The sequence below is a fragment of the Colletes gigas genome, unplaced genomic scaffold (genome assembly GCF_013123115.1).
Source record: "Colletes gigas isolate AHSC1104 unplaced genomic scaffold, ASM1312311v1 Colletes_gigas_Sc00012, whole genome shotgun sequence".
In the NCBI taxonomy this organism is placed as follows: domain Eukaryota; kingdom Metazoa; phylum Arthropoda; class Insecta; order Hymenoptera; family Colletidae; genus Colletes; species Colletes gigas.
The window spans coordinates 1,459,062-1,520,009 of NW_025106641.1; the positions used below are offsets into that span (position 1 = coordinate 1,459,062).

General features: G+C 46.5%; 3 protein-coding genes across 5 annotated transcripts; 1 reads left to right on the forward strand and 2 right to left on the reverse strand.

Annotated features, from left to right (window-relative positions):
• The first annotated feature begins 32,238 nt into the window (after nt 1-32,238).
• On the forward strand, nt 32,239-34,929 carry LOC122398756 (protein adenylyltransferase Fic). The gene is made up of 3 exons (XM_043398918.1): nt 32,239-32,575; nt 32,651-33,536; nt 33,772-34,929. The coding sequence occupies exons 1-3, from the start codon at nt 32,374-32,376 to the stop codon at nt 34,136-34,138; spliced, it is 1,455 nt and encodes a 484-aa protein (XP_043254853.1). The 5' UTR covers nt 32,239-32,373; the 3' UTR covers nt 34,139-34,929.
• A 3,416-nt stretch (nt 34,930-38,345) lies between these two features.
• On the reverse strand, nt 38,346-54,370 carry LOC122398755 (kinesin-like protein KIF2A). 3 transcript variants are annotated; one of them, XM_043398915.1, is made up of 12 exons: nt 53,990-54,370; nt 46,076-46,170; nt 45,850-45,963; nt 44,767-44,883; nt 43,513-43,543; nt 42,301-42,706; nt 41,470-42,043; nt 41,149-41,398; nt 40,915-41,069; nt 40,618-40,824; nt 40,332-40,506; nt 38,346-39,807 (listed from the first exon to the last, which is right to left on the reverse strand). In XM_043398915.1, the coding sequence occupies exons 1-12, from the start codon at nt 54,054-54,056 to the stop codon at nt 38,867-38,869; spliced, it is 3,132 nt and encodes a 1,043-aa protein (XP_043254850.1). In that variant the 5' UTR covers nt 54,057-54,370; the 3' UTR covers nt 38,346-38,866. The 3 variants fall into 3 exon arrangements, with proteins under 3 accessions (XP_043254850.1, XP_043254852.1, XP_043254851.1); XM_043398916.1 differs by lacking the exon at nt 44,767-44,883 and having other exon boundaries at nt 38,347-39,807; XM_043398917.1 differs by lacking the exons at nt 43,513-43,543; nt 44,767-44,883; nt 45,850-45,963; nt 46,076-46,170; nt 53,990-54,370 and adding an exon at nt 42,899-43,017.
• Nucleotides 54,371-55,185: 815 nt separating this feature from the next.
• LOC122398909 (mutS protein homolog 5-like) lies at nt 55,186-60,208 on the reverse strand. Its single transcript, XM_043399174.1, has 12 exons — nt 60,122-60,208; nt 57,966-58,495; nt 57,638-57,811; nt 57,374-57,578; nt 57,103-57,304; nt 56,801-57,037; nt 56,602-56,740; nt 56,050-56,413; nt 55,771-55,983; nt 55,565-55,705; nt 55,421-55,479; nt 55,186-55,279 (listed from the first exon to the last, which is right to left on the reverse strand). Exons 1-12 carry the CDS (start codon nt 60,206-60,208, stop codon nt 55,186-55,188), a joined length of 2,445 nt encoding a protein of 814 aa, XP_043255109.1.
• Nucleotides 60,209-60,948: the final 740 nt, after the last annotated feature.

The window sequence follows — 60,948 nt, forward strand, 5'->3', positions numbered from 1 at the left end:
GGAGCGTGTTCGTTCGATCATAGTCTCGTTGCGTACGATGGGAAAAAAGGTTTGGACTTTGGTGGTCGGTTTCGTTTTCGTTTTCGCGAGGCGCTAACTCCCCGCGAATAATCGCGCTCGAGGATATGACGTTTTTGCGCGGCCGGGGGGTACGGATAAGCCGCGCGGCGGACTGTGGGAAATTGTCAAGAAGAGTTAGGATGTTGCGCGGCGAGCAGATGGGAAGAATCATCGACGAGAAGGTGGTTGAAGATGCGGCGGAGGAGAAGGAGGGAAGGAGAGGGCGTAGGAGAGGAAGAGGCGGGAGAAACGGGAGACGCGCAGGAGAGGGTGGTGGTCACGGTGGTAATGGTAGGGTCGACGGTTGATAGTGGTAGTGGTGCGGAAGGCAGAGAGGCAGGGACGCGCGGCGATATACAACGCTGGCGGAGGTTAATGCCGCGATCCGGTTCAGGGGGCAGCCTCGATGCCTGGCTGAAAACGAGGCTCGGCTGGCTAGCTGGCCGTATCGCTATATAGCCGGCTGGCTGGCTGGCTGGTTGGCCGACTGGTTGGCTCATCGACCGCGTGGCTGTTCGCTTTCCTGTCCGCCCTCTCGATCGTTCGCTCGCTCGACCAACTGACCGATCGACCGTCTATGCTTTTAGATCGGGATCGTATCGGCGCGAGGGCACGGACCAACGACATGGCCGACGTGAATCTTGGATTACTACGGAACGTGGAACGCGAACGGATTCGCGCTTGTCCCGCGGAGTTGAACGACTGAACGCCCGGAACGTGGGAGTATCGCCGTGCTGCGCGGCTAACCTCCCGACAAAACGAGACCAACGAACTCTCGTCCGCGCTCCCGCGTACCACCCGTGTCTGCCGAAAAAATCGTCTAGGTCGTGACCGACGAGCGGCGCGTCCTTTGGCGGAGAAAATTATTGGCCCTCGCGAGATCTGCGTCGAAGGAGCTCTGCGCGGAACGGCCAATTTCTAGTCACCGATTGCGCACAACTATTTTTCCCGCGTAATGTAGCAGATATATTTGGCGGGAACTGTCAGGTAACCTGAACTTTACTCTCCCTTTAAAACCTAGGAAATTGTGTCGTTGGTATTATTCGAGGAAATATGGTAGGGTAATAATTGGTTCATTTACGTACCATAAATGTATAGAGGACAAAGCTAACGACCTAATATCGATTGGGGTGTCTCAGGTTATTCTCCAATCGTGAAAGCTGACAGCTGCATCGATGGTTGACTTTTTTATGACTTTACAGGTATATTTTCTTCGATCCTTTTCGTATTTAATCGTATATTGGCAAAAGTATTACAAGGAGACGTCTGCGTTTCGTTATTTTCAGAGGATCAGAACCTGGAACCGCTCCTAACCTCTCTCTCTCGGTCTGTCGCCTCGCGATCTCGCGGAATCGTTGAACGAGTATGGACACGATACACGGGCGACAATGACTTTGAAACGCTCGTTAGGGGTCCGGTACGGGTCCAACTAGGAACGGAATCGTCGACATTAGCATACAATTCCCGCAGGTTTTTCCCAGCGGGAAACACGATTCTTAGTCATACGTTTCGGTTCGTTTCTTCTTTTCTTCCGCGGGTTTTCGCGTTCCAGCGCGCTGGCTCGTTCCGCGCTGTCCCCTGCGGACCCGCGGCTCCCATCAACGCCAGCCAACCAAGTACCAAGGATTTCGCGTTACACGAACGAGTTTCACCGACCTTGACCATACCGTCCCGTCTCGCGAACCGGTCAAATATGTTTTCTTCCACCGGTCGATAATCCCGCGCGGCGTGTCGAAGGTTCGCCCTTCGGGACAAAATATTCGCGAGGCTGTTCGTCCGCGTAGAGGAACGGTAAACGGAAAGAGAGTCGGTCGCGCGGCGCGGATCGGAGCTTTCAACGGGGTCGCAGCATCGGTTACGCAGCGAGCGGGTCAGAGACCCGCGATCTGGTTGGCAAACCATGTGTACCCGATCCACCCGTGTTCCTCTAAACCGTCGCGACTCTTTCGAAATCTAGCATCGCCGCGGGACAACGATCGGACGATTGGATTCGCTCGAGCTCTCCTCCGTCGCGGGCCACGAGTCGGTGCGTCCACGTATGTCGTTAAATATCGGAGTTGACATCGTTTGACCCGTCTTCCCGTTGCTCGCGACACTCGGTTCTCGGTTCTCGGCTCTCTCGGCTCTCGGGCTCTCCGCTCTCGACTCGCAGACTCTGACTCACGTCAGGGCCGTCGGTACGAGGTCAACGACAAACGAACCTCCGGAGCGAACGATCTCGTCTCGCTTCACCTCGCGTCGTTTCTCCCACCGCCGTCGCCTTTCCTCGATATCTTTCCCCAATACCGCGAACGTCAACCCTTTTTCTCGCCAAATTATTTTCGATCGTACCGCGGAAATATTCCGGAAAAGATATCATCGATTTCGCGGGTACAATCACGTTTGGAAATAATGTTAATAAAACGTATGATAAATACAGTTGTAAACTGCGTCGTAGGAACTCGCGTATTCTTTTCCGTTCTATCGTAGGTGATACGCGGCTTTGTTACAGGTAGCCTTAAAATCATACGTTCTTTTGTAATTACGTGTCCGACTCTTTGGATCAAGGACGTTGCATCGATGCTATCTATACTGATTTCACGAAGCCGTTCGATAGAGTTTTACACTGCTCGGACCGATATCCTTATACACAGCGAAATATTATCATTTTTCTTCGACCAAATAATATTGTCTCAACCTCGAATAAAGTTCGGGACCTTGGCGTCTTGTTCGATTCGTCGTTAAATTTCGCCGACCATTACGATCGTGCTCGCGATCACGCGTCGGAAGCATTGTGGACTTCGTACAAACATTTTTAACGAATTTCTCGAATCTCGAAACTTTTGCAACTTGATGTTTCTCGCGTTGGTTATTTTATCTGTTCTTTGTATCGAGTATTAATATATTGGAACCGATACAATGGAGTCTAGGAAACTAATTATGTGTCTATTTTAGGATAACTCGAGATCGCAGAATTTGGCGAATGGAAGGAAAGCGTTTACACAAGGCATTTCAGACGAATCAGGAACTTTCTTCCTTTCGAGCCTAAAGGAACTTCAATCCAGCGCACACGGATCCCACAATCTGTATATCTAATCTGAACTAACACCTATGGCGAGAAAGTGGATGTTTCTTTAATTATTTATTATTATTCTATACGGATACAAGAAAAGCGATCTCTAATCTAACTCTCACTCTTTTCCTTTCCAAGTTTTCGTTCAATATACTTTATTCTATACATTATACTTGTATTTTCCTTCAAGAACCCCTCATTCATAAGAAACAATAGCGATAATGATGTATTATTTATTAGTCCAACAGGAAGATAAGAGATAAATAGGTGTATATATAAGTGATAAGATATACTAGATTGATACATCTACACTTCGCCCCCGTCCCTCAATGTATACCAATTGTTATGCAAATTTCGAACGACCGTTTATCGAGCGTAGAACAAAACGTTCCATTCCACGTCGACTTTTTCTTCGATTACGAATAATTGAAATGAAATTTCCCTCGATCACGTTGCGATCGTTTTAAGCTTCGCCATGATCTTTGAAAATGCCTCGATCGTGATAGGTCGTTTCTCGGCCGGGCTTGCGCGCGATACGATCTACGACGCAAAGCGCAGCGCTTTAACAATAGTCCGTTGCGAATACGTATGTACGCTCGACACCGTCCGCGTTGCGTGAATGAAATTTTATATCTCACGGATGGGGATTGCAATCTGTTAGTGCTCGAGATCCTTCGAGCCGTCGTTTCGACGCGTCGTTTGGAATTAGAATTTTCCGGGGACGGGCACGATCGAAGGAGACATCGGGTACGGGAATGGGAATTTCGACGCGTCAGAAGCGAGAACGAATCGCGCGATTTCCGATGCTCGTACTTGAAATTCCGCGTGGCAATTCGCCAAGGGCGCGAGCGTTAAAGAGATTCGTTAACCTTCCTCGCTGCGAATAAACGAGGTCCTCGCCAACGTCATTACGGTTCGTCGAGCGATTCGCGGAGCTCGGTTATTAATAGGTGCACCGATCTGCGCGATGGGAAACGAGGAATTGGCAATGACGCGCTCGCGCGCGAAAATCCTGCTAAACAGTCGGCCGGAAGCCAGGAAAAAAGAACGGATAACGGAACGGGAAATTGCACGTTTATCCGTTACGCGTGTTTCACTCTTGGCCAAAATTATTTTTCACGCGTTCTCTTCGCGTTGACGCGAAACAAATTCGGAGCTACGGTTCTGTAACAATCGCGATCACCAGGTTGCTGATTTTACGCAGTTACGGCGTATGCAAGCGCGAGAAAACATATGCTAATCGTGTAAAAAATTTATGCGTTCATGCAAAGTGGAATATTATTACTATATTATTTTATGAAACATATTCCGTACGAGTTCTGCATACGTTTTCCATATTAGTGCACGTTACGAATGCATGAAATCTGCGATCAACGGATTAAACGGTTATAACGTGTTACTTATACAAACGAGAATCGGAATCGTAGCCATTGCACTATCGAAGCATAAACAAATTTCTCTTGATCTAATTGTTTGTTGTTTATTGGTCGACGTGGAAATTCGTAACATCGATTTTTTTCCCCCGAGCTTATTTATTTACCTTCGATGATTAACCGCGTTATTGTATCTGCAAGCTGCTACGATTTCTTTTATATTCCTTTTTTTCTGGATCATTAATGTCATTCGTATCTAATTTACGTAGGACGCTAAACCACGGAGCATGTATACGATTAACTTAATGAGGTCAACTACCGCGACAAGTACCATAAGTGTATTCAAATTTCACAACCGATCTGTGTTTATTTTATATCGTGCTTCTTTGTATTCGAACGGTCATCTCCCGATGTTAATACCGCTGTTAATAATAGCAGCAGGTCGAAGTTCGATCGTGCACCGAAACTTATAAGCAACCGGGGGAAATCAGATAGAACGCGGCGAACCGAAATATTAATAAAACTATATTTGTCGATGCCAATGAACCTCGTATATTTACTAACGTTTACTTCGTTTTTAGTTTGTTCGAAACTATGTTATATTATCTTCTTTCCGGCAATATTTCTCTATGTATAGAAAGAGAGAAAAATAAAGGAAACTGTCATGGCGGCGGATGGGTTAATATGCTCGTAACGGAGGATGCGATAAGCAATATGGGGCTCCTATCGTGACACAGTTTGGCCACCACTGACAAACACTATCTTGCGTATCGAAATGGGTCTCTGCTCAGTTAATAAATTACGGTTATAATTATTAGTATTATTACGATCATGCGACGCTGTCGTATTCAATGCAAACGAATCTTTTTCCCGCCGATTGCATATTGCACCGATTTAATTACTACGAGCTCGTTGCGACGGAACTCGATTTAAAATCGGTATGGAAATGCGTTCCACTTATTTATTACAAACGATGATATGGTAAACGCAGTCTCTCCGGTTTATTTATCCCGACAAATTTTATTCCCCCGCCGAGCGTTTCCTTAAGATCGCCGTAAACTACCTACCACGCGATTAGTAATGTTTCCCGTAACCTTAAGCACGGCGATTATCGGAGAATTCGAGATCACACGAGCATATCATCCTCGCCAACGTGGATCTCGATGCGATCGAATTAGAAATCGAAGAGTAACAATTATAGAACCGGTACGAGACGAGATCTAATAAAAAAAATCGCCGGTCGATCTAATTTTCGGGTAGCGGGACACGTATGGATCGCGGTTGTGGCGTTTTACGGCGAACGATAAACCGCGGGAGCGCGTTTCGCGGCGGTTTCCGTCCGATCGGCTATTCCGCGAACATAACGGGGTAGATTTTTAGCGATTGTCGGGCAGGCGGGGCGATAAAGGAGCTCGAAGGAAAGCGGTTGGAAGCGAGAGCCGGACGGTGTTGGAGAGTTCGGCGCGGTGCGACGTAAATAATATTTTTACGAGGGAGCCGCGGCGTACCTCCGCGCTGTCGGAGCGGCGCGGCTTTCTGCTTTTTGCTTTCCACTCGTTTTGCCGCGAGAGGGAATGAGTTTTTTTCGGTCGGTGACGCCTGTCTCGAGGCCCTCTCGAATAACTCTACGGTCGCGGCCTCCGTGTCCCTCGATACCAGGAACTCGACGGTGCTTGCCCTCTGCCCGCGCCTCTAAATCTTCACGAAAAACATTCGTTCGTCGCTCCATCGTTTCCCTCTCTCTCTCTCTCTCCCTTTACGTCCAGCCGCTTCCGTTTCGTCGCGGCGCGTGCGCTCTCGCGACACGAATCAAACGCGACTTCGACCGGTTTACTCTAACGATTCTTAACCCTTTGCACTCCTAAATTTTTATCTCAGGAGCACCTTCGTCGAGTCCCACTCGACATTTTTTCCAAGTGCAAATACCAAAGAGATATCCGTACGCTTGAAAATTACAAAATACAACAACAGTGTAAATAATACAGATATTCTAACAGGTAAATTTCAAATAAAACACTTAAAAGCTGCTGGTAACAAAATTGAAATATAATTCGGAGTGCAAAGGGTTAACCCTTCGACGCTCATGTCTGACTGTTTTGAAAAACAATATTTGTTTGATCTAACGATTTAAGGGATGACAATATTTGTTTTTCTTCATTCGACCTTTTTTCAAATCCAAACCAAAGACATACACTTGAAAATTACAAAATACAGCAATACTGTAAATAAAACAGATATTCAATTGACTTTATTTGTTTAAATTGCTCTATTTTTTAGTTAATGTAAATTACAAATAAAACAAAATTGTGTAAGATATTTTCCCTTTAATATCTAATTTCAATGGTTTGTACAGAAAGCTGGCTCGAACGTAACTAACTAAATTATTAACAAAAGATTAACTAATAAAATGAACAACTTCTAAATACATACTTCACGCGAAACACACACACATAGTCACACAAACACTCTCACATAATACAGGGTGTAAACGATAACTTTGGCAAAAATCATAGGGTAAGTAGAGGTCCCATAAGCAAGTATTTTGAGCATGTGAACCCGTGTCCGGAAATGCACCAGTAAAGAATTACGGCGATCTTTAATTTTGGTCTTTCGCGCCTGATGGGTAGGCAAACTTTTTTTAGTTTATTGTTTCTTGACCATGATTTCATTAAATGTTTACGTTGTTCGTCGTAAAACTTTCAACGTTTGTCATCTTTGTCACCTACACGACTGACCCACCTCAAAAGAAACAGCTTCCAGTACGATGGGTTTTCTATCCATCAGGCGCTAAAGACCGAAGTTAAAAATCGCCGTAATTTTTTACTGGTGCATTTCCCATGCTTGAAATACTTTCCTATGGGGCGTCTACATACCCTATGATTTTTGCCAAAGTTATCGTTTACACCCTGTATAACCGCGTTCATTCGTTAGAAACCTAAAGGTTGCTTACAATTGAAATATAATTTGGAGTGCAAAGGGTTAAGAGGAACGTTGCACCGTCTATTCGACGCTAGCACAGTGCCCGTTGGGAGAGATAGAGACGTACAAGTTGGGAATCGCGTTCGTTTTAAGAATCGTATCGCGGATCCTTGGGTCGACGCGTACGTAGCCGATTCTCGCAAGACGCGATCCTCTCCTTATCTTTCTACGAATTACGCTCAGAGCGGGAGATGCGACACAGCGATTTTACGTTCCTCCGAGCGCGCGACTCCCTTCTCGGAAGGTGTCGACTCGCGTCTCCCTCCGGCTCGTCCTTCCACCTCTGTCTGCGTCCTTTTCTCTTAATCTCGCCATCCATCTATCCGTATCCGCCTCGCTTCTTCTGGACGCGACGCGACGCGACGCGCGATCATCGACGGAAAGGGAGCGTGAGCGGAGAGGAGAGCGAAGAGGAGAGAGGAGAGAGGAGAGCGGTGAGCGGAGCGGAACGAAGGGGGGCCCGGAGAAAGGCGAGGAAAGAAACGGAGAGGGAAAACGCGACAAGGAGGACCAGATCCAGGGCAAGAGGAAAAGGTAAAGAGCAAGGAAGCCGAGGATGGAACTCGTCCGAATCCTGGAGGGAGATTATGGTAATTCCGACCGACGTTTTGGTGCCGTAAAAATAATGCGACGGTGTTCCCTGCACGGCTACCGGGTACTTTGCTCGTTCGCTGCGTGTGCACGCTGATTCATTCCGCGGCGATAAAAACCGACGTGACTCAAACGCGAAGCCGGAGCCCGGAGCTAAAGCGCGGCGATACCTTCTCGCGGCGTCCGTGAAAACAATCTACCGGCGACGACAAAGGCCGGCACCGATTCGTCGAATCGCGTTTCCGGCACGGACGGATCGACGGATTCGACGATTCGCGTGGCAACGGCGAGGCGAATAGTTTTCCGCGAGAAACCGAGAAATCCGTAACTTTATCGCAGCCCGTAAAACCATCGTAAAAGAATCGAAATTGGTGCACGGAAACGGCCGCGGCTCGAGAAACACCGTTCCACCGCAATTCGAAGCGATTCGACCCACGATTCCAACATAGAAAAAATACTGTTCAAAAGTGTTTGCTCGTTTTGGAAATTTCTCTGCGGCCACGACCAGCTAACCGATCTTCCTCCGTTAACAGATTAATGGCTGTGTTACGCGTCTATTAGAACTAATCGAATTCCATGTTCGACTCGAAACGATCAGGAGCATACCTGCTTTTTACGACGCGAGACCCACATCGATCTACGGTTCTAGGAATCCGGACCGATCGAATCATCTCTTCGACTGACACTTGCGATAAAAACCGTTGCCTCCCTAGCTTTTGTCCACGACTCGAAAACCGCTGTCGACCAACGCTTTTGTACAATATTTAACCGCGACTTTCGAGATTGCAATGATCGAATAATGCTCCGGAGTCGATTCGTTTCGATTTTCGAGACCGCTGTTATTTAGTCGCAACGAGTTCCGTCGGGTCTCCGGGGGCTCGTTATCGAGCAGAGTTCGACTGTCGGTCGCGGTCGTTTACACGTTGCAACGATATTTTGCAACGCGATTATTAGCCAAATGTACACGCATGACGTAAACCCGCGGTTATAAATAAATATGAATAATAATAATATCGCTCGCGTTAGCAGAAGGAGAACAGCCCGAACGACCGCGAACGCGAACAAGATCGCGTCGGGGGTGAACGAACCGCGAGTTCCTCGGTTTCGAAGCGGTGTCGGACGGACGCACACTCTCTCGGGTCGATTCCGATGCCAAAATAGACCAACGAGCGGAGAAGAAAGCAAAAGTTACGCGTATTTGCGAGGCCCGAAGATCCTTTTCGCCAAAACCATCGCGGCAGTCTCGTCGCGAGCTTTTTCGTCCACATGATACGCGCGCGAGTTATAATTTTCTCGAGCGTGGATGGAAACGGAGACGAACGGAAGAAGGTGGGTCGTCGAAACGTTTCGAATTCACGACTTTCGGACACGCTTCCTTTCGCCGTTTCCGGCGCGGATTCGTCCCCGAATGGTCGACAGGCAGGCTGAATTGCACGACAGGTTTACAATTACGGGTGTTCCGTGTCTGGTGAAATTATTCCCACACCGTATCTCACCCCGTTCCACGTCCACGACAATTTTAAATCGTCGAGGCGTAACGCGCCTAATATTACTGCCGCGAGTACGCGTACAAAAAATTGCAGTCTAGACGAGGACATTATCAATGCGTTCGCGAGCCTCTCTCGATAAAAATGAGTCCGAACACGACCTCCTTTGGTGTATTTTTAATTTCCGATAAACTTTCAACTACGGATAATGAGGAATAGTCCGGCGCAAAGAGTCGCGTTTAGACTCACGTTTACTCGAGTATCCTCTTCGACGGGGCTTCGCAGAGTTTGGACGCGGTTCGTTCGCGAGAGTATCGTTCGCCCGTGACGGAGTCGTCCTCGAGCGGAAGGTTGTTCCTTTCGAAGACTACGTAGAGGTTACTCGCGTACGGTTTTGCGGATCCTGGTCCCACGAGAAGCGGAGGGGAACGCGAGCGAGTTCCGGCCGGGTTCTAGCCGCGGCGACCTTTGCTCGGGCGGACGGGTGGTCCGATGGCGACCGGCGAATTCCGGTTACTCGGTCTTTTGGAAGCGACCACGGGATCGGTCCCGGCACCGCGCACCGGCCAATTATGAGAACCAGGTCGTAGAGTTTTGTTGCGCAACCGTGAACGGGCGAGGCTCGCGTTCGAAGCAACCTCGGTGAAAGCGAAGGATTCTACTCGCTCGCGATACAGATGTACGCGGCCACGGATATACCTGCGAGCCGTCGAATAAAGAACCACGGAATACGGAATACGGAGGACGCAGGACTAGGGTCTCCTAAAATACCTCCAACTTTTCTCTCGATCGCCATTTTCTCTTCTTCCTCTTCTCTGACACTATCCACGTGTAACTCCTGAAAATGTCATCAAAATATATCAATCACAAAAATACTTATCAGATGTTAAAGGAATTGTATATCACTAAAATCCTTCCACGTGAACGCGACGAATACTTCTAACTTTTCTCTTGCCCGCCATTTTCTCTTCTTCCTCTTCTCTGACACTATCCACGTGTAACTCCTGAAAATGTCATCAAAATATATTAATCAAGAAAATACTTATCAGATGTCGAAGGAATCGTATATCACTAAAATCCTTCCACGTGATTGCATTTTACGCGGTTTGCCCCGTGGCGCCAACAAGAATTTTTTATTACGCGATGCTCATTATATTGAAATGTTATTTACAGCGGCTAAGGTTGTGTAATCGTGTTCGATGCATTTTTTCGCGGGTCACCGGTGACCCCCCCACGGCAGTCTGTGAGGAGTGTATGTGTGTGGATCGGAGAACCGTTATCGTTGGCGTCGATAGAAGTGTTTAGGCTAGGATCGTTGGAATCGATGAGTGAGGTGTTTAGGTTTAAGCTAAAGTATGTTTTGTTTAGATTATTATTATGCAGAGAGGAATCGAGAATGTTCGACTTCGACGGCAGAAGAGTAGTTACCGTCTCGCGTCTATGGTTTTTTTCTTTTATGTTCACGCTTTATGCCCTTATGCTTTATGTTCTTTACGTTAAATAGTTTTAGTAAATATTCGATAATATATCGTTACGTTTAGCGTTCACGAGTTTGAATCCGTCCACGCGCCTCTCTGACCATCCTCGACAATCCTTACAAGTCAACGTGTTGATTTGGATGCTATCGCTAACAAATACTTTGCGAAGACGTTCGAGTGGACAAGACACGTGGGACTCGCTGGTCGAACAATAGAGCAATTACACGCAAGTTCCGTAAAATTTCCTCGCCTGCCAGGGGGATTGTGTAACCGATAATCGCCGGCGGTATCTCCGGTTGGAATCGTCGTAAACTTTTCCGAACGAAAACGCATCGATTTTCGATCGAACGACCGTACGAGCTCGCAAAGAGTATCCCCCCTGTCCCTCGAGCTTCGGTGGGTCCCCTTTCTGATCGACGATACAATCGATTTCGAATAGAATCGGCTGAATTTTCTATAGGCTCCTCGTGGACGAAATACGGGCCGCGGGAGAGCCGAAGAAACGGACGTGCAGGTAAACGGGCAATCCGACAGGCAGGTAAGTCGGTTGGTAGGTAGGAAGGTAGGTAGGTAGGTAGGTAGGTAGAAATGTAAGTAGGTAGGCAGGTAGGTAAACAGGGAGGCAGACGGTCAGGAAGGCAGGCAAGCGACAGCAGGCAGCTACGCGGTCGAATAAATAGCTAGATAAACCTTATTAATTTTCAAGTAGCGCGAAACCACTGACCAAAACACGCGCTATCAAGCTTTTCCACTCTGGAACCTACGAAAAATCGACTTGTAATTTAAAAAATAATTAAAATCTCTAATTTAACCTTTTGCACTCCAATGGCTACGGTGACGTACATATCATACACCACATCTCGATTTACAGTTTACGTATGACAACACGAATTAACAATTTATTCCTTGAAATGGCGTTACAAAATTGTACTCGAGTAGCCAAGTCACTTCTATTAAAATGAATCCTTGGAGTGCAAAGTGGAATTCAAATCTCTACTTTAACCCTTTGCACTCCAATGGCTACGGTGACGTGCATATCATACACCACATTACGACTTAAAGTTTACGTATGACAATACAAATTAACAATTTATTCCTTGAAATGGCGTTACAAAATTGTATTCGAGTAGCCAAGTCACTTCTATTAAAATGTACCCTCGGAGTGCAAACGGTTGATAAAACGAGCTTTCAGCGATTACAGTGTTTTTTGAACCAGTTGCACGAGAATTCCCCCTCAAAGAGGAATTGGAGCCTGGGTCGCGGCGGATAAAAATCGGCAAAGCCAGGAGCGCGTTGCAAGGATGGCTGCGAGATCTCGACGCATTGAATTTCTCGGTTGGGCCGTCCTTGAAACGCGCGGGCACGGGGAACCCCATTCGATCCGAATCGTTCGGACGCGATAACAGCCGTCGATCGGATTCGTCTCGTACGATCTCGTTGCGACCTTCGTTTCCGGGTCGATCGCGAACAACGAACGGGCATCTTTGTTAACGCGTCCCGTCGTCGCGTATCGGCGTCGAATCGAGCGAAAAATCAACGGGCGACTCACGAGAATCGAACGACGACGTCGGAGTCGACCGGGGGGAGGAGGACGGGGGACGAGGACGAGGACGGCCACGATTCGAAAGGGGGCCCCGAACGGTCGTAAATCTCCAGGCTTCTCCGACGGAACTGGTTCTACGAAATAGGTTTCGTCCTCGGCAGTTATACCTGCCCCTCCGTCGAATGCAAAATTGTTCTCGGCGGCCGCTGAAACCGCAGCGAGCCGAACGCTCCTCTCCTCGATGCGTGGCCAGAGCGAACGTATTTTTCGACGGTTCCTGTTAAACGCACGCCCGCCTGCATCCCGGATGCAACGCAGATCCATCGCAACCGATCCGCCACACGCTTTTCCCTTCCGCCTCCAAAGTACCCCCGATCTTGCGCCAGCGTTCTCCCTTTCGATCACCGCGCGTTACCGTTCTCACGAGCCGGTACAATTCAGTTGGTCCGGGTTACAGCAGATACATTTCTAAGACTATATCCTTCAAAAAAACGCAAATAAAAAACAATCGAATTCTTTGGCGGTTTCACCCTTTCGAACATCGCGCGTTACCGTTCTCACGAGCCGTACAATTCTAAGACTATATCCTTCAAGAAAACGCAAACAAAAAACCAATCGAATTCTTTAGCGGTTTACAGTAGAAGACCCCCATAAGCACCAAGCATCTTTGATTTCTCTTTCGAGTCACCCAGTCCATTAACCCTCAAGTGGATTATCAAGGATATCATTCATATCAATGTAATTATTTGAAAATGTGTGTAATCCCCTATGAAAGTCGATTTCCATTTACCAATTTGGTAAAAATCAACGTCGAGTGAAACAATTCAGTCGAGAGACCACTCGAGGGTTAATAATAATTCCTCGCGAGTAAAACGTTGAAAAATATTATTCGGGTACGATCTTTGGAGCGCGACCTTCTCGTCGAAGGGGGAAATTTTTCCATCGGTTCGCGGGTGGACGAGGAGGCTGCGCGGAGTAGCGGAAACCGGGGGGTTGCACAGGCAACCCCCGTGGAGTCGAGTTTCGAGTGTAACGAGGAGAACGCGCGACGTCGCGTCGGAGGGAAGGGTTCCATGCAAATGCGCGGCAGATTGGAAACGGGGAGATGCACGGCCGCGTTGTCCTCGTCGACGAAGGGGTGCGGGCTCCCTCGAGGGAGGAGTGCCGGGAGGGATGGTGCGCGAGCACGGACCCGGGAACGGTGGTCGTTCCCGGCTTTCGGTTTACCTTCTAAAAATATAACGGGGTGCGGTCGAGGAGGTGTAACTCGTAAGGTCGCGAGTTCGATTCCCTCCGAGGGAAAATACATCGCTATTTCTAGAATCCTCCGCGCGGCGGAACGATCCGCTCGCGACGCGCGGAAAGGACCATACACGCGGTGGTTCGCGATCGCTAAACCTATTTACCATTAACCCTTTGCGCTTCGAACTGTATTTCAATTTTGTTACCAGCAGCTCCAGGAATAAAGCAATTCAACACATTGACTGCCACGTCATCCATATATGGGCGACAGAACTTTTAACGGTGGAACTAAAACAATTTATTCTCAAGTTGAAATGCTAAAGAAAATAAATTTTAATAGGCTTCATACATTTTAATGATTACTAGGACAACTTTTAAATTGTGTAGTTTACAATTGACTAAACTCAAAGTTTTGGTCTTGTAAACAAATAGAGGAACAAACAAATTCAATCAAATATCTGTTTTATTTACGCTATTGTAGTATTTTGTAATTTTTAAGTGTACGATATCTCTTTGGTTTGGACTTGAAAAAGGAGCTCCTGAGATAATGACTGATGACGAGTCACACTCGACGTAGGAGTGCAAAGGGTTAATACTGGTCGAGTTATTACTATTTACAATAAATGCTTGTGATTTCTTTACAAATTCCACGCACTCTTTCGAACGGACTATTTACAGATCGATCGAGTAATTTTCGTTTGCACATTATTCTTCGTAATCGTACATACTGAGATTACCTTACAAATTTATAAAGCAGTAGCAATCGAAAGAAACTGTTGGATTCCAACACTTTATTTAAGAAAAGAAGACCAGACTCTTTCTGTCCGTTTTTCGGTATTGCAGGTGTTTATATGTTATTGGTAGAGATGGGTAGAGGTAGGGATAGTGTGACTCAGGAAGGGTACGAGGTTCAGGACGAGCAAGGATTAGAAATCTGGTCTAGGATGTTTTGTCGTCTGGTCGTGTTGGGCATCCAACAAAACTACTCACGGTACAATTACTCGATGTATAAAGAAAATTCAGCGATCGTACATGTTCCGAAGGATGCGTGGCATTTGTCGTGTCGATTCGAAAGGCGATGAACTCTGCTGGCGAATTTTCGCTCGGACGATGCACGCGAGCACGTGGGCAGACCGCAAGTGAACGACGACTGCGACGAGAAGTTTGGCGGAAGACATTTTGCCCGAAGAGGACGCCGAGTCCCGAATCGAAAGCCGCGGTTTCTCGCTTCCCCCTTTTACGTCGTACCGAAAATAGAAAATCGTCGTACACGGTACGCTAAATATCGCTTCGCGGTGGAAAACTTCCAGTTTGAGAAACTCGAAATTGCTTATCGATGTAACGAATAGGATAAGAAATTTGCTCGCTTCTGCGAGATAGTCGGAGCGTTTCGAGCGGAATCGTAGGTGCTCGGTTTCGTGGCCGTTCGAAGGAAAAGGGAAACGGCTGGCTCTCGCTAATTACGACCGACTCGCGCGCTCACCGACGCCAGGAGATTGCGTTCGCTCGAGTTCTCGCGATCGACGAGGTTTTCGTTTCGCTTTTGCCTTTCAGCGGGCCGCGGGTCGGCTCTGAACGCCCGGCGTAAATCGATACGCGCGCCATATGCACCGCTGGCTGCTTCACCGAATCGGTAAAACGGACGCAAAGAGCATCTCGACGGCTTTGAACGGAACCAGAGTACAACATCCGAAAACGAGAACCAGTAAAAGGGGGAGGAGGGTGGAAAACATCGTTTAGAACAGATGGCGTATCGCGAACGCTTACGGACGAGTGGGCGAATGTTCGAAAACCGTCGAGAGCACGGCCAACATTTTTTACGCTCGCGAAAACCCTCGACGACGTGTACAGAACGCAAAACCAACGTTTGCCTATTATTATTCGCGTCGCTGATTATTCCAACACGCAACAAACGCAATTTTTAGCGGTTTAACGGACAATTAACCGGTAAACGGGTAACTCGATCGTATTATACGCTGTGTTGATCCACGAAGATCGGGCGTCGAGAAGATAGAAGTTCGAGTGAAACGCAAACGAGGAGAAAGAATTAAATACGTCGTGCGAGCAAAGGTCTAGGAGGGTTCGACGAGGGGCGGTGAGAGGGGGAAACTCGACGAGAGGGACTGAAGAGAAATAGGGGCCGGTTCTCTGCAGGCGGAGGCAGCGAAGGGTGGGCTGCTAAGAGGCCGAACTCGAGGGGTTGCCGGAACTTTACGGGTTGTAAGAGCGGCTGGCCCGTCGCAACGAGAATTAGTTTGGGATTAACCGACGGGGCTTCGAAGCGATTATCGCAGTTTTGCCAGCAGGAGCGCGACAAGTTCCGGCGTCGATCTGCCCCCGGTGCAATCCGGGTTGTTTTCCAAGTTTTCGTCGATCGGCCAAAAATCACCGTGGCGAGCAAACGAGCGTTGCAACCGTTAAATGAATTTTTGGCCCGAACGAACGACGATCGGAGTACTTGTCGTGCTCGTTGAACACAGTCGGTTAATCGCTCGCCTCGGGTTTTACTGCTTGACGCGAATTAGACACGGATGACTGGAACGATCCAAAAAAAAGAAAAAGATCTACATAATCGTCGCAGGGAGCTTGCAGATACGGCGACGCGATTAATTGGATCGCACGAGCCATAACGAGATAAAGGCCTTGGCGTTCTACGGCGCAGGTATCTTTCTAAACGGATTACACGGTACATTGTAATTATAGTAATCTGAATCGTTGGAGAATAATTGCTCGACTATAATTATTCTCTAGGGTTTTTAATGCCTAATGCTAAAGATTTTCATGGTCCAGACACACTTTTCCATGGTGTGGCTGGTACGTTGAATAGAAATGAATCGAGTATATTCCAAGTTGGGAATAAAATGTTGCTCACTGGTTATTTGGATAAAATCGTGGGTCGATGCCGGTTCGGCGTTTCCCTCGTTGACTGGCCGTGACGGCTGCACACCGCGGCGCCGCCGTGGAGAGCGTCGAGCCACGAGGGGGTAAGCTCTTTTTCTTTCTCGGTCTGCACGGTCGTCTTGCTTCTGCTCGGCCAGGCGCCGTTTCGCGTTTCGTCGGTAGTCACGCGAAATGGGCCGCTTCACGGACTATTGCCTCGGCCGATTGCCGGCCGAACGATCGATTTCGTAACGGTATCTGGCCAAGGAAATTTTCGATGCCTATCGACGTATCGGACCGTGCCTTCGAACCCGATCGTTGGGTAACGTCCATGCCAAAGGGAAAATCGTTAGAGGCTTCGACGATCCCAATTTCCAGATCCTCGAATCGATGGACGCATCCAACTTGCTGTTTCCTGTGGAAACGAATATGATTTAGTACTAATCGCGTCATCTACTGTATGACATGTCGAACTATGCAAACCCTCGACGCAAAGATGTTTTATTCCTATACAGAGGAAAAGTGTATTCTAAAATATATGTCAAAGTATACGGTTTGTTTACAAAACTGACTTAACGTCCAAAGTTAACCATCTAAAAAGTAAGATTTCGCGACAAAATAGGCATCTGTTAGGGCGATGACCACTTCGTTCGACGCTAATCGTTGCCCACCGAGCCATTTTTTTTATGTTTGGAAATAAAAAGAGTCACTGGGTGGCCAAATCCAATGAATACAATTCCATGATTTTGGCCATAGAAACTGCACAGGTGTGCGCCCGTGCATTGTTTTGATGCAAGAGGAAGTTTCTATCGACAATAACAATGAACCCATGCGGTGTTTATAACGAAGACTTTGAGAGCTGTCTAGTGAGTTACGATGCTTACTAAAAACAAACCATTTTCGATGCCACAAGTACCAGCACTTGGATTTTCTAAGGACCTATCGAACGACCGTAATTTATCGCATTCGTGGAGTTTGGTTGGGTTTCATCGTTCGGACCCGCCAAGAGGCACTGGAAGAAACTTTACGACGTCGAGTCCGAAGCCCCGGTTAGAACGAATTTCGAGAACTTTCAACAGTTCTAAGCTTCGAGCCGTTTGAAAGCAAAGACTCGGGAAGAGGCGATCGCAACCCTCGAGGAGGAACACGAGGCGCGGGAAACGGGCGTCGAAAGGAGATATCGTCGAATCGTGCCAACACCGTTCCACGAGATCGCTAAATAAAGCCGCGTTTAAATGCTAGCGACGCAGCTGTCGTCCCCGGCACAATGGTACCCCTGTTTCGAGGCCCCGAAGCTCTTTGAGAGGCATCGTAGCGTCGAGCTGCTCGCGTTTTTTCAGCCCACTGGCGACGATCGTAAAGCGCCACGTGTTTGAAAAGTAGGTCAACCATCCGGGAATCGAACGACCGCGAGAAACTAATTTCTCGTCGCGACGACGATCGCATAGGTAACGCCATAAGAAACCAGAGAGTAATTCGTCGCGTTGATCAAGTAGAATTGCAACAGGCTGGAGGGCGCGAAACGATTCTTTTTGTTTTCCATCTAACCCTTTGCACTCCTATGTCGAGTGTGATTCGACATTTTTTCAAGTCCAAACCAAAGAGATATCGTACGCTTGAAAATTACAAAATACAACGGTGTAAATAGAACAGATATTCTAACAGGTAAATTTCAAATAAAACACTTAAAAGCTGCTGGTAACAAAATTGAAATATAATTCGTAGTGCAAAGGGTTAATCTAATGATCTATAGGTAAGATGGTATCGATTAATAAGCGTACAGGTCACGATGGAAAACTGAGCCGAAAGGGAGCCGAATTCGAAATTTATCTCCCCTTCGGTTCCCATCGGGGCCTATCGATCTGCGTCGCGACGCCCTCTCTGCTCCCGCGTATCTCGAGAAAAATGATTATCGACGCGCTCGAGAGAGCAGTCAGCTGCCGGCAAGCGACTTCCGGCATAAGATGAACGGCGACGCGTTCCGCGGATCGATCGATCGCTCGGTCTTCGTTTCCGCGCGCTATCGATGTTTACGCGCGCTCTTTACGACCGCGTAGCGAATCGGGAACGGTCCGCGCGGCGTAGAGGCGAGCTCGAGAATTCGCGCCGCGGGTCCGGTTATATTTAACCCGATCGCCGCGGCGCGGAGTTTCCTCGCGACGCGAAGAAAAGACGCGCGACGAAGGAGGAAGAGGAGTTTCCCCGTGCGTCATCGCGATCGCTCGTTGAACCGCGAGTGCGGCCAACGGCGCACATTGTCCAAAAAATCATCGCCGCGGATCTCGTACGTCGGTCGACAAACTCGTAAACAACCGTACCGCTTTACGATTAAACTATTTGTTCGTTCGTGTATAAAGAAAAAAGAAAACAGTTATTCAAGATTAAAGGCTTATTTTTAGCGGTCTTTAAAATAAACGGAAACGTAAACGTGCCAGAATCCTTGGGGAGGTTGAGGACGCGCGACGTGAGCCGTTCAGCCATTAAAATTCGTTCTCTATCGTTAATGGGAGTAAACGAGGCTTAAGGCGGTGGAAGAGTTGGCACGTTGTTCAAGGATTTGTACGCTTCTGTCGAGCACGTGTACGTTTCTAAGCATTTATTACTCCGTTCTCTCAATGTCGATTGAGGTACGTGCAATAAATCACGGTCGAAAGTCGGATATCGGGGCCCAGGTACGCGCTTTCGTAAGGACCCTGGGTCCCGGGCTCCGCACAACGAGGCAGCCAGCTATTTTATTGCCCGCTGGTCCCAACGACGAACAATCGTTACGCGTCCGATTGGCTCCTCGCCGTCACGAAAATTCAACTCTCTATCGTACTTTTGCCGTTTTGCAATACTCGGGCTTCATTTTCGAGGCGCGAGCAGTTAAAGTTTACAGACGTCACTCACCGAGCAACGGTATTTATGTGCATCCCGGTCAGCTGGTTGTGCGACACGCGCATTTACGACGTTCGCGCGCGTTAAAAGTTTACTTTCGTATCTCGAAAACGAAGCCTCGATCGACAAAACGATAAAGGAATTTTCGATTTCTTTTCGAATTTGCATGTTCCGGTGAGGTTCGAGATACCCGGTATTAAAATAATAACGCGCGGTTCTGGTAGTATCTCCTCGCGCGAAAGGATGTTAACACTAGATTGACCAAGAAAGTCATTTTGACTGCTCTTTAATTTCAATTAAAAAAACAATTATGTATATAATGACACAATTTCTTAGAATTTTGTGACTTTTTGTACAACATATAAATGCGTTTATTAATTATTGTAGTTACCTCCCCCTCCTTCATTTCCGATATATATATATATATATGTGTTATACCTATATTGCCCAAAAGCAGTCATTTTGACTTATTATTGAATTGAGTAAATTTATAATATGACCAGTTCGGCTCTGTATTGAAATAACAGTTTTCATTTTTTTTCGATTATCGGCACATGATAACGTACAAGTACATGATAAATTGTCGATTCGGGCGTATACTTGATAAGTTGCAGTTTCTCAATAAGCTAAAGTAGTACTTGTTAGTCGAATCTTTATGCAGTGATACTTGTTCTAACAAGTTGTTTATTTTATTTCTTTTGCGCCCTAAATTCATAATATTATAACTAACTGATAAACTAACAAACTAACTGCAAACTAACTAACTAACTTATTCATAATAAAACCTAATATTAAGAATTAATTTTAAACAAATTTCTTTACACATTAGTTAATCTTTCACAATGCAGTAATTTTGACTGCTTTTGGGTAATATAGGTATATACTAAGTTTCAGTCTTTCTAGTGTTAACCGGACATTGGATGTATACATATATGTGTACGTAATGGTTAGTGGAGAAACCACTTGGCTTGCGTCGTAAACAAAATATAAACTGATTACAATACCAAATATTTAACAAAAATCTTAGAAAGTACGGTCGACGAGCAAGGATGTACGAGAAAAATAAGAGGAAAATTGAGAATTTGAGACTTTGTCTAGGCTTTGCTTATAAATACTGGGCTTAGTTCGATATTCTGCCGGCCATAAGCGCGAGTCAGGCGACGGCTGAGCGGTGTAACGCGTTAACTGTACTTATCTGACTCACTTTCACTGATTCTCAGCCGCTCTTACGTCCCTCGCTATTCTCAATCTCGTTCCCCGGTGTATACAGAAGCTAGCCGATGCAATCTGGTTAACGATTAACGATCACGATCGAAATACGCGATTGTAAAATACTGGAATTACAATTGCAAAATGTAATTGCGATTTCCAATTCCTATTTCGATTATAAACGCGTTGGACGAGTGGCCGTAGATTCCAGGCGATATTAACGAGGCTGACTAAGCTATTGAATCTGTCTGCGATCGTTGTACACAGTGTCCCGACTATACTGGGAAAAAGATAAGTGTAAAGTTTGGAAAAATCGCTTTCGAAGACAGGTAGAATTCTTTTGTGTATTCTGTTGGTACGTATGGTGTTTTGGGGCTGTTAGATTTCCGGCTGCGGGCGATTCGCGATCGCGAACAGGGTACTGGTGGGGATTTTCGCGGACAGGTCTGTGTAGGTGCCGGGTGCACGGTGCGTAGTCCGCAGGTAGACGAACGGTCTTTGCTCGCGGCAAACGTCCGAACGAATAAGTTGAATGCCGCGCGCGTCTCGTCCCGACGAGGACGGGCCTTTCTTTATTTCGATCCTCCGGCCCTCGCTTCTTTTCACAAGACGAGTTTCATCCGAGAGAAAAGAAAAGAGAGATCGTACGGAACGGTGCGCGTTTTGAATGGCGCGTTCTCGCGAGGATCTCGAGTTTCAATGGCCGTGCCACGTCCGATTTCGTGACAACCGGAGAGACGCCGAACGAGAACACGAGACCGGGAGACCCGGGAGCTGTCCGACACAAAGCGAAGGGACGGATTCCCCGGGCCGGGGTGCCACGCACCGAGCCGAAGGAACCCCGTGACCGTGGACCCCGCGACCCTCGTCCTAGGAACGCCGCGACGCTTCCACGGAACGGAAATCGACCGAGCACCGAGCGCACCCGTGATCCTCGATTCTCCACTCTCTTTTTCTCGCGCGTCTCTCCACGCGGGAGATCCCCCGACAGAAATAGCCTTTCTTCCCTACGTCCACCAGGTCGAAACCGTTTCCCACACGAGAAAATCGCTGGACCTGGTTTCCATCACCGAACCAAACGCTCCACAATGGTACGCGCGTGTTCGCGCTCACGAACCATCGTGTTCAACCCTCGAGTGGACTCTGTATCTCGACCGAATTATTTTACTTAACGCTTTAATGGCCGTCACCACTGATATTGCACGTCAAAGTCAGATACACGAAGATGCTGGGAGTATTGTTATAAATAGACTGCGGATCTTCATGCAAATTCATATTTTTATTAATAAATTTAATGAAAATGGAGCTTTGTAGAGGGTTGTCTCAACCCCTAGATATAATAATTTGTACCTTGCTCGAAGTATTTCTTATATTCTTGCGTATTAACTGAATTCTGTAGCTTTTTGAAAATTAAAATTTCCCATAAATGCATGAACATCCGCAGTCTGATTACAAGGAATTATAAATGTAATAAACGTAATAAGTTGAATGTATGATGAAATGATCATGGAACTGATACCGCCAAAGTGTTAACGTTGATTGCAACCAAACTGGTAAATGGAAATCGACTTTCAAAGCATTGTTGGAATATTTGGTAATAGCTGAATGTATTCATGGACACATAGTGCTCGACACCGTGATCTACGCCTATCTGGTAACACAATTTTTGTGCAGATCGATAGGTCAGAGGGGTGGTCGATATTGTACCCCCTTTTCTCTAGGCATACACGCATACATACAACAGTATTTAAAAAATAATGAACTAACGGAGGATTACCTTAAAATTTCAGATAATTACATTTACATATAGTAAATAATTGTTTAAACTTGCAGAGGGTCCCAATAATCCACTCAAGGGTTAAGTTGCGCGTTACGATTTGCCTCCGAAATACTCAATTTTATCATCCATCGATCGAGAACGTATTTCAATTACATTTACCACTGTTGCTTCTGCAAAGTAATTGCATTGCAATTTCACCGTAATTGCATTATAATTGCACGGTTTAATGATTTATGGTTATGATTACACGACAATTAAACGATAACTGCCGTGTAATTTCGGCGTAATTACAGCGCGAGTACTTTATAGAATTCATCGCGACAAATGTAATCAGATTATATTTTGACAACGCTCAAGGCAGGCTAGAATCGTATCTATCTATCCTTTTACAAAGCAACTTCTAACCACGAGGTTTGTTACAATTGTTCGCGTAGAAGATCTCCGGTGGAGAGCCGGGCATAGGACTGGTAACGCGCAAAATGGCTGCCGCCTACGCGTTCGAAGTTTCTCGATCTCCGAGGCGAAGCCACCCGGAGCAGTTGAAACGGGAACGGTCGCGATCGCGGTTTTTGCTCGACGCTTTGATCGCTTTCCTCTCTCCGGTGATGAAGCGCGGGTCGACGGCGACGGTCGAAGGGCGACCGCGCGAGCTTCGAGATTCGTTCGCAGATAGTAACGCGGAGAATGCGAGGCTCGCGCAGATCCGCTCGTAAATCTCGACGATTGGTCGGTCGCGCCGGTCCACCGAGCGTTTTCCCCTTTCGTTTCTCCCGTGGGAAACCGGGACGGGGACGCCGCGACGGGAAAAGAAAACCGATGACTCCCGAGACCGCGGGGACGCGACTTCGACGCGGAACGAGGCGGACCACCGGCGTTACGACGACCCCCCGAGTCTCTTTTTACCTTTTTGTTATCGCGTTTAGCTGATCTTCGCGATCCGCGACGAGCAAATTGGATGACGAATTACCCCTTCGAGGTGCACGTTATCCATCGACGTCATTTTCTATTAGAAACCTCCGTTTCGGCTGGGATGATGAACCTCGTACCTCGTACCTCGTCTCTGGATTTTCCGCTCGATAATTTCGCTTTTAAGGTGGACCTATAAACACAAGTTCGATGTAAACACAATCCACACGATACTAGTACATACGGTTGTTACAGCTGATGGAATTTAACACTATATTTCACCTATTTGGCCCATCCGTTACGTCGATACTTACAAGAACCTTAGCTTAGAATTCCCCGATTTACCTGTTGGAATTTATTAGTCTCCAATCTATCCTCGCATTCCGATAACGGTCCAATCACCGGATTCTATCGAAATCTTTCCCCAACCCCCTCGCAACGCTAACCAATTTTAAGCTTCCTTTTCCTACGAGTCTGTCCGCTACCATAACTCTTTCCTAGTCGATATACGTTCCATAGATTCCTACAACCTCCTTCGAAGATGCAGTTCGTCTCCTCTTTCCCATTTCCCATAATACTACGTTTTCGTCCACGTCCCGTACACGGTAGCATTCTTTCCTACGTCTCGCGTTCAAGTTCGATCATAAATTAAGCCGACCAGGTTGTAAAACAACTCTGTTCCAATGCATCTCGATTTTTTCCACCCTGAAAAATGAAAGTCACTTTGAAAATCGCTGATCAATAGACTGCGGATCTTTATGCAAATTCACATTTTTATTAATAGAATTAATGAAACGGGAGCTTCGCAGAGGGTTATCTCAACCCCTAAATATAATATTCGTATTCTTATATTTTTGCATATTAAATGCGTTCTGTACTTTTTTGAGGATTAAAATTTCCCATAAATCCGCAGTCTACTGATAACTCACGCGGTGATCGACGAGACTTTAAACAAGATTCTAGCGAAATTGAATGGTACACGATGGAAAAATGACTCGTAATCGAATCGCGCGCGAAAGGGGTCGCCGTAAAAACGACCGAATAATAAATCGGCAGATTATAAATAAGCGATGTTGCTGCGTCTCGTTTCATTTACCGCAGGAAATTGTCCCGGGTATGTAAAAACGTAGTTTCGTACGGAACAAGTTTTACCACTCGTCGCGCAGATGCTTCTCACTCGAGGCGTTGTCAGATAGGATACTACGTACTTTGTTCATCGGAGATGCGCGCTAAGAGGATCGTTACTTGACCGCTCGCTGACATAAACGGTTCCATCAACGTTGCCGTTATCGCGCCCGAGTCGCCGAGTTTTCGGTCATAAAAGGCTTATACAGGGTGTTCGATCCTTCACCCCGGAAAAAATTTTAATGGGAGATTCTAGAGGCTTCGTTAAAAAGTTATTAAAAAATTTCAAATCATTCTGGAAAAATTATTTTCTGATGCGGGGGTCAATTGCGATCATTTTTGGTCAATAGACGTACCCCCGAAATCCTACGCACTTTCGAGAAAAAAATTCGAATATGTAAACAAAATTTTCGGCGAAATCGAAATATTTCAAATCATTCTGGAAAAATTATTTTTGGTTGCGGGGGTCAATTAGAATCATTTTTGGTGAATAGATATACCCTCAAAATCCTACGCATTTTCGAGAAAAAAATTCGAGAAGGTGTGAAATTTTTCGACAAAATTAAAAAATTTCGAATCATTCTGGAAAAATTATTGTTGGCTGCGGGGGTCAATTAGAATCATTTTTGGTGAATAGACGTACCCCCGAAATCCTGCGTATTTTCGAGAAAAAAATTCAGTACCGGTGGAATTTTAAAGGTTAATAACTTTTTAACGAAGCCTCAGTCAAGAAATTGATATTCTTGATTTTCGTCATATTTTGGCTCCTAGAATTTCCCATTAAAATTAATCCCAGGGTTGGTCTTGACTACGATGATAATTAAATTTTACAGGGCCAAAGTGAACGATTCAACCAACGTTGACAATGATAATGGAAATAGTTAAAAATTATAGGAGAGAAATCGCTAATACTAGAATCCTGTACCTCTAGTTTTCGTTTTTTCTCAATGTCTACGTTGGAAGAACTTTACAATTTTCCTAGGTCGCGGAGACTCGAGTAAAGAGACCGCGAGGATAGAAAAGTCGAAGATGGATAAAGGAGAGGTATCTGCGCTGGTACGATTGGGAAAGGTCGCGCTGACGCGAGCTCGTTTCGCTTCCTCGATCCGTTCGAGCGGGTTCCGAATCGGCCGACAGCGAGATCGGCGAGTTGCGAACGAAGAGAGAGAGAAAGACACGGAGGGGGCCCCCGGTGCGTCGCGGATCCGAGAGAGGGAAGAGAGCGTCCACGATAATCCAGTCGATCCTCTCGAATTCTCCGTTACGAATAATAAACTCGCCGACAAAGTGGCCGACTCCGGCAGCGGTCGAGCAGGGATCGGGCATAGACGCCTTCCACGAACCGCTTTTTTCCGTTTCGACCTTCCACGCCGTAAAAGGAGAGCCGAGCTCTCGAGGAAGGACGACCACGAGGTTTACGCTGCTCCGATATTGCTCGCCAGCTTTTACGGTTTCCTCGATAAACCGATATTTTTTCGCTAGCCAAACGGGGGGGTGATCCTCCTCCTCCTCCTCCTCCTCCTCCGGAACTTTCGAAACTGCGAAGTTACAATTGGGAATAAATCGGTGAACGTTGGTGGCTTCGTTCGAATAAAATTCTAATTCGAACGAGATCGATTTGGGGGATCGTCGTGGCTGGAAATCAGTTTCTGGCGCAGCCACTGCGCGATAAATTACGATTTTGAAACGCTTTGATATTTGTCATCCCGGCTCAACGTGTAATAATTACGAATTCACGCTGTGTCGTTTAGATTTAATGACCCGTTGGGAAACAGAGTGACGTTCGATATCTTGTTTTGTGCGCGAGTTACGACGATTGCGTTCGCGGAGGCCCAGATACTCGCAAACTATTTAAGTTTTATATTCTCGTTGGAAGTGTACGACAACGCGGTTTCCTGTTCCCGGAACCATGCAATGTTTACGGTAAATTTAATTGTTACGAATCGTACGAACGCACGCATTAACGTGCACAACGACGCTATTGATCGTTTTTGCGAACGAACGCCGCGAGTTCGACCTTTACCGCCAGCTTTGCTTCAGGAGGCTTTATTTTATTTTTGTATTTCCGCATTACTATCTTAATACCTTTACTTTTACTTACAACAATGACTATTTTCAATTTGTATCGTTAATTAAATTAGTGATTAATTTCACCGATGTTGCGATACTCTTTCGGAACAATGAATCATCGAATCGATTAAATTAATCGTTAGTTGGCCGCGACCGCCGTTGATTAAATTAATAGTTATTCGCCGGTGGTATCGCGCCGCGAATAAACAAAAATTAGACCAGCCCGACGATCCATTATTCAAACAGTATAATGGAACATCGGTGAAATTAATGATTATTTCAAGGGTCGATCATCATCATCACTAGCGTGCACCGATTAATTTAATCGTTAGTCATCGAGACCGATAACGATTAATTAAATCGTCAATCGTCGGTCGTAGCGAGAGATTTACGGTAAATTAAATCGTCCGATCGGTGATCGAAGCGACCGGGTAACGATTAATTTGCGGTAATCGACCACGGTTAATCACGACGATCGAGACTGTCGATTGAATTTGTAATCGATCGGGGTAAACGCGATCACGAAATAATAGGGGGGTTGATAAACTATTTTTTATCAAATTTGGCTTTGATGCACGCTTCTGCGTGGGCGGAGACCGCGTGTGACCTACTCGGGGTTGGAACTCGGGGATCTGCAGGTTCGCGCCAGAGGAGGGAAGAACGAGCGGTTTCTGCACGGTCGGAGAGAATCCAGTGGCTCTCAGCCGGCCGAAGGGGCAGAAAACCGCTCGACGAGGGAATAGGAAGGCTCGCGGCAGAATTTCCGGCCCGGCTGGCCCGACTCGCGCGATAACCGAGGGGGAGAGTTTCGATCGTTAGCGCGATTCGAGAGAGGGTGAGCCCAGGAAGGCTCGTCCTTTCGCGAAACTCTGCCCGTAATAGGGACACCGACGATTTATCAGGCGATCGGGGGGTGCGTCGGTCTTCCCCGCATCACCCAAAACACCCAACGTTAGAGGAAATATCGCTCGACGCTGGGAAAAGCTGAAAGTACGCGGTCGTGAGTCTCGTTTCGATTCGTCTTTCGGTAGCGCGCGACCCGCCGCTAGTGTCGCGATCGTCCTTTCTCTTTTCCCTGTCTTTATCGCGAACGTGACCCGGCTGGACGTTCGAGAACGTTGACCTCGACGCGTGGACCTCGACTACGCGGCGAGAAACCGATAAACGGTAACAAACGCGAGGGGGGAAAAAAGCTCACGTGGCCTCCGTGTCGCGAATGTCGATCGTTCGCGTCGCGCGCGGATTCCGTTTCGGATTCGGAAATTTCCGTGTACCGTGGGACGTGCTCGATCGAGTCGTCCGGTTTCCGCTGGAATCCCGAATCTACGTCGTTCGACAAACACGCTGGAACCCCAACGTCCACGGGGAATAGGTTTCCAACCCCTCCGGACGCCACCGCAAACCGCGACCAGTAGCAAACAGCTTGGCCCTTCGTACTAGTTTGACCAGAGTCGGGCAAATTTTCATTAGCAAGCTACCTTCCGTTTACGATCCATTTGTGTATATTAGAATTCGTTAACAAGATCTTTTAAAAACTCCCGTGACACTGCTGGAACCTGCATTTAACCCTTTGCACTCGAAGTGTTTTTTTAGTGAAAAGATCATATTTACATATAAGTAAATGATATGCACATTAATTTTTTTTTATTATTATTTGTCTTCGTCCTTATTTATTCATTCATTAACGGGTATTAAACCCTTTAGTACAAAGATGTAATATGCAAGGAACTACAAATGTGGATTTACATAGTCAAACATTATCGCTTAGCGAATGTAACAAAATAAATTAATTTACAATATGTTGCAAGGATAATCTTAGACTTTCTAACGATTGTTCGATTAAATCTGTTTTAGTGTGTAAAAAATTTGCATTACTAATCATTCTGAGATCCAAACGTAGTGTGGTAACTTATGTTATGAACTGAAAATTATTTGCATTGTCTCCATAGAGGAGCCCCTCGAGTGCAAAGGGTTAAAATACGAGTATCGGTGTCTGATTCTGGGGTGATTTTTTTTTTGTTAATTTGGTGTATTAGTGCTCGAGGGAAAAGTTTCAGAAACCTCCCAGACATTGGGGGGTCGTGTGCTTGTGTAGCGAGTATGGAAGATGACGTCACGGTACTAAAAGGAAAGGGATGATAACGATGATCGACAACCCAGATCGAAATTTTCCAATTATTCGCTTTATTTCGTACCGTGGTTACATCACTGCGACGACGTACGATGGAGGGGAGATTTACTGTAGCTAGTAATGCGGATGAATGATCGACGGCGAGTGTTCCATCCACGTTGCTAGAATACAGAATGCGTGGTGCCGACTTTATCCAGTAGGAAAACTGCCGCGACGCATGGGAACTTCCGTTTGTTGTTGGTCCGTGGATACGCGCGACGCGTGCTCGAACGTGTGTTATCAGATAGCTATAACTTTTATTGCGTATCGGTGGAATTCGACGGACAAACTATCTCGACGGGGGACATTTCGAATATTTAAGTTACCATGCTTATTATCCTGTACTATCGTTAGTCACGTTCCCCAGGCGGTTGAATTCGTCGTAAGATCGTCCGTTAAGGAGAAAAAAAAATTAATCGCACGTGTACGTGCATAATGCGCGCCTCGATATTCCCGGAACGAACGAATGAAGATCACGCGACGCCGAAGGCAAGATCGTTCGCAGAAGAATTAATCGCGCGAAGGTGTCGCGGCCGCCGTGCCTTCCGTTCGTGGAAAACGCGGGAATTAAATCTTCGACGACGATGACGAATCGAAAGGCTGAGAGGACGAGCGGTCTGCTCGATCGAATATTTTTTACGAACAAAGAAAAAGTAAACGTCTCGAAGGTACGCGAGGAATTGCATCGCGAGCGTAAACGTAACGAAGTATAATAAAACAAGTTGTACAAAGACGCAGGTAGCTATGAGAGTTTAAATTTTATTTAAGATTGCGTGGATCGGAACGCGTCGAACGCCGTGACCAAATAAAGTATTCCGCGTTAACTCAGCCATCGGGCAATTAAAAGATACTTTTGTATTCTGTATTCGACGATGGGGCCGAATAAAAGTATTCTGTAGTTGTACACCTACCAAACGCAACCAACGAATGCTCTTAAGCATTCGACTACAAACGGAATACAAATTAGCGAGACATTCGTTGTTCGAATACTTTGTGAAATACACTTTGTCCATCCCTGACAGCGATATACCAATCTCGATTCCTAGCCCTTTAACGATCGTCCTTGTACTTCATCCATGTCCCTACAATCCTGGTTACGTTCCTTTTTACATCTAGCAATACCTACATTTTATCCATTTTGCAAAGTAAAAAGAGTGTTAATGTTAAGGAACAAGTTAATGTGTTTACAAAAAATCAATTGGTTTTACAACAAAAAACTTTCAAGTATTTTGTGTAATTTCTATAAAGTATATCTAAATATGCAAGTATTTATTTCAAAACTGTTTTATACCACCCGCCTATTTTTAATGTGAATATAATGTGCTTGGAAGTATAGGACCATGCTTTGATTTTTATTAAATGTTTTTCGAAGCATAGGAAAAGCATTCGAAGGCTTTTCCAATGTCAGGAAAAAGAACACTTTGTATTTCTTTAAAAAGGAGGAAGACCATTCTGTTCGACAGAATAGAACATAAATACCTGGTATCGTGAATCGGATTCGCCGTGTAATCCGTGGGACGCATTAGAAAGCGTTGGGTCGGGATAAAAGGTGCGTTCTGGCAACGTGGAAGCTGTTGGGAAAATTCCGCTCGAATCCAAGCACCAGTTGGGATTTGGGATTTGGGTTCGGGTTCGGGTTCGGGTTCGGTTCCATGTCCGGGTTGGCTCGTTTTGCTACGGTCTGGCTTGCAGTCGGCTCGATCCAGGGAGGAGGAACCGTGACGGACGAACGAAGGGATCGAAGTACGCGGGAAACGCAATTAGAGCAGAACCGGTCGGTGCTACGAACAGCTTTCGGGGGAGAGACGAACGTTTCTCTACGCCGTGCCGTACCGTTTCCGTTCGCTGCCCTGTTGCACGGTCCTTACGAAAATAAGAAAGTTATCCGATTTAATAACACGAAAATCCGTGGTTCTCCAAGACCAACGGACGTGTGCCCGAACGAAAATACGAACAAGAATCGTAACACGCTTACCGTGTTCGTCGAGCCACGACTAAACTATCCGCGGAATAAGAGTCGCGAGGTCCGTGCACGGAGGCCAATCTCCGACATCTTCTCTTTGCCGTTCTACCGCTTTTCTCGCGAGCAACCTTTTTATCGAGTCTACAATAAAATCAAATACAAATCGTGTAAAAATCGCCTACTAATGAGGTTAGTGCAGGACTAAAGGAGGTTAAAAAAAAAGTTCTCGAACAAGTTTCTTCTGCGCCTGCGCAGGATTCTCGTCCGAAAGAACCTCCGATTCACTCGTCTTCGAATCACTGCGGCGTTCCAGTACGTTCTCGATCCGAACGATCGAAATCACCCTGCGATCCGATTCATTTGCATCCGTTCCGAGAAACTGGCTGTTTTGCACGGGCGAATTGCCGCTTCTTATCTCCCACATGATCGATCGATTGCACGAAATTTCCCAACGACCGAGCAAAAACAACATCACGGGCCGTGCGCGTCTCGTCGTCGTTCGAACGCGCCGGTAGCGCCCTCGGGTGACACGTACGGGAAACTAACCTCGAAAGATTAGAGGACAAGTTTTATCGACGCTCGCTACTCCTTGTTCGCGAATGCACACGATCGTCGGAGAAACGATGCTGGGGCTCGTTCGGTTCCTCGCGTTTTAGTTTGCGGCGCGGGTATTCGCTGGAACGGGGCGTTTATCGCGCGAACGCGTTCAGCTCGCGACGCAGAAGATCGCGAAGGTAAAAAGAGACGAACGTGCTTGCCTGTTCTTCGGGCCAACGAACAACGATGACCTCGGTTTCAGGGTCGTTTCGACTATTATTCGCTTGCGCAGACTTAACTCGCCTTCTCTTCGTTCGCATCGTTCCCCCGTCACCTCTCTCGCGTTGTGTCCTGCCTTGCCTGCACCGTCTCGCCTCCTATGTAGCGAGCCATGCATCCTTTCGCCTTCTTTCGTTTCGTCTCGCCTCCTCTCGCCGTGCAACGCTTCGCCTCGCCGCGCCATGCTCTCGCGAACGATCTCCGTCTTCGTTCCGGTTCTAAGGGTGCAGCTCCTTCGAATAACAAATTCATTCTAACCATCCTATTTTCCTTTACGTCCATTTCACGTTCGGCGTACGAGATTTATTCAAGACGTACGTATCGTATTCGTAGTTCCGGGACAAAAGATTCCTCGAAAAGACTCGGATGGATTCGTCCAGCTTCGTTTCGTTTCTTCTTCCGTTAAAAAATGCTGCCACGATGTTTAGCAGGCACTTCCGGCGCGCATCTTTTCGCTACGGAAAATCGTACGATCGCGCCTTAAGCTTGAGGGCGCTGCTTTCAAAGAATGTTGCATCGGAAGGTTCTCGCGATATCGCAACGATGGCGACATCTGTACGCGACGAGCGCATCGTCGAGAACTAGAGACCAATCGAATCGAACCACATGGACATGGCTTGACTTAGCTGTCGTCAGCTGTCGTACGACGCATCGTCTTCGCCCCGGACGAGTTTAGTCTGGGTCGCCAGGAAAAACGTATGTCAAAATTTACCGAAAGTATGTCGCGTGTCGTTGTTCCGAGGAGCTTTCTCTGCGGATTGTTCGTGAAATCATGTTGGTGCCGCGCGCGAACCTCTATCACGCGTTCAACAAAACGCCCGTTTACGTAAAAGGCAGACGTCGAGAGAATGCATCTGTTACTATGACGGTGAATCGCGTCGTCGTGTTTCTAATCTTCGCGTCGGGGGTTGCGGTTGCAGTGATCGGCACATTTCTGTCTCGATACATCCGCGATTCGTCGACGAATCTGCCTGGTAAGTATTCCTCGAGTGACTAGCTCGTCGATGATACATAACCTCGTTTCGGACAATTATTATCCTCGTTTCCAGAAAATCAGGATTATCGTCATGTATTTATCCCGCTTCCTTCGGAGGGCATGTTGAACGTCTACGACGAGGGGTCTCTGGACGTGGCTTTGCCGAATTTCCAGTCGGACGATCGACTCGAAGTCCAAACCAGAGCGACGACCACCGCGGAAGCTCTAACGTCGCTCTACCTGGCGTTGGAAATGAAACTGTCTGGAAAGCAAAAGAAGGCGGTTAAACTGTTTCAGCATGCCGTGGCGTTGGCACCTCGTCACCCGGATATTTTGAATCATTACGGAGAGTTTCTGGAGTACACTCAGAATGACATCATTAAGGCGAACGAGTATTACGTACGCGCGTTAAATTACCAACCTAATCACGAGGGGGCGTTGATTAATAGCCAAAGAACGGCACGGGTCGTCGAGGAACTAGATCGTAGAATGCTCAGACGCATCGACGAGAAACGAAACGCGCTCTCCGCGATACCTGATAACAACGTGGCGTTGATACGCGCGAAAAAGGAGGCGTATTTCCAACATATTTATCACACGGTTGGTATTGAGGGAAACACGATGAATTTAGCCCAGACCCGAGCCATAGTCGAAACACGCACCGCGGTCGGTGGCAAGAGCATCGACGAGCACAACGAGATCCTAGGGTTGGACGCTGCCATGAAGTACATCAACGCCACGTTGGTGAACAGGGTCGGTTCTATTTCTATAAAAGATATATTGGAGATACACAAACGCGTGTTGGGTCACGTAGATCCCGTCCAAGGCGGTCAGTTTCGACGGACCCAAGTTTACGTCGGCGGACACGTGCCACCTGGCCCCGGAGACATACACTATCTGATGGAGGAGTTCGCGATGTGGTTGAACAGCGAAAGTGCCATTCGAATGCATCCTGTTAGGTAAATCTATAGCTTTCTCTACGTTGCTACGACGTTCGGGGTCAAATTCTCGATCGATCTTAATGGCTAGAATCAAGTACATAATATTTAGCAAGGGCTGAAACATCGTGAAAACGAATTTGAGAATCGTCGATGTCGGCGAGGGAGGGGACAGATAATCGAGAATTTCACCGAATTCGGTTTAATAAGCGTAGTCTCTCTAACGTTTTATTTCATTGTTCGATACGTTTCCCAGGTATGCAGCTCTGGCGCATTACAAGTTGGTACACATACATCCGTTCTCCGATGGAAACGGCAGGACGTCTCGTTTGCTCATGAACATGATCCTAATGCAGGCTGGCTATCCACCCGTTATCGTTCATAAACAGCACCGACACACTTATTACGAGAATTTACAAATAGCAAACACGAGGGATATCCGACCGTTCGTTAGATTCATAGCCGAGTGCACGGAACAAACGCTGGACCTGTTCTTGTGGGCGACCAGCGAGTATTCCAGACAAGTTCCAGCACTTAGTCAAGATACGTTGTTTACCGATAAGGATAAGACGATCGCTTTGGAAGAAACCGGTGACATCATCGATACGTTCGACGATGACTGAGAATCGATGAAACCAACGCGATATTCAAAAGTATTTTATAGACCAAAGAATAGTAGCATAAGTCGTATATCCAATCCATCCATTTAGCCATCGATCGAGCACGCGTCGAGCGATTCGTTTCAAAGATCGCGTAATGGTTGCGTTGGAATGGAGAAACGGAACGGGTTGGGGGGTCGGTAACGAATTCGCATCATTTACACCGTCGTATTTATTATCTCTGCCAGCCGGGGTCGATCTAAGGAAACCGCTCTCACGAAAAGCGCAATCTCGGATATGGACGATTTTGATTTTTTTTTCTTTGTTCAAGAGTACCTTAGCGACAGATTAGCCGGTACAAAAATGCTTCCACTACTTTTCCGTTTGCGTTCTATCGTATACATTAGAGACACTACGAAGTACAGTGTGAAAAAAACTCAATCGAGAAGACTGTGATGTAACATAAGAATATATACGACGTATATGGGTAACGAAACATATTTGACGACAAACGAAATGTTGAACGCGAGTATATAGTGTTGTAAATTTACGGAGCAACGCGCAATCGTCACTTGCTGGTCAAGTTATTTGCAATGTACAGAATGTAAATACATACGCGGCTTTTAATAAATTTAGTATTTTGGAAATTATTGTTCGTGTATTTTCTCACGGTCTTCCTCCATACAAATCTCCAGAATACACCACCTATCGGGCACGTTAAACGGACCTGCCATTTCTTATCCATTTAAAACGATCGTCGTTTATTCGTTTATTTTGTTAAGCGACAAAGTAAAACCTGCGTTACGCGAGAGAGAGAGAGAAGAAAGTGTAAAGTCAGGGAACGACAAACTTTGCCGTTCGCGCGTGTCTCGTTTCACGTTTTGTTTTCCTTTTTCTTTTCCGCAGCTATTTTCTTATCAAAAATAATAACGGTATCGATATTTTTTTCGAACGTCAAGCTACTCGCGACGTGTACCGTTGTTCATCGGTTAAATCACTAGTATAAACGCGTCGTTAATGGCGTTCCATCGAAGCGTAAAACCAACCGCGATCTTGCGATATTTTCGACCAAACGTAAAATAATGAGAAAAAATACTGAATAACTCACGATTTCTACGAAACTTTAATTTTTACGTCTAATAAAACATTATCGACGCTTTGTCGGAGAAGGAAAACGATACAGAGGCGATTCGCACCATTTTTAAAAGCGCGTTCGATCTCAATACGTATCACGGGTGAACAGAAAAACTTTGCGCTCGTTACGCTAAACGTGCAAATTTCTCTTTTTTTTTCTTCTATGCGATATAACGACGCGCCGGTTATCTATATAAATACACTTCTATAAAAATCATATTTTGCCAACAACGTAAGTTGACGATATATCGTTATAGATTCTCTCGTCATTCGCTCGATCACACGCTCGCACGCACACACACACACACACTCCCCTCTTCCGATCCTTGGTTCGTACTCGATTCCACGGATCGGTCGAATATCGGTATTCGTACAGGATCAATGAAGACGCTCGATGCGACTGTTCGCACGAATACACTCGCGACAATCTTCTTTCCTTCACCGTCGTGACGCGCAAGAAAGAAATCGCTTCCGGTTTAGCTCTGCTCGCGAGGTTTCTTGCAACATTCGTGCGCACGTCGCACCTTCGCGACAGTGAAAATAGTACAAACGAAATGAAACGATAAAAAAAAAAAAATAAGCTGCGTCGATGGCAGAATCTTGAGATAAAGGAACGAAATAAAAAAAAAGAAAAAAAGGAAATGTAGACGAAAGTAAAGCACGAAAGTATCTAAAATAGGTGTACAGTCTAATCTAACGACCTCGAATCGGTTGCCTGCACGGGTATACTTTGTTTCATTCCTAGCTGGCGGTCATAGTTTCGAAATCAGTCGTTATTTGGTTCGTTGCGAATACGGGTAAGTCGTGCACGCTCGCAAAATATCACTGAACGAAGGTTTCCTCTACGAACGGATCCCTTCGCGCGATTTATCCTCGATCAGAGGCCTAGAGTACGCCTAAGTAGGTGTCGCTGAAACTCTAAATTTTTTTTCTCTGTTCGTTCGATTCGGTTTATCGGTCGATCAGCACTGAAACGACGAACAAACAAATACTACGAGTGTGAAAACACGTCCGATAACGAAGATTCCTCGAATGTAATTCACGCGTGTGTGTATATATATATATATATGTATATTCAAGGCTCGATAAATGCGCATAGCGATTTGTTATCCTTAAATTTATTCGAAACGTTGGACGAAGGAGCGCGATCCTTCCGTGCACGCGTACATTTACATGTTCGTTTAAGATTTAATCGACGTACAACGAAAAGTGAAGGGGGGGCGACTAAAATTAGGAACCGACGAGGATGTCCGCCTAGGATACTTCGATGAAAGGTAAATCGAGATGCGTGTCCTAAAATCTTAAAAGAGCGTCTGTCGCTCTGCGTATTCGCTTCGTCACCCTTTGCTCTCTCGTTCGCTCAAAACAGTTCTTTTTTTTTCCTGTAGACGCTTAATTAAAAAAAACGCTGGGCGTCTTCGATCGTACATGTGGCGAACGTCGCCGGGGGTCTCATTCACAGAACGAAATCATCTTTGCGTCCACGTTTACGTCTACGTACGATCGATATCGTTGCTTGGACAAAGGAACTCGATAAGTGTTTGCATTTGTCGGCGTTGATTCGAGGATCGTTGCAAAGAAAGAAATAGAGAGAGAGAGAGAGAGAAAGAGAGTGACGCCCTCGCGATAGAGAACGAGACTCGTGGGTCGTGCTTCGATAAGGTATTGTGGCACGAGAATAGAAGAGGGGGAGGAGATGGAGGAGGAGGAGGAGGAGGAGGAGGAGGAGGAAAAAAGAGACGCGATTCGCAAGCAATGGACGGTATTCGCGCGACGCCCATTCTCGCGATCTCTAAAAATTTTGCGTGGCCAGAAACAACGCTTTCATGCGGCTCCGTTCGAATCAACGAGAGCAGAACTGGTCGTTCGCGCGACCGGAAGTCGTAGCGATGGTCGAAAAGGCTATTGGACGTTTCGCGATCGATTCGCTCGGTTTGTTAGCCCTCTCCCCCGCCTTTCGCCTCCCCTCCTTCCTGTTCTCGTGCCGCATCACACTATCCCCGTCGTGACCGTGATGTACCGCGATTCTACCTCTCTTTTTTTAAAAGGATTCAAACTTAATTGTACCGTAAATTACGAGTTCGCGTCATCTTCTGGCTGATTTGTTCCTCTTGCAAGAGCTGTCCACGAAACTGACTGACTTGATCTATCGCGGCGTTCAAGGTATCGCGCTGCTGCACCAATAGCTGCTCCCATTTTTGGGCATACGCTGCAACAGACAATACAATTTCAATCGTCCACAATCGATAATATTCGCGTTAGCGATGGTGAGTCGATAGGCTGATCAGCATTTGCGTGAACGCAAGCGACGCAAACGACGTTCGGTCGATCAGAAATCATTCGCAGCGAGATCGAACACATAGTTTATATTTAATTTGTATTTATCGTTGAGGAAATCTCGTCGCGTTGCGAATGAATTCTGACCAACTCTCTGGTCTTCGAACGGATCTCATCGAACGATCCACACGCTGAATCGATAGGCCGTGTTCGTGTTCGTGTTCGAGTTCGAAGCAGCCAGCGGTTAGCGTTCGAAGCGTTTCGATGTCGCGAAAGGTAAGTAGTATCTCGGCGAAGCGTATCGCACGCGATTAGTGTTACAGGCTAGAATTAGTGCGAAGAAAACAATACCGTTAGATTGGGAATCCACAAAAATAATATTTATTAACAGTAATAACCTGGATGCGTGTACATAGAGAAAATGTAGCGCTGGAGATTTGACCAACCGTCGCGCGAACTGATCGATTCGCATAAGGGAAGACTAATCAAGGTTGCATCTCGCTGTTTGGCGGCAAGAAAAAAGTTGAGCTGTCCGGTGGACTTCACGACGTTTCAAGAAACATTATTTTTGAGGATTTCGGTGGCGTAGATGCGTGAATCGCGCGTTCACGGATGATCGTCCGTGAACGCTGTTAGCGTTATTTCGAATGCGTATTAAGATAAGCGGCGATTCTTTTTGATGATTGCGAATCGAATAGGTTTCGTTACCGTCGGAAAATTGCTTTCTCTCAATCAGACGTCTACGCAACGAGAACTTCCTCAGGCAGAGCGACTCAAACTTTGTTCTTTTCCGTCTCAAATCTGCAAGGGTTTGTGACGTTACGTTCAAACGTTGTTGTTCGGCTTGCATCCATTTGCGGACAAAGCTACAAAGCAACGATTTCTCGGCCAGGCCAAACGAGTCCTCTTTTTAATTTAATCGTTATAAAAAATGACGTATCGCGCAACATCTGCTCTTTGGACTGTCACCGAAACGTCGAAAAATAACTTTGATCGTCTCTAACACACGCGATCGCGACTACAAGCCGATTTCAATGCGTGGGAAACGATCCAGAGCCCTGGAATTCCAATGATTCCTGCATCCACCGTGGGAGCAGCTTAAAACATTTCGAAACGCGTGTAGCGGTGTCAACGAGGTCTAAGAGTACTTACACGTACGATGCTTCTTAAAAATAAAAATATACGACAGATCAGAGGTTCTGTGTCGATTAAAATCTGTTAAAACTTAACACCTACGGTACGTCGTTACAAAACAGTAGTAAAACTAGCGATCGCGTCTCGCAACGTTGAAGCGCTATCGAGAATCTTGAGGACCACAAACACACGTTTCTCGGCTTTCGTTTAATGGTCCTCCATTCTGTTCATGTAGACGAACAAGGCCACGTACACGGTGGGTAAACACGAGAAGAGGAATAGATTTTTGAACAGCGTCAATAAAAATCGGCAATATCTCGACGAGAATAACTCTTTGTCGAACCGTTCGCCGACGATCTTTCGATCGTTTAAAATACTGTGTGAATCGTCGCGGGGAGAGGCGAGTCGCGGTGTTTCGTCGCCGCGATGTTTCGAATTCTCTACTTGGATGTTGAGCTCGTCGTCGGAGCATTTACGAGCGTTACGCGTCGTGATCTCGTCGCTGTCGTAACGTGATTTCTCGCAGCCGAACAGCTTCGTCTTCTTCGCGGGCTTCTGGTTGTCGAAATCCTCGAAGTTGTAATTGTAATTCGTGTCGTCGATACCGTCGACGGTGTCGTGCATCGAACGAGACGCTCTGGTGTTTTCTCTCTCGTTGAAAGACGAGTACTTTTTCAAACGAGTGTTAAACGTGCCGGACCAATGATACTTGGACGTTCTCTGTCTCGCGATGGGCGTGCGTCCGAGTTTTTTCACGGGACCGGTCGTCCAGGCGAACTTGTCGCTGGCCGAGTACTTTTTCGAAATAGGATCCATGCTCGAAACCGTCTCGATCGAGATCGGCTGGCGTTGATTCGCCTTTTCACCGTCGTTTGACTCGCAATCGGTATCGTTCGAGCTATCGTCGCGTTTACATTCCATCTCACCCTTCCAAGGGGACTTAAACGAGTCCTTTGTGGTCGTATTAACGTTCCCATTTAGATCGGAGCACTCGTCACTGTCCGATATGGTATCCGTATCGTAGTTCATTGGCGCGGCCTTATTTAATGTCGTCGTGGTCGTAGTCGTGGTCGTCGTAGTCGTCCTGCCGTCTTTCTGATCCCGTTTTAACGTGCAGCTTGAGTATGCCTTACGTTTACCGCGCGAATCTGTTGCAAAATTTCATACACAATGACGCTTCAGAGTCACAATTCTCGCTTCTCTGTTTTTTATTTTATTTTTTTTTTAAACGTCTTACTACGTCCCACCCCCACCCGCTCGCTCTGTCTCCCCCGCACCCGACGCATCGTCGAATTTCCAAAGAACGGGGCAACCGGATACAAAAGCTATCGTCGAACGGTTTACTCGGAATCGGCAAACACAAACGCGCACGTTCAAAGGCATGCGCCCATCGAGCAAAACGGTTACAAAAGCCCGGTATAACGTTTCTTTCGCGCGTGAGGAAAAAAAAAAAACACGAAAATACGTTTGCATTCCATCGACGAGCAAATAAAAAAGGGAGCTGGTGCGTGCACATGCGGACAAACTACAAAAAGGACTCGTGATCGAGACCGGAGGAACAAAATCGGGACGAACGATCCACGAAATTGTAACGTGAACGGTGTAAAAAAAAACACACAGGAAGCGGGCACGTACGTGTACGTAAATATCGAGCAACCCAAACGGATCTTACCTTCTTGGTCATAGTCTACTTCGTGCGTCGCGCTGAACACGGTGTGCGCATCGTTGAGAAATCTGGTCGTACCTTCCATTACCATTTTGTGCGTGTCCAATACCTCGTCTTCCAGCATCTGCAGCGCGGACACTGCCTCGTGGAAAGTGTAAAGATCTTGCGATATCTCGCCTTCCTGCGGGGAAACCAGGTAAATAAGAGCGATATTTCGACGCAGGAATGATTTGCATAGTATTGGAAACCACGGTGAAGATACAGGATCCAGCGTAAAGGCGGGCAAACTCACGTTGAGCGAACGAAGTTGCGCTAAATCGCTGTCCGACAGAACGCTGTTGTTCGATTGCTCCTCTATCTTCGGGTCTCGATCGTCGTCCGTTGGCGAAACCTTCATTTCCGTCGGGTCTGTCGCCGCCAATTCCTTCACTCTGTCCGCGTATCTAAGAGTGTTCAACGAGTGCTCGCAAGAACTCATTCCTGGACTGATCATCGCTATCTGCGAACACCAAGCGACCGTTTCAGAAGACAGGTATCGACTAACGGAAATTATTTACAAATAAGATACATAATACGTTAAAGTTTTCACCATGCAGGTTTTGGATTTTTCGCCGATGAAGCTGTCCCTCAGAACTTGCGTCAGCTTGCTGGCTCTGAACGGCAGATGCGTGCCCTTGCGACTCAACGCGCGAATGCACTCTTTCAAGGCCAGCAGCGATTTATTGATCTCCGCGCCTTCCATTCCTACGAACAACAGACTCGTTTCTCGTTTCGTCACGCCGCGGAAGTAGCCTCGCGAGCAACGAACAAGGGTAGAACTTACTGGTTTGCCTGTTGGCGGACGACGTGTCCGCTCCTCTCTCGTTGCCGGCAAGATCGATCAGAGAGAATTTACCGTGGACCTTGTGCGTGCCCGGTGACCGTGCTATGATCTGAAATACCGCATGCGACCGCGATGAGTTCGAATTCGCGCTGGTCTGCCCGCTGGTTCTGGCACTGTTCCCGTGCTGAATAAGCTTCAACACCTCGTCGCAAGTCTCGACGACCTTCTCCGTGAGCCCGACTATTTGCACCTGGAACAATCGCGAGATTAATCAAAACGAATGGCCAACAGTTTGACTATTTATCGCTTTCAAATCCATACCTGCTGCTTGCCGTCCTCCAGAACCCTAAGCTTCTCCTTGTCCGCCAACAGATCGAACACCTTGCCTGAGTAGATTTCGAAGAAGCTGGCGGATATGACCAGATTCAGCGATCGATACTTGGGCATCTTGAGACACTTGAACACGTCCTTGGCTACCATAGCGTATATGCCCTTTTTACAGTCTTGCGTCTTCCCGTTGAAGTCGCCGCCCATAGTGTGCGTCTTCCCGCTTCCTGTCTGCCCGTACGCGAAACACGTGGCCATCCCGCCCTCGAATATGGTCTGCACCAATGGTTTCGCGGTGTACTTGTAAACGATCTCGTTGGTGCACGTCTCGTCGAACGCGTAATCGAACCGAAAGATTTGGTTCTCCAAGTATTTGGTTAGATCGACTTTGGCCTTCGGCTCGTGCACCACCATCTGATCCTTGCTGGGCACGGTGATCACGTCCACCTCCTTGCGCGCGTTCTCCTTCTTGTTCAGCGGACGCTTCCTCACGCAAACCGTGATCTGATGGTCCTCCACGGTGTCCGTGTCCCGTAGCGGCCTGAAGTCTATGCTGTGCTGGTACTCTCTGCAAACGAAAACCATTGGTCGTAATACTAAATGTCTCACGTTGTTACAAAAATCAACTCCAGTGACGATTGTACATGTCTGGAGTTTTGGCCAATGGGTTCTACGAACTCATGGTGTTTATTATAGAAAGATAAGAGTTCGTCACAGTCTTGTAACAGATCTCTCAGAGAACAGAACCGAACTCTTAGATATCATTTAATAAAAAGTACATTCTACCAGTAATTGCCCTACCTTTTCCAATGCCAAACAACTCACCTTATCATGGCAAGAAACTCCCAGTTCGGATTCCCTGGATCCAAATTCATGAGCGCCTCCTTCTCCTCTTTGAGTTCCGCTTGTCGCTGCCTCCTCTCCTCCCTGTTCTTCTTCAGCCTCTCGACCTCCTTCACGACGTTCGAACGTCTGCCTCGACAGTTCTCCACCTGTGTCTGCTGCTGCTGAGTCTGCGTTTGTTGCTGTTGCTGTTGTTGCTTCTGTTTGGCCTGAGCGACCACGGGTGCGTGGATGGCGGGCGTCGCAAGCACCGGCGGTATGTTCTCCAGCTCGCGACGGGTCGTCAGCCCGATCACCGAATCACTGTGCCCGTTGACGGTCGTGGTGGGCGGCATCACGCTCGTCGGACGGCCCGTCACTTGTCGCGACAAATTCCTGTTGGAAGTCGCTGCAAACGATACATTAGTCGCGAGATCTTCAGAGAACACGAGCGTTCGAACGTAATCGCGAACGTGGCGACGCGGGGACGGGATCTATCAGCAACTCGAACACGCTTTCTTGCGAAATTGAACGGGGAAAAATGTTTGATTCTATTTTGAAAGAAAACGGTGGCCGATATCGAAACGAATCGCGTGGTTACCGTGCTCGTCTTGGTCCGTCAAAACTGGTGGGTCGTCGACAGCATCGTCGGCGTCGTTTATTTTATTTTTCCTGCCGAAACACCGACTCAACGGATCGAACCTCATGACGAAGGAGAACGCGGTTTCGCGTTGGCTTCCGATCGATTCCGTGCAAGGTGAAGGCGGAAGGCGAAGGTTAATGATAATCGAAGGAAACCCGGGAACGACGAGAAAACGGTCAACGATTGCAGCAGCCTTCCGTGGTATCCGCGCACTGACCGTCGGTCGAGGTCCTTGCCCTTGTGCTTTTGCATACAGCGCAGGAACGTCGATAGTTACGAGAGCCCCGCGCGAACCACGTTCTTCTATGCCCACCGACGTCCTAGTACTCGTGTACGCCGAAAAGACCACCGCTTTGCTAACGGCACATGCTCGTAACGGAAAATCGATTTCCCCGTCGCGTCGTCCACGTACGCGTCTCGCGAGTCGATTACGACCGCGAACGAACGCTCTTCGACGGTTTTCGAGCGGCAAAATGAGCCGGGATCGATCGCAGGGAAAATTTGAAATTCGCGACGCGTCGAGAAGCGTTCGACGATGAACCTCGTGCGTGGAAAGCGTGGATACGACATACCTTTTACCGGGATCGAGGGCTTGGTAGAATGCTGCAAAAAGAAAGACAGAGAAATACATATAATTATCGTAACGTTGTCGAGAGAGAAGAACGAACAGAAATGCGACGTAAAAATCATTCGTGTGGTGAAGCTTAGGCGTACTGTAATCGCGTGCTACGGACAAAGTAAAGTAAAATGTTCGGGTTCGTTGGAAGCCAAGTGTATGATACATCGTCGATCGAGAGTAATCGCGGTCCCGGAGGTTGGTTCGCGAATGGGAAGCGTCGTTCCGCGTTTCGTATTTGTCGCACGATCGAAAGCGTTAGGCGCCGCGCCGTACGGAGCGATGTGCGAAAAGCCGTGACAATGATAGCAATCGTGCAATGGTGAGAGAACGATCGAGGATAAACGGACGATGACGGGGGGGTTTGGGTTAGGTCGCGAGAGGGTTCGAACGCGCGAGAAAGCGACGCGGAATCGGGTACGATCGATGACTGGAACGTGACCAGCTAGCCAGGGAAACAACGGATACGGAGGAAATCAAGGACTTGCGCTTCCCGTCCGCTCGACAGTTTTTTCTTTCGAGTGTTCGTATCGAGAATAATAGCACTCTCGCGCCAGCAAGTTGAGAAGCATCCCTCGAACCGAGGGTTTACAACCAAGTATAAGATATTTCAAACATTTATCGAGGAATTTTTAAACAATCAAACTCTGTCCATATTGATTTCACAACGACTACCACAACGATCGACTTGAACTTTTGAAGACGTACAAAGGAAATGTCACGCTATTGTCTCCGGGCAGATTTATGTCGGTATAATAAGCGACAGCCACATTGTGCGTAACGAGACTTCACGGAGAAATGGAATCGGCGACGGTCTTGGATAGTACCAATGTATACAGTCGGTTGCTACGTTATATTAACCCTTTGCACTCCGAATTATTATATTTCAATCTTGTTACCAGCAGCTCCCAAAGCTTTCAAGTGTTTTATTTACACTGTTGTTGTATTTTGTAACTTTCAAGTGTCAATCAACGATATCTCTTTGGTTTGGACTTGAAAAAATGTCGAGTGGGAGTTTGACGAAGGAGCATTCTAAGATAAAAATTCACGTAAGAGTGCAAAGGGTTAATGTTTGTGGATACGTTGAACGAACCGGAAGCCTCGAGAGGATCCTCGGAGAAGGAGTAACCGGGAAAGGAGAGCGGAGAGAAGTGAAGAGACCGCGGAGCGTGGGACTCGCGTTTACCGAAAGATCAGACATGACTCGTACAGGAAGCGTTGCGGATGCAAGGCCGTTTCTTGCGGCGTGACCGCCGTGTCGTCCAAGGGAGCCCTCCTCTTGGTTTTCCGACTCGTCCACCCCCTCGTCCTCCTCGCACGAAGAGTCCTGTGTTTCGTTTATCGTTTAGCGCGCTTATTCGTATTCGTGTTCGTGTCCGTGATCGTGTTCGTGTTTGTTTCGAAGCGTAAGAGAATTCGACGGAGGCAAGAATGCGTTACGAGGGGATCGACGAGCCGAGAATCGTCGAGAATAGACGCCGGGTAGATATTGCGAAGAAGCGCGACGGTGAGACGACGATGCGAGGTCGTATTGGGATTCGATCGGTTTTGGACGGGATCCCGAGGTCGTTGATGATCCATCGTCGACCCAAGTCCGTGATAATGAGCAGCGTCCATGGAGGAAAAAAGATGTTATCGTGTTAGTAGCGGGAACGACCAGGCGACGTTGATGACCGTGGCTCTCTCGGTGCGCGAAACAAAGTCGTTGGGGTCAAATTGGAGTTTCGTTCTCGAACGAAAGAATTCCGGGACATTTCTCGAACAACCTTCCGTCCAATTTGACACCGCTAAAATTAGAAGGAGCGAACGAGGCACTTTCGTTCTCGCGTTCGTGCGTGGGCACCGAAAGAGCGGACGGATGAGACAGGTAACGGTGACCGTAACGACCATCGGGGTCGTTCGCGCGAATTTAACGAGGAGACCGCGCGAATGGATGGAACCGCCGCCCGTGAACTTTCGTAAAAAAAATCTGCGCGTAACGGTTCGCGCGGCCACCTCGTAAGCGTTAAGTTCTCGAGAGAGATGCGCTCTGATCATGGCGAACGATGACGGAGCCTACCTACGACCGATGGAAACGCTACGAGGAAGACAAATCGCAGTCGACGAGCTAGAAAATCGACTGTTCCGTTTCCCCGACTCGAGGTATACCTCGAACGGAACAGACGCGCGACTCGTACGCGTAAACGAGGGCCAAAGTTCGCGCGGTTTTTGCACCCAGCACGATCTCGACGGTTCTTTCTTCGACCATTCTCGTCCGTGTTCGTTCAGCTGACGTCGAACCAGCGATACGTACCCTTGCTCTGGGGGTGGCCAACGCGTGGTTGTTGATCTGAGCCGGCGCCGGTGGTCCCATTGTTTTCTGACTGGCCAGCTCAGGGTTCAAGGCAAGGATCGCGTCGATTTCCACCTAAAAATCACCCCACAGAACTTTAGGTGTTTCCACGTAGTGTCTTCTTCCCTCCCTATCGGCTAACCGTATCAGCATCGACACCTGCGAGAAGTTTTAGCGACTCTGTTACCTCTTTTCCCTTCGTTTCCCCTCTCTCGAACCATTCTACGGTGACTGTGCGCTGTTCCCAATTAACCCCGGATATCACTGCCGAGTGAATGCGCCCTGAAACAATTAAAAACGTTATTACGTCGCGCAATCACGCTGGGATATTACAGAAAATAAACCTGGATGATATTCGTGGATTTTTATAACATCGCGAAAGAGCGAGGAACAACTCTGTAAGACAGTCGTTGATACGATTGTTTCGACGGTAATTGCAAAGTGTGCAGAGTTGTTGCACAGCTTGTACGACGAGGTCATAGACGTAATGATTTATTCTACGATGAGTTGTAAATACTTTGCTGTGGCGGAATCGTGCTACCTTTCAACGCGGTATCAGCGCAGCCCACCCACACACTTTACAATTATCGTTTAAACGGAATAAAACCGCCAGCGACACTACGATATAGTGTTTCGAGTACTGTCTCGCTTCTTGCATTAATCTGCGTTACGAATACTTGCGACGAAATCGACGCTCGAGTAGGCGTCAATTACGTAATTAAAAATCCATTTGTTCGAACCTCCCACTCGCGTGAAATCCAACAGTCTCGATTCGATCGGGAGAGAGGCGATACTGTAATGCAGATTTGATGAATGGCAAGGTTGAAGTGTACGTGCAACTCGGATCTATAGTTCGGAGGAGAATTAGCTCAGTCTTTAGTTTCTCTAATATACAGGGTGTTCGGCCAACCCTGGGGAAAACTTTAATGGGAGATTCTAGAGGCCAAAATAACACGAAAATGAAGAATACTAATTTGTTGATGGACGCCTCGTTAAAAAGTTATTAACGTTTAAAGTTCCGCTCGTATTGAATTTTTTTTCTAGAAAGTGGGTAGGAATTCGAGGGTATGTCCAATGACCAAAAATGATTGAAATTGACCCCCGCAACTGAAACTAATTTTTTTAGAAGGATTTGAAAATTTTTTTTTTCGCCGAAAAATTTAGGCACCTACCTAAATTAAAAAATTTCAAATCATACTAAAAAAATTATATTTAGTTACAGGGGTCAATTACAAGCATTTTTCGTGAATAGACATATCCCCGAATTCCTACGCACTTTCGAGAAAAAAATTCGAGAAGGTGAGAAATTTTTCGACAAAATAAAAAAATTTCAAATCGTTCTAAAAAAATTATTTTCAGTTGCGGGGGTCAATTGCAATCATTTTTGGTGAATAGACATACCCCCGAAATCTTACGCATTTTCGAGAAAAAAAATTCCTAAACGAAAATGTAATTTATGGCCAGAAATGTTGCCCGAAAATTTCATGCGAATCTTTAAAATGTCATAACTTCTGAACGGATTGGACGATTTTAATGTTTCAAAAAGCAAATAACGCGTATTTTGATGGAGAATAAATAGCAATTCCAAAAAATTCCGAAAAGTAGTTCCTTGATCCCGTAAAGTGAGAAAAACCCCATAAAAATGGTCCAATTTTCAAACAGCCATAACTCCTACGATAGTGAATATATTTCAATGAAACTTTTTTCTGAAGTAGAACTTATGGATACCTACAAAAAAGTATTACATAACTTTTCTGTAGAGCATCAAACAAAATTACTAAAAATGAAAAACAGTGACGATCAGCTCTTTAATTAGTAAATCAGTTTATCTACTCCGACATTCTACTGGAACTAGACTTTTCTCCGTATTTGTTTTCTCTCTCTTGCTCTTGCAAATAAGTAAATATGAAATAATAGTCGGTACGGGCAAAGATAAGTCGAAAGAAACGACTCTGAGATCGCAAGTCGAGAGAGCTCTTGGACGACAGGAGCGAAAGAGGTATGAAAAGTGACTCGATCGGGGCGCTCGCTGGCTCATTTTCAAATTCCGGCGAGAAAGGGAAAGAGGACAACGACGTTTTCTATTCTTGCCGCGGGATCTCGGCGAGCAGAAACGAGAAAGCGAAACCGATCGCGACGAGAGACGAACGAGCGACGGTGTCGCCGATCCGACATCGAAGCCTAGGAATCTTCAAACTGTACAAACGGCTTTGTGTCCCCGACTTCCGATCGATAGAACCGAGTTCCACGATGCTCATTGTGCCGATCGGAAGCGAGGAACGCGCCTAGCGTCGTTCGAATCGCGTGCAACAGGGACCCATAGACGCGATGATTTATCGTAACCGATGAGTCAACGCGGCAGTAATTTGTGCCAACCCGCTGTACTTTGTTTTTCCCACAGACGCAACGACCTGTGCTGTCCGACGGAATATTTTCGATTTTACGCTTTCGATTCCGAGCGGAAATTGCACACAGATTGCTACCAAACGGTCGTCGAAAGGCAAACCGATCGAAAGACGTTACCGAACGAGTTATGCGATTTTAATTTCAACGTCACACAGTCATATTCACGCTATCAACAGCCGTGGAGAGTTGTTGCGTGTGCTTTGATCGTTCGCGGTATTGTGCGAGTCGTAATTTCTAATTGACGATGCCTTTCAACGCACCAGAATGCACCTCTATATCGTAATAATCTTGTCTCGGGAAGGGGAATCGCGATGTCTCGACGAATTTATTTTACGAACGCGATCGTATCCACGTACGATCGATTTGTTTCCCCGTGGGTGGTGTAAGTGGATGGAAAATTCCCACTTTCCCTTCCTTCTATTGTTCCGGGGACTCCTGGACATCGGATTGCACAGGACCAAAAGAACTGCTCCACTGATCGAGCACATCGTCCATGTTGGCTTTCAAGCTGTCCAGGAGTACCAGGTTACTTTGGTCGTATGCTAATAAAACCGGAGATCGTTTGGCGCTATAAGGTCTTTGTATAGTTCGGGCCACGATATAGCGAGGTCGTAAACTCGAGTAGGTGTCAAACTTTACACGTTTCAGCTCCCGAAACAAACGAATTGACAGAACTATGAGCAGCTAAGGGCCTCAGACCATAGTCTGTTAGGTTTTCTACTAAAAACCAAGTACAAAATTAATCGGATTTACTGAGATTCGGTTTCCTGTTCATACAAAGATGCGATAGGACCTCGCATAAACACAGGGGAGATATTGGTCTCCAAACGCTGCAGTTCGTCGGCTCTCAGGTTTTTTCCTGCACGATTGCAGTTTAGTTCTGTTGTAAAACTCATATAGAAAGGATATCTCTTCTAACCGTAATAGAAATAAAGTGTTTATAGAAAGGAAATCTGAGTACTTTGTTTAATAAGACAGTCAGGGCCGTACGAAGAAATGTTTTATCCAGTGTCGACATTTTTATAGGTATCGTAACAGGTAAAGGGGTCTTACTCGAGTCGTTGATATCTTAATTTACCTGCTTACAATATATGCATGTAGACAATGAAAAAAGGCAACCTCGAGCAAGATGTTATGTACGACCCTAAGTGCCGCAACAGTAGTCGATCTCAACCCTTAAGAGTTTAGTTTACGACCTCGCTATATCGTGGCCCGGACTATATGCCTGAAAGTTCGGGTTTCTCGAGACGCAAATACACTAGTTTTGATCCGATACCTAACTCGTAGGTTTAAGAATCGATAAGTGGCGCGATTTGGCGAAGAATGGCCAAGTTTGCCGATGGATGGGAAACGAGTAGCGAGGAAGAACGCGTACCCGGATGACGTAAGACCAGATAAGATATAAGGTAATGTTCGGCGAGGTAAGAATCTCTTGACGGCCGCCCTTATAAGGATGCAGCGCCCACGTGCTTGGCTCTCCGTCTACTACGCGCTCGATTTCGGACAAGGACTCGCCGAGTTGTCCGTAATCTAGATAGTTTTTCGTCTCGTCGCGGTAACGTTCGTTCGCGAACCTCCGTTTAAGGTTCATCAGAAATGTGAGAAGCACGAGCGAACCAACGCAGAAACTAAACCAAACGCGACATCGTTTGGAAGATATTTATCCAACAAATAGAAGATAAATTGTAAATTCAAAGTCAGCCATGCGTGGGCGACAGAACTTTGCACCGAGTAGACAATTGAAGAAGACGAATCCAAACGAGAAGTTAGAAAAATAAATAGCAAAATGTAGACGAGTCGAAGATACAATTTTTCAAGTATAATCCATCACTGATTACGATCGCGATTACGATTTCGAGGGGGGTAAATTGGTCCAACGAGGCGGCGCTCGACGTGGGCCGGCGTCGGACTCCCGGAGCGGAATGCGTGTCAGCCACTTGTTGCGTCGAGGCTGCATCACGCTCCGGCCGCGTAACGCTCGGACCGAGGATCGCCATGATTTTTCGTCTCGTCGATGATCGAACTATTCATCTATCCTGTCTATTCTCGGCGCGTGCACGAGCGTACGCCGTGCCCGTGAAACGAGCATGGCAATCGCGTTAATCGACCGACGCGCCGGGAGCACGCTTGAAACGCTGCTAACGAGGATACGGCAATCGGCTCGAAAATCGACGATATCGAGGACGATCGGATTATTTTCGGTAATCTAGAAGATTACGCGTGGTTTTGAACTACAGAAGAGCTTCACATTGCTTGTAACATCGAGCAACGACTGTTTCGTCGAATATAATTTTATCGAAAAGTAGTCGCGATCGTTTCGGATGCGACTGTATAACAAAACGCAGTATTGTCAACGACGCGTGCGCAGACAGTTTACAGTTTTACAGGGATTTAAACAACGCGCCCTGGAAGTCGAGAGAGCTATAAATTTCGAAGCTGCGAGTAGAAAAATGGAACGGGGATACGGCAATCGACTCGAAAATCGACGATATCGAGGACGATCGGATTATTTTCGGTAATCTAGAAGATTACGTGTGGTTTTGAACTACAGAAGAGCTTCACATTGCTTGTAACATCGAGCAACGACTGTTTCGTCGAATATAATTTTATCGAAAAATAGTCGCGATCGTTTCGGATGCGACTGTATAACAAAACGCAGTATTGTCAGCGACGCGTGCGCAGACAGTTCACAGTTTTACAGGGATTTAAAGAACGCGCCCTGGAAGTCGAGAGAGCTATAAATTTCGAAGCTGCGAGTCGAAAAATGGAACCGGGACTTATTTCGACTGCTCGTTCGCGTGGAATTAATTCCGAAAAATGTTCCACTTTTGTTGGCGCCCGGCGCATACGGAGCGTCAGGCTATAAATATTGCAGCCGCGTAAAATTGGGTCAGCGATCCGCTTTCTTCCCGCAACCGAGGCCGCTTTTCCGAGAAATCGCTAACTCCCGATTCTCTGATCGTTCGACGTTTCGTCGATCGATCGCGAGTACGCTGATTAGCGGCGGAGGGCAGATCACGCGTGCACCGCTGTGTGGTTCCGACTCTTGCACGGTTCTCCTTTCTTGGCGAGAGAAGGTCTGACTCATTCGACGGCCGCGAACCAGAATTGGGCAAAATTGTAATCCTGTCAACGATCAACCATTACGATTACCTTGCGATCGTGGTTCGTACGAACCTCGTAGTTCTCAAAGATTTTTAGTAACAAACATACTTACAATTATGATACGATACGACACCGCAGTCGGTCGTCATAGTGATAGAGTACGCATACATACTGTCCTCGATTCTCAACACTGACAATTGCCTCTGACAACGCGACAAACAAAACATTATCCTATATGATGCAAGCAGAAATTGTGTACAACTATGTAGTAATCGATGAATAAAAAATACGTTTCTAAAGAAACGGTATCAAAGAAATTGCATACAAACTTTGTTGAATTCCTTAAACATACGTACATTCTCTCCTCGATTTTCAACAGTGACAATTGCCTCTGACAAAGCGACAAACAAAACATTATCCTATATGGTGCAAGCATAAATTATATACAACTATATAGTAATCGATGAATAAAAAATACGTTTCAAAAGAAACGGTATCAAAGAAATTGCATACAAACTTTGTTGAATTCCTTAAACATACGTACATTCTGTCCTAGATTCTCAACAGTGACAATTGCCTCTGACAAAGCGAGAAACAAAACATTATCCTATATGGTACAGGCATAAATTGTGTACAACCATGTAGTAATCAATGAATAAAAAATACTATATATAAAATAATATACTATATAAAAAATAATGGAATACGTTTCAAAAGAAACTGCAGCATGGAAATTGCATACAAACTTTGTTAGATCCCTTAAAAATGTTGCAATCTGTTCGTGCGTGTGGAGAAATGATGAGGTTGTCGCAGTTTAAATGCACACGGGTGTCGTTTTAAACTAGAAGATGAACTAGAAATTATTCAATTGTCCGATGTTGCGACAGAGCAAATATTAGGAAGATATTTACACGTACATTACCATTACTTCTTTTTCTATGATATATTCAATATTCTTGATCTTGCTGCCTATTTAATCCACGAACAGCCAATCTTATCTCTGAAACTTTTGGAAAATTCAACGGATTTTAATCGTCCTTCGAATCAATCGTGCAATATTCTAACTACGTTTACGGAAGTGGCCAACAGCAAGGCGATTTGATCTTCGTTGAAAGTAAAACTATACGAGCAAGATTACGGAGGAACAACGTGGAAAGTGCACTGGAAAAAATAAGTGGATCTGTGATATAAGAATGTAAATTTTTACCAGAGCGTTCGACTGGAATCGACCACCTTGATCGCGAGGTAATCTACGACTGGCCGACTCAGCGTCGATTATCTTTCTGAAATCGACGTTTCGACGTCCGGGGATGCACGCGACGAACGATCGAAACGCGAGCACGCAACGCGACTAACGAAAGTTTATCCCGATTACCATTTGATTCCCGGCTGGTCGAGACGCGCGAAATGTCGCTTAATTTTAGACCCCCGTGTCGCGTCCGTCGTTTCCTCTCGAAACTTTAAACTCCGTCGTCCGAGGGTTTCGGCGGGGCCGAAAAAAGTAATCGTGCACGCGAGCATAGTCGGGCATCGATCGCGTCGCGATTGCAGCTGACTCGACGACCGAACCGGCGGCGGCGGCGTCGCCGTCTTTCAAACGGTCGAACTGCTTTTTACCGTTTCGATGTATTCGGTATGGTTGGCGTGTAAACGGTCGATCGCAGTTTTACGAACAGGATCGTTCGACGTACGCGAAAAGATACCGCCGTAACATCTGGAGCGCGTAAGAGGAACGCGATCAATGACTCGAAGGAAGGCAGCTTTCGTTCTGGTCTCGTTGCACACGCGGCTAACGTGTCGGAAACGAAGCCCGCGCGCACGCGGTGAAAGGATATATCCTATCCGTCTGTCCGTCTGTCCGTCCCGTCTTCCCAGCTCGATCGGTAGTACGAGCTACGTCCGTTATTACGCGCGAAGGAAGAGCGGACGATGAAGGAATCGCGATGCTCTACGCGGGACCGTTGCGCCACGGTCCAGGGCCCGTTTCAAATTTTCGCACGCAACGGTTCTCGGTTAAAAAACGAACGGCTGGAAAGGAAAACAAATATGGCGCGCAAGGGCGACCGTTTCTCCCCGACACACAGGTGTAAGTAAGCAGATACACGTAAGAGCGTACGATTATCGCGTGGCGATGGGTTCGATCGGTCGGAGATGCACGGTTCGTACGCGGATCGGGTCGATCGACGGTGGGAAAACACACAGGGAGGTATAGGTGGTCGCGAGCACCGGGGCTCGCACGAGCTCGAGCTCGCGATAGGAAAGCGAAACCGGTCCGAGGCGAAGCGTTGCCTGCGACGTTTGTCGACCCACGCGCGAATAACGCGACTGTCGTTTAAAGGCGATTCGCGTGTGCCACCGCGGCGGAAGCGAAAACCAGCTTACCAGCCAGTCTAGTCGGCTGACCGAACGAGTCGATAGAACTCGGTCGCGGTAAATGGGGAATAAAAGCAACTCGCTGCGGCCCTGATCGCGGCTGCCTCGTTCGCGCGATCACCGGCGATCGCTATTCTCACCAGTAGACAACACATCAACCTCACCGATCGTACAACCAAATATCTAAAAATATCTTCAAGCCAGAAACCCTACTCACCGTCCGTCCTCTTGATATTGATGCTGTAGCCGGTCTCGATGTTGCACGTGCCGTGATACATGGTCATTTAGTTGCCTTCTCATACACGTAGCCACCACAGCAATATACCCGGCTCCTCACCGGATCGGCCGATGACAACGATGATAATATTGTGGTCCGACGAGAGACGACGAACGGCACGATTCTCGGGAGAAGCCTTATCGCGAGCCTTTCGAATCCGACCGTTGACAGTTACGACTCCGTTCGTATTCAAAGTCACGCGGCGGAGCGTTGCGTTCGTATTTCTCCGCCGTGGTAGCTTTCCGTCGGTCGCGGTCACAGTCGTTGTCGCCGTTCGTCCAAGGCACGCCCGTTTTGCGAATTCTGCCGGGATACTGCCAGTGTCCGTTATTGACAACGGAAAGACTGCGAGCGCCAACTTTCGGTCAACCGCACGATCGACGCGACACCTCTCCTCGTACTGGCCTCTCGCACCAAAATCTTGCATCGCCCTTCCATCTAGCGGCCGCTACTCTCGCGCACTCTCCCTGCGCAGCTTGCCATCAATGAACAAAAGTAGAGAAACTGTACATATTTAAAAATTCATAGATTATTACTAGATTGCGGATCTTCATGCAAATTCATATTTTTATTAATAAAATTAATGAAATCGGAGCTTCGTAGAGAGTTGTCTCAACCCCTAAATATAATAATTCGTACCTTACTTTAAGTATTTCTTATATTCTTGCACATTAACTAAATTCTGTAGTTTTTTGAGGATTAAAATTTCCCATAAATGCATAAACATCCGCAGTCTAATTATTACATATTAAAATGCTAATAAAGGAACACCGATTCTAATACCATCCACAATTTCCACTGATTTATCCAATTTCTTACTAAACACGATGCTTGAATTTTATTTCAATTTTCCATGAGATTCGATCTTTTTTCGTAATTTTAATCCACTTTGCACTGCAAAATATTGGTTAGAGTTACAAAAAAATGTCACGAGTCAAAATTAAACGGCCGATAGTAATTTTACAATTAAAGAAAATCAAGATTCAACGAATTTACGAGAAATGCAAAAAAAAATGATAAAAGCGAGAATTTTATTTATCGAAAACAGAAATGAACGTTTGATTGGTTTCGTATCGGAGAAGCGTAGGTGTGCTCTCCATTCGTCACCGATCTTCCGCGTCGTTGCGTGTTTTTAACTACTTCGAAAGCACGGCTCGTCGCACCAACAATTTCAATTCTTCCAAATTGAAATTTGCGGTCCTCCTCGATAGTTGAACGATGCGTTTCAGCCTGAAATTAAGGAATATTCGCGCCCAGGTTGTCACACAGTATTTTTTACCGCTCTGTAACCTTTGAGAGCGTGTCGAAGTAAACAAAAATTTAATCGAGCCTATTATGGCGCAAAAGTAAACGACGAAGCGAGAATCTTACGTGTCCGAGCGTCGATTGATGCTCGCCGGTAGTGTATCTTCTTTCATTTTCTCGAATACCTGCAATGCGTCGAAACGAGTCATAGTTTGGACCAGAAGTAGTCGACGATAGTGGTCGTAGTTCGCGATCAAAATTATTGATTACTTCCAGGCTACGTTTCACGATATTTGCGTCCAAATCCGCGACTCTTGCCACGAAGTGGGCGAAGCTGCGCGTTGTGCTGCCGTTGGTAACACGGAACAGGAAGGCCAAGGTTTCATCCTCGTTCACCAAGTACTCGAAAGTCTGCGGAAAGCGAAACGAACGCGTAACCGGGGAAAACTTGATCCTTGATCATCGATTCTGGTCACCTGAAGCTCGATCAACGGAGTTCGAGAGAGCAGAGTGAGCACGCTGTGTGCGTGGGTGGCCGCGAACACGTGAGGACACTCGTTTCCCCTTTCCGCGAACGCGTTCAAAACGGCAGCGACCAGCGACAATCCGCTAACTTGAGACGTTCCTCTGTCCAACTCGTCGGTTATCACGACGCTGTCGGACGTAGACGCGCGAATGGCCACGTTGATCTAAAATATTAGCGTACTCTTTATCGAGCCAAAGATCCTACCTTCTAAGACGAACTTGATCAATACTTGTCGAAGGTTTTGCAAGAACGAGCTCGCGTACAATCCGATGCTCTCCGTGCTCGACATTTGAGTCAAGATTCGAGCTACCGTTCCCACGGTGGCCGATTTTGCGGGAACGTACGACCCTATGTGAGCCATAAATACCACGAGTCCGATTTGTTTCAAGTACACGCTCTTGCCGCAAGAATTCGGCCCCGTCACAACTTTTATCAGACTTCCTCCGTTCCCGGAACGAATGTCGTTCGGCACAAACGTCGTCAAGCACTCCAGCAACGGATGTCTGCCTTCCCTGATGTCTATGATCTTCGACTCCGTCACGACCGGTCTCGCGTAATTGTAATCGCGCGCCACTTTGGAAAAGGCCATCAGGCTGCAACGACGGAACGATTTTATAAAACCTGCAGACTACCAACAACGGAGGATCAAACTTTGTCAGATCAGAGACCCGGTATTAGCTGGTATAGCTTTAATAGCCCTCCATCACGCAGGGAAAAGTCTATTTAACGGTTACGAACCCAACAAGTAGATCGTTATATTCGTTTCACCAGCTATACGTACGTGTCCAGCTCAGCGCAGAGATGGATCGCGTGTAGAATCGGTCCGGTGTTCTTTCTCACGTATCGTATGAGCTTCTGGACGATACGATTTTGTCGAACCGCTATTTTCAAGATGATGTCGCCCACGGTCTCGTCCAGCTCTGGAATCGAGCAATCGATAGAGATCTATAGAGCAGTCTATCGTGATCTTACGTACGAACCTTTGGCCGAGGAGCTCTTGTAGTAATGCACGTCGCCGATGCTGAACTTGAATTCCAGATTTTGAAACGCGGCGTGCTCCGGAGGAGTCGGATTCCATTTGCTTATCGCCAAGACGTAGCCGATATTCGGTAAATACAACATGTTGCAGCCGGTAACGGAAGTTGGGAGATTGTCCCGCATGTCCTTTTCCGCCATTCGCGTGAGCAGCTCCGGCAAAGTGCGCCGTGCGTGGTTCACTGCGAATCGTTATCGTAAACAATTATTAAAAAGAATTCTCCTGGATAACTTGATTGTTACGCACATTCGTCCAGCAGAGGATCGACGTTAGGCTTGACTGTGAGCGTTCCCTCTCGTCTGCTTTCCCCGAAATCCACTATGTACTCGATGAAGTATTTCACGTACTGCGTTTCGTTCGTGACGCTCTCGGCGATACGTTTAAAAAGTTCGAGCCTCCCAGCGTAATCCTCGCATATATCGCCGATGCAAATTACGTGCGAGACGGTCTAAAAATCAACAACATTCGATTAATAAATTTGCCCGATATCGCGTCCTTTACACAATAATAAATTTACCTTGTGCAATTTGTACCAATTCGATGCTTTCGCTTGTGGCCCCGAGCAACAGGCGAGCACGGCGTTCGTCAAACGGTACACGTGTTTCAAACAGGACGACAAGTTCTCGACGACGCTTTGGTTGTTGGGATCCAGGAAGAACGCGATCGCGTTTAATCGTTGCTGGAGAACCGAGACGTTTCGCGTTGGATGTCGCAGTGTTTTCCTATACATATAGAAACGGTCAAAGGGGAAATATATTTTCTCGCGGATACAAAGATCTACCATAGAAACTGTGATCCAGGTCTTGACTGGCAGTAGCGATTGAATAACGAGAACAGACTCGCTCCTTTCGTGGTCGTGGTAGTTTTACCAAATTTAAAGAGGCTAGGGTGGTCTTTGGCTTGCACGATGTTCAACGCCCTGTAGGTGTCTTCGTCCACCATGACCAGGTCGTCGCTTGACATGGAAACATTTATTTAAATGTCATGAAATTTCTCTTGGAATATAACAACAAAACATAGTATCCCTCTCCCTTAACTTCTATTTTCATTCATTCGCCATCTTTCTTTTAAATAGTACCCTGAGTTTAAGAAGAAGATAATTGTCTTACAGCGTAACGTAATTGAGCGATGCAAAGGACGGTTTTCCGGACGGATCGAGCGCTATATTGTTCCAGTGTTTGTCGATAAAGAGCAAGAGAGACCCTAACGCGTGTATCATGGCGCAGCATTTGAAATTCAGCATACTGTTCAGAAAAGTGAGCCTGTCGGAGTTGTTCGCGTTCCTGGGTTCGAACTCCAACCGGAGACACCTTACTCTGTGAGAACACCGTTCGTAATTGTGCTCCTTTTTGCACACTATCTTTAACACGGTGTTACGCGTGCGCTCGATCGAACCGAAGGAATCCCCGTCTTCGTTCGACGTTTCTGTGATCATTTTCTTTAATGCATTTGCAAAGGGAAATGGCGTGCCAGCAATGATTACTAAATAATGTGGCTGGCACTGTCTGTAGAGAGCTTTCGTTAGGTCGAATAGCTCGGTGTCGTCCGTAGTGTCCTCCATTACGAATAATTCGGACGTGACGATGTTGTAGTAGGCAGCGCCGAGATGATTATTATACCAAATCACCGACAAGATGATCTATGGGACCGAAGAAACCGGAGTTTTAATTCTTTGCATTTTAAAACTTAAATTGTAAGCATATGTGAAATAGAAATATAATCCAAGTCTATAAAATATTCGGTTGGAGTCTGACTAGACACGTTTCGTTGAATCTGTTACACTCAAGGTCAAATAAATTTCTTTATCGAATCAATCGTATAATTATGCACAGAACGACGCAATTGTCTTCGACCTCGTATAACATGAGATACCAACCTCGTCAGTGTCTTCAGAAACGACCGCATTTGGAAACTTGGTATTGGTCGTGGCTTCTCGACACGATGATCGACGTTGGGTTGTGGGTGCTTCGCAATTTGATGTCTCTTCATCGTCACTACTCTCCGAGAGCAGATATTCGAATTCGGACCGTCTTTGTCAAAATATGGGCTTACAATTAATTGAAATTAAGATTCAAAGTGATTGAAATCAATTAAAAACCCATTAACAAATCGACAATAATTTTCAACTCTATCGCGACTACGTGGAGAATATTAAAAGTAAATTTGTAAAATATTCATACATCAGAGCACTCGAAGGTGTGGTTCGGCTAGATCTGAATCCAATGCTCGACGAAGATGCTGCTTCCTTTCGATAATTTCCGATGCTGTTCATATTCTTTGCTTTATTAAAATGATTTCCCACGAATAAGTAAAAAAGCCGTTAGAACACCTACGCATGTGCAGCAATCTAATGGTATTTCTATTCGTATTAAGAGCCTTTGTCGTTAGATGGCGTCACTAAAATCTGTATACCGACAGGGCAGATCTTATTCACGTATTCTATTTTTCTTCATATTTATAAATATAATTTTAATATAATCCTGTAAAGATATTAATTTTTCAAACATGGTATCCTACGGTATGGAACATGGCCTATTGTATATTCGAATAGCTTTGGTAATATAGTGAATCAATAAAACGTAGAATAACAAATGAGGTACAGCAGGAACGAGCACAACAATAAACGTGTCTCGTATTATTCAATTGTCGAATTCAATATTATAATTTACAGTGCATGGTACAAGAACCAAAGGAACTATTTTTACTTATGTTTTTGGTCCGCGATAGCGATTGTAATCCGAGATACGGAATGCTTGGAAGTTCGCCCAGCTGTGTTTACATCCACAGTTGTCGAGCCGCTTGACCTAACCTTGGAGATGGAACTGCTGAAATAATTTACTGCGTACATGGATATTTACTAACCACTCGAATGCTACGATCGCAGCCAATTTGCTAATATTACTTAGTATTTTAATTAATAATTGCATTACCCAGCTAAGAGCGATACGATTATTAATTAAACGTTAAATAATATTACCCAGGTCTCACCACGTGGAGGTTGCTGCGAATGGAGACCCGAAGGGACATAGATGGAATCGAAGTTCCATCGATCTCCCTTTTACATTCTTACAAGCTAGATTACTAAACCAGAGAGATAGAAGGAAGCGATGTTCCTTCGATCTTCTAGTTTAGTTGCGCCAAGTAATTATTTCGTTTAAAATGGGATGAAGCTATATTGTAGGATACGCGACGCGACGCGATACGACGCGATGTCGATCAGAGGTGATCGACGCAAGGAACGAGACACGCGACGCGAACCGAGTACCTGGTCAAAAGGTTCAGCTCCGTTGCCTCTTAGCAAGTCCAATCGAAGGGGAAGTGAATCGACGCACCCGACACAGAGGTTCCCCATTTCTCCCACGCATTCTGTTGGGAGCCCGTAGGACCCAACTCGAGACGACTGACTGAGAGAGGCAACGTGAGCCGGGGCTACCGCAGACAGGAACAGTCCCTGATCCCCTCTGCGGCCGAAATACGCTTTCTCTTGGATCGTCTCGCCAGAGGACGGCAACTGACCCTTCGGACCAGCTAAACGGCCGATCACTTGCTTTCTACATCAAAGCAGTGGTGACCGGAACGAGAAACGGGAGAACGGGTGAACGAGAAGCTAGTTGGTAAAGAATTACTTGGCACACACGCGTGTCGTCGATGCCTATATCTAATTTTACCAAGCAATTATTTTGTTTGAAAAGGGGCGAAGCTAAATAATGGGATACGCGACGCGACGCGATGCTGAACCGTGCAGCAAATCTTCGGATCGAAGCAAGAAACGAGAGAACGAGTGAACGGGAAGCTAAGTTAATAATTGCTTGGTATCGCGGCCTTAAAAATAAATTTAACCTGGATATAAAAGTCCCTCGATGTCCCACGATAATAGAGGCCTGTAAGTAATCTGAAACAAACTAAAAATGCCGGCATTTACGATTAGTTAAACAATTAAATATAATGAATTGGTAAACACGAAGCCTTGAAATAAAATAAATGGGCCCATAGAAACCAGTGACGTAAAATAGACATGGACAAGAGCACAACATATACAAGAAGCAACAATTAAGACGAAAATAAAATATGGGAACAAACAAGGAGCCAGAA

Bases quoted from the DNA above. Each gene is read 5' to 3' on its own strand.
- LOC122398909 (XM_043399174.1), bottom strand. From the start codon at position 60,208: ATGGGGAACCTCTGTGTCGGGTGCGTCGATTCACTTCCCCTTCGATTG. The intron at 57,812-57,965 runs GTAAGACAATTA...TTCCATGTCAAG, and splicing joins TCGCTCAATTACGTTACGCT to CGACGACCTGGTCATGGTGG. The intron at 57,305-57,373 runs GTAAATTTATTA...GTTGATTTTTAG, and splicing joins ATTGGTACAAATTGCACAAG to ACCGTCTCGCACGTAATTTG.
- LOC122398756 (XM_043398918.1), top strand. From the start codon at position 32,374: ATGTTGGTGCCGCGCGCGAACCTCTATCACGCGTTCAACAAAACGCCC. The intron at 32,576-32,650 runs GTAAGTATTCCT...CCTCGTTTCCAG, and splicing joins TTCGTCGACGAATCTGCCTG to AAAATCAGGATTATCGTCAT. The intron at 33,537-33,771 runs GTAAATCTATAG...TACGTTTCCCAG, and splicing joins ATTCGAATGCATCCTGTTAG to GTATGCAGCTCTGGCGCATT.
- LOC122398755 (XM_043398915.1), bottom strand. From the start codon at position 54,056: ATGACCATGTATCACGGCACGTGCAACATCGAGACCGGCTACAGCATC. The intron at 41,399-41,469 runs GTATGGATTTGA...CGATTGTTCCAG, and splicing joins TGGAGGACGGCAAGCAGCAG to GTGCAAATAGTCGGGCTCAC. The intron at 39,808-40,331 runs GTAAGATCCGTT...ATTTTGCAACAG, and splicing joins AGTAGACTATGACCAAGAAG to ATTCGCGCGGTAAACGTAAG.